The sequence below is a fragment of the Electrona antarctica genome (assembly GCF_951216825.1).
Source record: "Electrona antarctica genome assembly, chromosome: 16".
Taxonomy (NCBI): Eukaryota; Metazoa; Chordata; class Actinopteri; order Myctophiformes; family Myctophidae; genus Electrona; species Electrona antarctica.
Window position 1 is genome coordinate 32,682,191 of NC_136797.1, and position 60,948 is coordinate 32,743,138.

General features: G+C 42.2%; 2 protein-coding genes across 3 annotated transcripts; both read right to left on the reverse strand.

Annotated features, from left to right (window-relative positions):
* Nucleotides 1-10,011: 10,011 nt before the first annotated feature.
* On the reverse strand, nucleotides 10,012-13,524 carry LOC306939405 (protein transport protein Sec24B-like; the record flags this gene model as incomplete). The annotated part of the gene is made up of 1 exon (XM_079523994.1): nucleotides 10,012-13,524. The coding sequence occupies one exon, from the start codon at nucleotides 13,522-13,524 to the stop codon at nucleotides 10,012-10,014; it is 3,513 nt and encodes a 1,170-aa protein (XP_079380120.1).
* Nucleotides 13,525-32,311: 18,787 nt separating this feature from the next.
* Nucleotides 32,312-41,503, reverse strand: tbx3a (T-box transcription factor 3a). 2 transcript variants are annotated; one of them, XM_079524107.1, is made up of 7 exons: nucleotides 40,530-41,503; nucleotides 39,159-39,426; nucleotides 38,613-38,759; nucleotides 37,413-37,489; nucleotides 36,476-36,633; nucleotides 35,186-35,802; nucleotides 32,312-34,265 (listed from the first exon to the last, which is right to left on the reverse strand). In XM_079524107.1, exons 1-7 carry the CDS (start codon nucleotides 40,931-40,933, stop codon nucleotides 33,825-33,827), a joined length of 2,112 nt encoding a protein of 703 aa, XP_079380233.1. In that variant the 5' UTR covers nucleotides 40,934-41,503; the 3' UTR covers nucleotides 32,312-33,824. The 2 variants fall into 2 exon arrangements, with proteins under 2 accessions (XP_079380233.1, XP_079380232.1); XM_079524106.1 differs by having other exon boundaries at nucleotides 39,144-39,426.
* Between the last annotated feature and the right edge of the window lie 19,445 nt (nucleotides 41,504-60,948).

Consider the following 60,948-nt stretch of genomic DNA (forward strand, 5'->3'; position numbering starts at 1 on the left):
GTCCAGAACTCAGCAGCCAGATTACTAACCAATTCCAGAAGGCGTGACCACATTACCCCTGTCCTCGCCTCCCTCCACTGGCTGCCTGTTCATTTTAGGATTGATTTTAAAATTTTAATTACCACTTTTAAGGCACTAAATGGATTGGCCCCCATCTACATACAAGATTTGCTGGAGCCCCATAGGCCAACACGTAGCCTTAGATCGGCAAGCAAGGCGCTCCTGGTAGTTCCAGCTACCCAGCGTGTCACCATGGGTGACCGGGCTTTCTCGGCCCGTGCACCTAAACTGTGGAATGCCCTACCAGAGGCCCTAAGACAAATCACCCTATTGAGCTCTTTTAAATCACAGCTAAAAACCCACCTGTTCACGATGGCTTTTACTTAAATTATTGATTGTTTTATTTTGTGTTCACCTGTTTGTTTTAATATTGCTTATTGTTGTTGTTTTATTCTACTACTGTATTTTAACCTGTATTGGAAAGCACTTTGTAACATTGTTTTAAAAAGTGCTTTATAAATAAAGTTTATTATTATTATTATTATTATCAATAGTATAGACTTATGATCATTTATTTTCTTTTTAGGTACAAACAAATTGAACTTTGATTGTGTGTATTGTATTTCCAAGTGAAACAGGATAGGAAGTGTAATGTTTATGGCTTAGATTACTATGAAAACCTGCAAAACCTGTCAGTCGATCCGTCCGTCATGCCACCATATATGGCCGTCAGTCTGTTACGCCTCGTGACACGTCACGCCACCATACATGGTCGACGTTCCATATATGGCGGTCTCCATATAAAGACTGAAAGACCTTAGCTTAGCTATTGGCAGCGCCAGCTTATAGTCGCCACCACCAGATTGTCAGGTTGAAAGAACCATAACCCCGACTACCCATCTACCACATCGTGCGGTGTGCAGACGAGTATTGAAAGAACCTCCTAGATCCCAGGACGGGACCAGAGACCTGGAAAACGGACAGGCGCGCAAGGCGCCTCTCATGAAACGGCGGACCAGCAGGTGTTCACCCATGCACCGTCTTGCCGTTTGTGCCAACGCGGCTGCCAAGTTGACCTTGACGGGGGAGAGGCCTAGTCCTCTTTCCAGAAACTCCTGTAAGAAGCTCAGAATGTGCACCACCGAGGCCTGGAACGGGATCACCCGATCAGGTTTAGCTGAGCACCAACGGTCAAACACGTTCCAAGCTGTGTTGTACCACTATCTAGTCGACGGGGCCCTGGCACCCAGAATCATTGCAACAACGTTCGGGCCAGACGCAGAGGTTCAGATCCTGTGAATGTGGGTGGAAGATCTCGTGCCCTGCTTGAGTGAACAGGTCCCTCCGTAGAGGGAGACGCCAAGGCTGGTCATAAAGGAGGGGAAATATTTCCTGCCTCCAGGATCCCCAGGCTGGAGCCACTAAGAGCAGCCTCAAACCCTGAGTCCTCACCCTGGCCAGAACGGGAGGAAGCAGGTCCAATGGAGGGAACGCGTAGAGTAGACCCTCGGGCCAGTGGTGTGCCATGGCATCCAGGCCTAAAGAATCGACACTTCTTGTTCTCCTCTGAGACGAACAGGTCCACCTCGGGTGCCCTTAACCTTGTCCCATATCTGGGCCACCACCTCTGTGTGTAGGTGTAGGGACCAGTTGTGGTAACGGAGTGGATCCCTGGACAGCAGGTCTGCCCCTGTGTTCAGGAGTCCCTGACAGTGCGCCAACATGTGCAGGCGCAGAGACTTCAGTCCCATTTGCCTGTTGATTGGGGTAGGAGTGTTATTCAGTGACTGCTTATATGTTCATTTGAGAATGTGTACCCAAAGAAATACAGCGTTGTTTGTGAATAAGAGCACTTGGCCTTGTTGAGAGTCAGGTTCTTCACCTTTAGTCGCTGAAACATTGCTCTCAGGGCTTGATCATGAGCAGCCTTTGTTCTGCCAAACACCAAGATGTCATTTTAGAACACCCCATTTTAGGAGACCCCAAAACTCAACCGCAAAACGCAGTCCTATGAGTGGAGAATGTAGTGAGTGCTGATGGCTCTTATTCTAGGTGTGAGATGCCTTTATCTTTCGATGGCCTGATTTGGTAATCACATATCCACACGCTCCGCTTCTGGGTCTTTTGCCTATGGATTCGGAACAGGAACAACTGGAGAAACTCATGGAGTGAGACCACCTTCTCAGTGATGTCAAGGGCCCGGTTTCCCAAAGGACACATGGTGTAAGAGGTATGATGTTGCACATGTTCAGATGCACATGTTACCGTTAGCGGCTAAAAAGAAGGCTAGTGGGGAGGCCTCGCAGCACAACTGAAGCTAGCATGGCACTAGAGGCTTTTCAAGAAACTATACCAAGGACCAAGGTAGATGTTAGCAGGAACTGCGAAATGTTGTGGTACAAGTAGCGAGACCCGTCCTTATGAAATACAATTTCAGCAGTGTGCAAACTGTGGGTGGCTTGGGTGGGTGCTTAACAACTAGGGGCTCCATTTTCGTCACCGCTAAACCCCTTATCCCTAAACCTCTTTGCCTATTTTTACTATTTTGCAAAACATTTTTGAATAGTTAAAATGGTCAGTCTACAAGCTCACAACGTGTCGATGTAGATTGGCTAGTTGAACTATTCAAAAATGTTTTTCAAAATAGTAAAAAAAAAAGGCAAAGAAGTTTAGGGATAAGGGGTTTAGCGGTGACGAAAATGGAGCCCTATGTGTGTTCACGAAACAGAAGAGAAAATGGAATGACGTGACATGGCAGCGACCAGCCTTATCACCCCGGGGGGGAGGGATGAGCCATGACTTGCAAAAGCCCAACCAATAGGAAAATTGCTTGCGAGTGTATGGATTTAACTTCTGTGTTCATGCCAAGAGATGGCCCTTTCCCATAGGGAGACTCACGAGCGAGAGAGCTTAAACTAACTGGTAGTTGATGCAAATCCAGTGGGCCTTGGAGCTGTATTGGTTCAGAGAAATGGCCCAAATGAACCACTAGAGTGATATGCACTGTCCCCCATTGAGCAAAAATCAACAGAACGCAAAACTCTTGCCATTATGTGGGGTTGTGAACATTATCACATGTACCTGTACGGATCACACTTTACCCTAGTTAGTGATCATAAACCATTGGAGTGGAATTATAACAACCCCAAATCCAAGCCACCTGCTCATATAGAATGGTGGAGTATGAAACCCTACACAGAGGCTGGTAAAGACAATCCAGCATACCGATATTTGTGCACCCTGCACACGTATCACACATCTCGCATGACACTTCAGGGGAAGAACAACAAGCCGAAGAATATGTACACTTCGTTACAACAAATGCCGTTACCAAGGCGATGACACTGGCTGAAATCCAGGATGCAACTAAAGCTGACCCCACTCTATGTGAAGTCATTTGACTCGTCAAAACAGACTCATTACTCTGAAAAGCAGGATTTTCCTGATGGGGTTGATGTTTCTGCACTGTGGTCATACTCAAGGATGAACAGACAGTAACTGCTACAGATGACACAGTGTTACAGGGCATACGGATTGTTGTCCTCCATTCAAGGCAATATCACTTGCACATGAAGGCCACCAAGGCATGGTAAAAACAAGAAGTTGATCAGGAAGAAAGTCTGGTTCCCAACTTCCCTGGTATTGACAGACAGGCCATGTCAGGCTGTGCCCAATCACACACAAGAACCTCACCGCATGTCTGAGCTGCTGCCATCACCCTGGGAAAAGGTTGGCATGGATTTCTGTGGTCCATTCCCCTCTGGTGATTGACTTTTAGAGGTAACCGATGAATACTCCAGGCATCCAGAAGTAGAGATTCTATAGTACACGTTAGCCAGAGCCACAATTCCTAAACTTGACAAAATATTCTCTACATTGGGGAATCCATTTGAGGTTAAAACAGACAATGACCCTATACGTTCTAGTCTAGAGCTCAGACTATACAGTCTTCGCAGCATAACCCTACTTGGGTTTCAGACACAGGAAGATAACACCACTGTGGCCTCAGGTCACTGCAGAAGCGGAACGTTTCATGTGTACTCTTGAAAAGGCTATACCTGCTACTCATGTCGAGGGCCTTCCGTGTAAACAAACTCTACTGACATGGCTCCTGCCGACGAGCTGTTCAGAATCAAGCTACCCAAGTCTCCACTTCTCCTCCACTCTCACAGAGATGCAAAGCTACATCAAACAGATGCAGCCCTAAAGAACAGGATGAACAGGGTGTGTCACGCTGTCATTGGCTCTGAAAGTGGGAGACACAATAATGAAGGCAGGAGAGCCGAAACGCTTATCTCCAAGAGGATAGCGCACCAGAGAAGTCAGAGCACGGTGGTAACAAGAAAGGTCATAATACACTGACCACTGCACGTATAGGAAAACTCGCTGTGGTTCATTGAACCGATCTACAAACACACAATGCATCGCGGATGCTCCTCATCTTTTGTTATTACTGTACAAAAGCATTATCCAACCTGTTCTGTTGTACTGTTCCGCATGTTTCTACACCATATTGTCCATGCCTAACAGAAACAAACTTTTCAGTATTACCCATATTGCTTCCAAGATCATCGGACTCCCTACACCCACACTTTCTGATATGAACAATAAGGCCATTACACGGTTAGTACTTTCAATATCAAATGACACTGATCGTCCTCTGTATCGCTTTTTTAAACTCATGCCATCTGGACAAAGATACAGAACCTTGCCATGGAAAAAGTTTTAGCAAGAGTTTTGTCCCCTCAGCCATCGCGGCATTAAACAAACTGCCCCGTCGATATGGTTCTGTATACAACGTACATGTATGATGGGATGGTTCTGTATACAGTGGGGACCTCATCTTCTTGTATTGTCTTGGTGTTATGTGCTATGTGTTGTTTTTGATGTGGGTGTTTGAACAGACTGTGAAGACAAATATCCTTCGGGGCAATAAAGATTATTATTACCTTGTAGATCGCCGGCATTTGGTGTCAATCACTGATCATGAGTCAGCAGCTGGTGGCAATCACTGATTGGGGAGGAGAGGCACAGAAAACAGGAAGAGTTTGTTCAGTATATGAAAAGCAGCAGTGGTGAAGACTGCATGGAAAGAACAACAAGAAAGACTAACCAAAGATTGGAGCTGGGAAGACTGAAACCTGTCAAGCCATCGAGGGATCGAAGGCCACTGGTGCGTGTTTCTGCATTATAGTTTATTTCATTGCTTATGTTTGATGCAAGTTACTTAATGTTTTTGTGCTAGGTCACATGTAACTGCTGTAATTATGTTTTATTTAAATTGCATATAGGCTTGCTTAGTACAATAGATGCTCTTGAATTGAATATTCTAGTTAATATGACCTGTTTATTTGAATTACTGAAGTGACTAGTGATTCAGAGCTGTAGGTTACATTAGTAACCCTGGTTATTTGAATGAAATGGAGGAATGAGTGAATTTTCAGTTGTTTTATGAATGACCATACAGGGCTAATGACAGCTTGTATTTAGTTTGTTGTCTTTTTCCCTGTTTAAGATTTTCAACCTACTATACTACTACCACTATACTGTAATGTACCCATTTCAAAGTAAAATCAACAAAAGTGGAAAATAAGTTGTCTTATTGAGTTGACCACAGTTTCCCCTGTTGACTAAGCCGTTTTTCAAGTTTGGGCAAAAGGTTTCAGAAAAATCACAAATAACTTGGCATAGAAAAGCGCTATAAAATGCAATCCATTATTACTTGCAAGTATTGTGGTCGTGCTGGTACGAATGCACGTGTATGCTTGGTAGGTATTGATGGTGATGTAATTAAGATATGTGAGCATACCTATTTACATGCACCTCGACAGTGGGTGCAGGGCCAATAAGGCAATCATGGAAGGAGGTAGGGCCCGCACACCATTCTTTTGGCAAATAATTACTTTATTGAATTAACGACAACATTTCGACCCTAGATCGTCAGGTCAGTATGTACGACGTTACCTGTTACCCAACCAATATTGAAACGTATCGTAATTACGTCACCATTGACAGCCAGTTATAACCCGACTTTAGTATTTAATTTCAATGTTTTACAGAGAGGCTGAGATTTGAAAGTTCGTAGCGGTCGACAGTACTTGCGCAGTTCTAGTTTATTATTATTATGGCCATAAAGCTATAAATCTGTCATTTCGCACGCAGACACACACACACAAGTGAGCGAACTGCTAACTAGATCCTTTCACCAGCGTTTATTTACTTCACCCTACTAGTACCAACTCTGCTTACTGTTGCTGTCATGTGGGTTTCTGTTGTCCAATCAGAGGCTGAGTACAGACATGAATTAAGCATGTGCGAATAAAGTACCTGAGAGTCCACGTGTCATGTCCCACACCTGCTTTCACAGAGAGGGCGGTCTTAAAGCCAGATTTGGGGTTGACAAATCCACATTAAGTGCCAAAAACCACTAGGAGTGTCATAGATAAGCTTCAGAAACATATTAAAAACTCAAAAAGCATGATTTTGGGTGGAGTGGCTCTTTAAATAAGACCCCTGTCTGTCTGACTAGAGTTAAAGAACTGCTGTGGGATTCATTCAAGAACTTTACAGGAAGGTGGGACGTAACGCTGAGCAGAGACAGAGAGCTGTGCTATAAAACTCTCAGCCAATCACAGCGACGGGTGTGGGATTGAAACGTAAAACTCTCAGCCAATCACAGCGACGGGTGTGGGATTGAAACGCATGGAGCTTCGGATGGATGTCACCTTGACTGCAATGTAAAAAAACAACAACTGTTAAAATATGGTGTGGTGTGGAACATATAGTTGCACATTTCTCACACTTGTTTTCAGAAATATTGATTATGCCAACTGTGTTTTGTTGCATGTGAGTCAAGAGAGTAGAACCAAATTCAGTAACGGTCAAAACAAAATAACAATTTGAGGTAGACTCTGAAAAACACTAGGAACAGATAACTAGAAGGCTAGCAGGCAAAATAACATATGCTCAGCAATATATGCTTTACGATCTGGCAAAGGAACAAGGAAAACAGGGGACTGGTGAGTGTGTGTGTGTGTGTGTGTGTGTGTGTGTGTGTGTGTGTGTGTGTGTGTGTATATATATATATATACACACACACACAAGGGCTAACAGGACACAGGTGAACATGTTGAAGGTGATGGACACTCAGACAACTGGTTTCTCTTCAGATGTACGCACTGGGGTCAATCTCTAACAGCACCAGCTCATCCAGCAAAGACACACCGACAGGTGAGATGATTTGTGTTGGATATGGCAAAGAACGGTGTTAGGAACTTTAAGTCTTAACCGCTCTCTTGCCGGGATCCAGATGACATTCTTTAACACGTTGCAGGTATTGAGTGATCACACTGTACTTCAAGCCCCATCCGTCTTTGTTGTGTTATGTTAAGCAGTAGTAGGCTTAAAAACCTGCCTTTTTGATCAAGCTGCATGGCTCAGCTTTATAGTTATGCTGCAAATAGTAGGCGTAGAATATTGAGAGACTGTATTGCTCCTCTCTCCTCTTCATCTGTATTGATTGATTGATTGAAATATTTATTATTTGTTTGCAGAATTACAGTACATTTCAAGCACAAACTCAATACAAATACTGTTAACTGTGAGTGGACGACCCAATTAAACATTACACTTGTTTACAAGAGGGTCCACCTTGTTCAATTCATCAAAACATTTAGAGACGTACAAATAGACACTTCTATATAGTCAAAGAACAGAACAGGAATTCATCATAAAGGAGGTAAAACGGGAAAAGAAACATACAGTGAGGGGGAAAAGGGGTGGGCGGTGGGGGGGATTCAGATTTTACGGGGGCCAGTTTCAAATTGCAGCTGTCCGTAGGTGCCCTTTGAGAGCGGTTTTGAAGGAGTCAAGGGATGTCTTAATGACTGTTGGTAGGGCGTTCCACATTTTGGTGGCATAGGAGCGAAAATAATTTAGTCCCTTGTTTGTGCTGAATCTGGGTTGTACATGGTTCGTTGCACTCCCTCTGGTGTTGTGGGTGTGGACTTTGTTAACATTAAGGAAGTATCTAGACAGGTACATGGGTATCTTGGTGGTGTATCGAATCTTGTGGACCAGACCCGTTGCAAGATGCTGTACTCTGTCGTCTACCCTAAGCCATTCCAGCCTGTCAAAGTGGGCAGGGGTGAGGTGGGTTCGGGGGGTGAGGCCAAGTAGGAGCCTGACCAGTTTGTTTTGGGAAGTCTGGAGCCAGGAGGTGCATGCATAGTCAAAGAAACCTTGTACGAGGGCTCCTGTTAAGGTCTTCAAGGTGTTTTTGTTGACCAGTGAGGAGATCCTAAAGGAATCTTGTTCTTTGGTTGACTTTTTTGATTACGTTGGTGGCCATTTTATCACCGGAAAGATTGGCCTCCAGGATGGAACCTAGGTAGGTAATTTCATCTTTACGTGTGATAACATTGTCACCCACTCTAACCAAGAAGCCATTTGCCTTGCTGAGATTACTATTAGATCCAAAGAGAATGGATTCAGTTTTTCCCAGGTGTAAAGATAGTTTGTTATCAGCGAGCCAGGTGCAGATTCTACCGAGTTCAGAGCTGAGGGCCTTTTCAACCTGCAGTTTGTTCCTGTCCGAGACCAGCAGTGCCGAGTCATCAGCGAACAGGAACAAGTTGCAGTCACAAGCTGATGTCATGTCGTTTACATACATTAGGAACAGTAAAGGCCCTAGTATGAACGTGGCTGTGAGGACACAAACAAGTGCTACATGTCTTCACAATAACCATTGTGACACACAACCAGAGACACTTCCAATAACCTCCATTAATGGCTAATTTCCAAACAAAAAATAATAAGGCTTAAAAATACCTTATGTATAGGTTTGTCGTATGTTAGCCCACAAGCCCTGGAAACAGATAAGTCTACAACTCAGGCTATAGTACTGGAGGCCAAATAGACAGAGTGATTGAGCTGAAGCTTTTCATAGCAGTACGTTATGATCAGAAGAAGGTCATGGACAACTTCTATAATAGTTATTATATATATATATATATATATATATATATATATATATATATATATATATATACATTCAATTATTAGGCCTATTGTTAGTTTAAATATGGCCAACTCATCAATGGCACCGTTCACTTCACACTGGGCTCTGATCTTTTAAAACTAGCCAATTTACATGAACATAGTGGGAGCTTGTATATCGGCTATTAAACTTTATTTTTTTTGAGGGGCGCTAGCCCCTCCTACATCCAGCTTTTGGTTACCATCCACAAACTTTGTCTTAAACAAACATTAAATTCCCATTGACAATGAATGGAGATTTTTACGTCAGTGTCTGAGCAAATAATAGGCATAGTGTCTATTTTTATCATGATGATGTATGATGATAAGAGCACCCGTCTTCACACGGGAGCTATTTTTTCCAGCTCTTCATGTGAGTATGAGGTGGCAGTACTTCATTAGACCCCTTGGTGTGGTTATGTGCAATTATGTATTCCCTTTGTATTTAGGATTTCTTCCTGAAGGCTGAAACCTTGACAATCAAACGTGGCAATGAAAAAAACAGTGATGTAGTGACATCACAATATCATCTCCTCCCCTAACCCCTCCTTTATTATACAACCACAGCTGTGGGTGTGGCTCCAGTTGAGGTGGATCACCACCCACCAGGCAAACCCTACTTAATGAACTGGTGGGCATGTCCACATAAAATAACATTTGAACAAATACTGTACACACTTTGGAAGAAAACCTTCCTCATTATATAATAATAATACCTGATGATCATGTTTTAGGGTGGAAAAAATCATGGCACTCCATCTTTAAATATATAATAGTAAAAATGGCAAAAGGTTTAGGAATATGGGTAAGGCAAGATACTGTAGGGCCCTAGGTCCCTACAGGCCCTAGGGCCTGTAGGGATTGTCTTTCCCCACCCAGTATCTTTGAAATGGTAGGAAACATAAAGGGGAAGGATTGGGCCATCAGCTTCCTCTCCGGGCCTCAGGGCCAACACCTCATCATACATCCCTACTTCTACATTTTCTTCTGGATATGCTGGAGGAACTCAAGGTAAGAAAATTCTTTCCCTGACCGCTCCTCCACCAGGTGTTGGAAGAACGTAGTCTTGGATGAAGCATCGTCCTTGACGACATAAATCATGGAGCTGAATGGTCTGTCGTCTTTCAGCCAGGCGAGGAACGCACGCACTCTCTTTGACAGAAGGGTGTCCAACTCCGGGATTTGGGTCATGTCAGATGGAATAGAAGAGTGGTTGGGGCAGGCGAGAATGTCTCTGATGAACATCTCATTACAGCATTTACCAATCCACAGGTAAAACACGTTTCCACAGTCCATGAGGAAGGCCCCGTCTCGACTCAGCCTTTCAGCTGACAGGTGCAGCAGATGGGGCTGAGGAACCACTATGTCATCCAAATGGAGTGCCCCCTGGTCAGACATGTTGTCCAGGCGGTACAGGTCAGGATGGACCATACGCATCATCTGCTGCAGTGGCTTGGTTTTTAACTCACACATGGCGAAGACTCTCTCATCCAGTGTGCTGGTGCCAATCTGCAGGGCTGTCTGTTTGAGGAGTGCAAGGATGTAGAGAGGAAAGAGGCTGAGGGCTGAGGGAGCGATGAGACCAGACTGCTGCATGTTGGAAATGGTGCCCTTGTAGGCACCTAGGGAATCTACCACTGCATTCACCAGGTCATCCCGCGCATCCAACAAACTAGATGACATCACCCGATCAATGGCCATGTTAGCCAGTAGATGGGTGATGGCTTGGACATCTGCTCCGGCGTACACATCACTCAGCTGGTTTACCACCGGCAGACAAAGTGTATGGACGCGGATACGCCTCGACCCTGTACTAGATGTATAGAGAAGTGCAGCCTGGAAGCAGACCTGTGAGGAGTCTATCAGGCTATCCTCAATTGACAACTGGACAGCTATGGCAGCGTCTGGGTTTACATTGGCGAGCTCCAGTAGGTCAGGGGCTCGCACAAAGCAGTTCCCATGGAATGTATGGATAGATAAACCTCTAGTGCAACGTATTCTCATGACGGCATCAAAGCCAATATTCCTGTTGAGGTAACGCTTCACATCTTTCTGGAATTTCTCTAGCTGGGCCGGGTTGTGGACGTGGTGGAAGAATGGGTAGTAGAAGATACTGCCAGCAGAGTACTTAGACACACACGCCAGAGAAGCTAGGTCAGCATACTGGGAGCTGAGCAGGAAGAGGTCCACTCCTATGTTTTGGGAAGAGAAATCCAGAGCCAACTTCTTATAGAAGTCTGAAGTTGGACCCAGGTGCTGATCACTCTTAGTGCTTGACCTCTGATTGGGGTGTTCTTGTGACTTTAACAGACCAGCCCCCAGTGTTGGCAGCTGGGTCTGGAACACAGACACTCTCCCCCCGGTGGGGCACATGAGTTTGTAGGCTGCCTGTAAGGCAGGGCCCAAAGCACTGTGGGTCTCCTCACTGTTAATGAACATAGATGGGAGGCAGTTCAACAGGTCCTTGACCAGCTCTTTGCTTTCCTTCAGATTGACCATTAGGCTGTCATGAGATGGAATGAACACATCATCAATGTCTGAGACCACCAGCATCTGTGGCTCAGACAGGCCCTCCTGGAGTTTGTAGAAGTGGATGGTGCTGTCAAACGTCAGGAATCCTACCTGTGTCTGTGTATCCCCAGGCAACTTATCTAGGTTTTCCAGTAATGATTCACAGAAATACTTCAGATAGCCCGTCTCCACGGCATTGTGCGACACGTCGAAAACAAACAGGTAGACTGCTGGTTGAGGGGGCCTTAATGTGTATTCTGTGGAGGTAATATACTCAACAGTAGAGTTCTGGACCTCGGGTCTCTTGCTCAGTTCACCATACTCCTCTGTAACATTGTTTATCCTGTAGCAGAGGTTACACTTCCACCTGTGCGGGTCCAGGAAGATGGCAAAGGGATTCAAGTAAGTTCGGCAGGAGTGACAGCGGACTATGTTTTTTGTTGTGATCCCCAGTAACTGTTGGAGGTCTCTGAAGGGGTGGACAAGGAGTCCCAGTGGAAGTCTAGCCTTGTTGAGCAGTGCATGGGTCTGGGGAACACTGGTCAGGGTGCACCTGAATGTGTGGGGGCTGCAATTGGCCTTCTTGAGCTCAGGGCTGAGGTTGGGCTCAGGGGCCTCCAGGGGCCTGGAGGGCAGCAGGTTCCTCTCCTGCAGCAGGTTCACCTGCCTCAGGGCCTCTTGCCGCAGGTTAGGGACAGTCTGGGAATACTGCTGATAGCTAGACTGGCCATAGCAGCCTCCTTGGGAAAGCGAGAAGTCAACATCGGAGCCCTTCTGATGCTGCTGATAGGCCAGCGGAAGTTTGGGGTAACTGTAGTAACTGTAGGGCGGGACCTGGCTTGCAATGTCATTGGAGGGAGATATGGGGTCTGGGTAGCTGCCTCCCTCCAACGAATCATAGGTGTTAGGCATCGGAGAGGCTCTACCAATTGTAGGGGAGGAAGTATCAGTTTTATCTGAGCTAAATGACGAAGGGGCTGCTGCTGCCTGAGTCGAGGAACTGGCAGCAGTGCCTGACCTAGCTCCATTATTAGCAACATATCCGTACTGCACGCCTTGGTGGTGTCCTGGAGAGGAATGGACAGAAGGAATGGTCCCCGAGTAGGGTCTGGCTCCATCTGGACCCATGCTGCTGTGATTCACCAGCCCTCCAAAGGGGTCATAGGCCACAGAGGCCTGGTGGCTTTGATCATAGTGTTGGTGACCTGACGTTAAGCCTGTGCTTGCCTGGCCATTCACTGCCATCGTCAATTGACCAGGAGGAGGTTCTATACTGTACGCAAACTGCACCGTTTTTGGGGTAGGGGCTGGGTGTAAGGTGTTGTTCCCTGCGGGTTGCTGATGGAGGGGTGCATTCATTAGGGTGGGAACAGTGCTAGCAGCAATGGTCTTGGAAGACCGCAATGTCCCAAACTGGCTGCTAACCGGAGCTGAGGGGCAGGAAACAATGGGATAGACAGGAGCGCCTGGACGGCTAGACGGTGTTGTCACCAAACTGGGCTGCTGTGTGTGCGGTGTTTGGGGAGAATGGTATTGTTGCTGTCCATAGTAAGCTACTGGAGTGCCATAGGGGGCTGGCTGCTGTAGTGACTGGGAGTTCGGTTGAGCGCTTTGTGTTGGTAGTGGATTTGTAGAAATGGGGTCATTGGCTGGGATGGTACTGCTGGTATGGGTGGGTAGGTCAAAGTTTGGGTGTCCTATATTGGGAGCAACATGGTGCTGAGGGAGGTAATGTTGCTGCTGCTTCTGTTGTTGTAGTTGAATGGAGTCAGTGACTGTGGGTTGAAACTGATCAGCCTCTACTGTGGTCCGTTCAGCTTGTGCTGTCTTAGTAGAGCTCTCACCACCCTTGCTAATGGAAATTGAGGGTAGTGCCTGTCTTGCTTTCTCCCATTCTGGGTAATCATTAACCTGGCCTCCATGTCCACAAGACAAGTTGTTAGCAGACAGTGGTGTGTTGGTCATGTTAGCCGCCATTTTTCACCACCAACCTTGTTAGATAACGTTAGAAGACTAATGTTTGCTTGGCTCTCTCTGTTGCAACAAGCAAGTGGTAAACAAGATGAAGTCTGTCAATTTAATACGAATAGCTTCTCTAAGAGACCTGACTGTACAAAACTACCAAAGACAAGGATGAGTGGTTGTCTAGGAACAGGACCCACAGCCAGTGTCCTCTTAAACTTAACCAACAATGTCTGGCCTGTGTGATCTAAAGGGTGGCATCGGATGACAGGCAGCAGAATAGTACAGTTCTGGATCCTGGTTCGTGTAGAAGGGGTACTGTTGGAACTTTATATATAATCTGGTGGGAATGTGATTGTCATCCCAATGACAAGTTCCGTCAGTCATGCCTAAATATGGAGTCCATGAGACCGAAACCATTCGGGGAAGAAAAATCATACTTGTGCGGTGGCACTAGCCCCTCCAGCAGTACATGTTATTTTTAGGGGACCAAGCCCGAAGAGCTTATGGTCCCTTATTGTATTTGCCCGGATTTGTCTTCTCCCTCCTTCTACCAAAAACAGCCGTTTTGGCATAACCGTGCAGTCGGGTTTCGCGAAACTTGGCAATATGGTAGAGGGCTATGCCAAATGGTGAAGATGTGAAGCCCACGGCCATTGACCCAAAGGGTGGCGCTATAGCACTCAATTGAAAATGCAAACTTTGAACAGGCATAGCTCATGAATCATTCGTCAATAAAACTTCGATACGCATCGCGTCTCCCCATGCCGAACAACTTTCGTGTTCTGACTCCTGACTTCTGACCTTTAGTTGCGAGCTCGACGGCTTTAGCTCTTAGCCTTCTTCCTTAAGGTTATATATATATATAGATATATATATATATATATCTATATATATATATATATATATATATATATATATATATATATCTGCAAGCAGCGATAAGAGGGGCCAAGCAACACCCTCCGCTGTTCCACCCTAAGTCCTTCACTGTATGAAGCAGCAGCCCAATGTATTGGCTATACAGCAGAAGAAACATCAGAACTGGTTTGATGAGAACTCCATATACATCACCACTCTCCTCAATAACATGCATAAAGCCCACAAAGCCTCACTCAATAACCCATCCTCTGCAGTCCTGAAAAACCAATGGCAAGACCAAAGGAGAGAGGTCCAGTGTACTCTGAGGCAACTACAAAACCATTGGTGGGTATCCAAGGAGATACAATCCTATGCAGACCGGTATGACATGCACAACCTTTATGATGCAATAAAAGCCACTCATGGCCCAAGAACCCATACTGTCTGCCCCTCAAAACAGTGGATGAATCTTCCCTCATTAAGGACCATTTCTGTCATTCTGTGATGTAATATAATAATAATAATAATAAACTTTATTTATATAGCACCTTTTTTGACAGTGTCACAAAGTGCTTAACAATATACAAACAACAGTGTTACATAACAATCAATAACAATCAAACAGCAATAAAATGACATTATCAAGGGAATTAAAAGCAAACATTGGTTATCGGTTTAAAAAGGCTTTCCTATAAAAGTGGGTCTTTAATTTGGTTTTAAAAATAGCCAAGGAGCTAATAGACCTCAGTCAGATGGCAGGCTGTTCCAGAGCCTGGGAGCCCTGCTTGAAAAGGCCCTATCCCCCTTTGTCACCATTTTTAGTTCTAGGCACCTCTAGTAGGGCTAAGGTAGAGGACCTTAATTGGCGGACAGGCTGGTGGGGTTTAATAAGATCCGCTAGGTATTGCGGTGCCAGGCCATTCTGAGAGATGTGATTGGCTGAGCATCGCATAAGGTTGTGTGCCACTCAAGTGGCAGAGGGAGAGAGATGTCATAAAAACGCGAACACCTCTGAGCTACTGAAAAAGGCCCAGCAGAGACTATACTTCCTGAGGGTGCTCAGGGGCAACAACATCACACAGAGACTGCTGGTGTCCTTTTATCGCTGCTCCATGGAGAGCATACTAACGTACTGCATATGTGTGTGGTACACCAGCTGCACAGCGGCTCAGAGGAATAAGCTCCAGAGGGTCATTAACACGGCACAGAAGATCATTGGCTGCCCTCTCCCCACAGGCCCACACTGGAAGACCTACACAGATCCCGATGTCTCAAACAAACAGAACATCATAAAGGACACTTCCCACCCCGGTCACTCACTGTTCCAACTGTTGCCATCAGGCAGACGATACAGGGTGATCAAGTCAGGGACCAGCAGATTCAGTAACAGTTTTCATATATATTTTTGTGAATTGATGCACTGATCGGTTGGCACTTTTAATTTCGTTGTACATGTTACAATGACAATAAAGATCTATCTATCTATCTATTAGTTAGTAGCAGTAGGCTACTTGCTCTGATTTCAGTTCTTCGTTGTGATTGGCTGAGTATCGCATAAGGTGTGCCACACAAGTAAGTGGCAGAGGGAGAGAGATGTCATTAGACATTGTGCAACGACATTGCTCCCTTCTCCTCAGTGGCTGGAGCAATGGGCTATGTGAAGTTTGTGCACACACGCCATTTTGGAAAGAACTTGAGCCTTCATTAGTATCAGCAGTAACACCTGTGAAGGAAGTAGGTGAAGTATCTTTGGTCTCTGGGTCTGTGGAGAATATGACCTAATTCCTTATTGTATAGCTGCGTTGTTGAAATAAGTTTGAGACCCAGGCAATGTCAATTTATTGGTAAAGATGGCCCTGGTCAACAAGAAACCCCCCAGGGTCCATATGAAGCTGGCCTGTTCTGACATCACAACACTCCATATTTGGGCATGCCTGACACAGAACTCCATATATAGGAATAAAGGGACACAGAGAGACAGATACAGACATCTTGCAGGCAAAACGTTTTTAATCCATTTTTAATCCTCCAATTTAATCCAAAGATCTAAACTGTATACATCACCTAGCACCAATTGCAGGGGAGTAACTGATGACAATTAGGAGAATGGACACAGCTGATCAACAAAGTCAAAGTGCACTGCTGGGACCTTGATTGCATTTGTACTACTTATACTACTAATTCTTTGGCTTGCAGCGAGCCCACATTGTTTCTTCAGGAACAATAATTTCTTATTATTTTAACTTTAATTTGTATTTTTAGTTGTAGCTACATTTGCGTTGTTCATGACCCCAGCCCTAGAGGCTCTTTCATCGTCTCTCTAAATGATACGTAGCTTGTGTCAGATATACTCGAGGGGTTTCATGCTGTGCTCAAGGGCGCATACATAATCAAGGGGTTAATATGCTGCATTACTATGTGGGTGTATTCAGTGTGTGCAAGACCCACATGTCATTCGCTGATGTGGCAGTCAGCTGACCAATTGGGCGGGGTATTTAAGCTCACTAGACTGCATGCTTCTTCCTGCCTTCCTTCTGCATATGGTTCCTGGTTGTTATGTCCCACTACCACCCCAGCACCACTGGTGGGCTCTGTTATTTATGTTCCCCATGGGGGGTTGTTATTGTATATCTATCTCCCTGCTCTTAATGTGTAATGATGGTGTTTAATTGTGCCGAGCAGGGAGAAAAATGTAGCAGAGCCGAACGCCAAGATAAAATATTTCATGCACTTACACACTTGTATTCTCATTCTATAATAAATATTGGTTAAATCTATTTGTTAGTTATCTGACTGAATAATAAACAAACATAGTGTGAATAATACCTTTCCCTATGGTATTGGTTTCTTCTTCCAAACGTTGTGCGACAACAGGTATGCAGACACACCAGCTAATGCTGGAGGAGTAGCCCTGGCTGAAACACGAGCGTCATAACCATGCATGGCTAGCCTACTGGAGGGGTGTTGCTCACACAAGGTTAGTAGAGCATATCCCTTTTAACATAAATGAAACGAAACACACACTTACACATAACTCTGGTTAATTTTCCTCCATTGGTTACTTAACATTTTGGCTCTATAGTCATAACAGCAAGCAATCAATCATCCTATTGTAGCGACTGCTTCTTCCCAATGATTTCATTTAAACCATTTTAAAAGTAGTGAGGATGAGCCTCGATCGGCAGTTAGGCCTACAGTGACACGTTTGAACTCCAAACAAAACCTCATCAACATCTTTCTTGCTGTAGGTGGTTTATTAACAAAAGATCACACCTGTGTGAAGTGAGGGGCGCTCTTATCATCATACATCCTCATGCATCATCTCATACTGGCCAATCAGAATGCCTGTTGCCACAAATTTAAGTCATATTTGGCAGACATTTGACCTAATTTCTCCTTTCATTGTCGATAGCAAATATGAGACGTGTGGGGACAAGATGATGTAAATTTTCCCTTCATTGTCAATGGCATTTAATGTGTGTGTTGCAGACATTTTGTGGGGACAAAAGCTTACAAGGCCTCAAAAATATCAAACAAACCAATGTGATGTATGAATCTACAGAGGACTGAGGGCAGACTATGAGCTGTTAATTTTCCACAACCATCAAAGTTTATCGGTAGCACTAGCAAGTAGCAACAGAACACAATGGCCCCATTTACATGCAGAAATTAATTCGGAATGAATGGATTCATTCCAGTCATCAGAATAGAAATGCTCATGTAAACACCTCAATTGGAATAGAATATCCCATTCCGAATGAATTTTCATTCTGGTCTGGAGGGGTGGTATATACCGTTTCAATCGGTATAGATCACCATATAAACACTTTATTCCGAATGCTACTGGGAGTTTAGAATACATGTATTATTTTTGTCTTATTTTTGTCTGCCCTTTAGTAGACTATAGTGCTTTATGCCCATGTCTAAGCAGGGATGGCCATTTGGAGACATTTTATGTGCGCAGAAAAATACAAATACACCAAGTTTATAAAATGCGCTTGTTTTGGGTGGAGGTCGCGTGTGTTTGCAGGGACTGCGCTTCAAAATATATTTTTATTTTATTTCATCAGATAATAGCTGTTAGTGTTTGTCGGTTATTCATTTCTTAAGGAATAACCAACAACGGTTATGGGTTGGCCATCTCTATAGTTATATTCCGAATGAATGCTTTGGTCATGTAAACAATTGAGGAATAGGAATACTTGTATTCAGGTTCCATGTAAACAGTTGGGTATGAATCTCTGTTCGGAATGAATTCATTCATTCTGAATACATTTTGTGCATGTAACTGAGGCCAGTGACATCCATTCGATTTTTCCAGGTCAAAATGCAGAGGAAAATGACAAACAAATAGCCTAATAATAATAGACCTACTTTGTGATGTGTGTGTGTGTGTGTGTGTGTGTGTGTGTGTGTGTGTGTGTGTGTGTGTGTGTGTGTGTGTGTGTGTGTGTGTGTGTGTGTGTGTGTGTGTGTGTGTGTGTGTGTGTGTGTGTGTGTGTGTGTGTGTGTGTGTGTGTGTGTGTGTGTGTGTGTGTGTGTGTGTGTGTGTGTGTGTGTGTGTGTGTGTGTGTGTGTGTGTGTGTGTGTGTAATTAAATGATTACTATATTTACCCAGGGTATCTGGGCTAAGCTCAAGAACTTGTTTCCAGCTAGGCCCTGCTCATAGAACATTTCATCGTAGTGGTTCAATGCCTTGTTCAAGGGCACTTCGGTGGTAATTTTAACGTGTCGGACCGCTGATTCGAACTGGCGACCGGTATCAAGACCGCTCTGCAATCCGTTCGGCCACCGCTGCCACCAAGGCCAAGAGGGAAACGGCAAGAGTCGTGATCTCCGGTTTACTTCCCGTATGTGCGTGACGTGGGCACACACCTTTTTAGGAGCCAGGAAGCAGGTTGGAGTCTATTCATTTCCAATGAGAGAATGAACGTGAACACAGCTTCTGAACCATTCTTTATCTCCATGGTCACACAATATTGGACCCGATCGTCACAAGGCAAACAATATTTCCAACATGTTCATACTAAAATGGCTTTTTTAGCGAGATAAATCAGGAGAAAATCAACTTTGTTATCTCTATCCCAGAAACACACTCTTGCGAGATTTGGGGAGATAGCTGAAGAGTCCATCTGCAGTCTCTGACAACACATAAAGGGCTCCTGGCTCTGTCTCCATAAGATGTTATAAAAACTGATAATTTGTGAATATTATGACGTGAAATGAATGGACATAAAATGTGTGTTCCAATGCTTAAAGAAAGGAAGAGGAGAAAGTACTCACTCAGTTGAGTAGTTCAAAGTAATAAAGTGGCGGGTGCACGGTTCAAGTAGATACAGTCCATGGAAAAGAATACCAGCACTCACGTTATATCCAGTAGGATTCTTGTTTATTTTTTTCCTTCCTCAGCGTAAATCTAACCCTAACCCTCGAGATTTACGCTGAGGAAGGCCTCCGGGCAGAAATGTCCGTATGTTGCTTGCTGCTGGGGGATTTGAAAATGTTTTAATAAAATAAACAAGAATCCTACTGGATATAACGTGAGTGAGGTATTCTTTTCCATGGATTGTTCCAATGCTTAATAATATAATTTTCCATAACTGTCTTGGTTGATGGGGGCTGATTTGGGAATTGTCATGATTCCCAAATCAGTGTATCACTGTGCACAGTTCACAATTCACATTCACATTCACAATCGGGTCATTCACAACACCTAAATGCTTTTCTATATAAAGACAAGTTTGATTGACTATGTCACAATGCTAAAAGTTTGTGCAGCAGTAGGCTGTAATAATAAAAGATCTGTCAGGGGAGAAGCAAACCACACCTAATTAGGAGATCATTTGTAGGATTTGAGTACCATTTTGCCATAGTGTCTCCATCCGGGATCGACTATATACATATATTAAAAATCTTTGGTGTTGACTCACTGAAAGGAAACTACAAGCGAAATGGCTGTCAAGTGAGGTCAACAACAGTGCTTTGGTCCTATTGGTTGGTGCCCCGGTCAAGGTTCCCCAATGTTGAACCATGCACATGGCACGGAAATTGCTACTTATGTACCAAACAAATTTTCTCTTGTGTACTCGTATACAAATCTTTCTGTGTGGAGTTTGCATGTTCTCCCCGTGTCCCCTAACATGCAGTAATCCTGGTATCTCAACTACCTCCCCCTGGCCAGCCGGGGGCGCCTGATGGAGGGGAAAGGAACTGGTCAGAATAACGAGTTCCTTCCACGCGCTACGTCCGGCCGGAGAACTCCCCCCTGTCAGGTGAAAAGAAGCAGTTTGGACTCCTCATGCATAGAAGGAAGCATGAGGTTAGTCTGCTGCCCTCCCCAGGTTGGCAGAGGAAGTGTAGCGTCCAGGATTACAAAACAATACAAATCTTTAACAACCCTGGAAACTTGGCCCTGCCAATAACCCAGGGGTTTTCATGCCTAACACTATATATATATATATATATATATATATATATATATATATCTCTCACACTATGCATAAAATTAAGGCATGCATATGCTTGTGTCCGTGCGCTCATGATATGAGCATGTGTGTACGTTTCCATCATGGAAGCGCATGCACACATGCTATGCTGCTGGTAGTGAATGTATGTGTGTTTGCGGTGAGTCTCCTCTCTAAATCTGCCATGCAATGGTTGTGTATGATGTGTCATTGACATTGCAGACTATTAGGTACATGAAGAGAGGGATGGCTGTCTTCTCTTATTCCCCACAGCTCATCTAAACTTAGACCTGATGGCAAAGATTAGACCTTCTCTCTTACATGGAGGGATTCTGTGGTTGGATTCAAGATTTTTAAGACATGAGGTTGAGTGAAAAGCATGTAAAGAACCCATTTAGCACAAGAGAACAAAGTACCAGTGGTTCTTCTAGTGCTTACAATGTATAATTCCACACACATAATGTACATGTGGCCTAGTCATGCTTTGTAACTGCATAGGTGCTTTGCTGGGGTGTTTAGTGACATTATACTGTGTATACAGTATTCCAATTATGCAAGTTCCTGATATAGGTTTCTACTGAAATTAAGTCAATGGATCACATGTGGGGGATGTCTATTTAGATTATTACTTGCGCAAGCAGAGCGTGCAAGTATTGTGGTCGTGCATGGTACGAATGCACGTGTATGCTATAGGTATTGATGGTGACGTAATTACGTCACCATCGACAGCCAGTTATAACCCGACATTGAAACATATCTTAATTATGTCACCATCAACATCAGTATATATACCAACCAAGCATACGCACATATATAGAAGTTAGTGATTTACTGTATCACTGCCACTGCATCACTGCCACCATTTTTTTCCATGCACACATTCTTCTGACTATATGACACTTTTTAGTTTGCTGTTATGACTGGTTTTGTTGTTTACTATGAAAAGCTGCATCTCCCGCTTGCTTGTCACGCCTCCACTGACCTCATCAAACCCTTTAAACATTTGTACCTGCCGATGTATCAAAACACTGACGATTATTGGGCTGTGTTTGGCAGTATAGGACTATTTCATAAATCACGTGAGCCCTGTTGTGAGTTGATTCCAGCGGTTGGTTCTGTGCAGTCCTACGTTCCATTAATAAATGAGACTGTGGCTGGCGGTTTCGGAGTGAGTGAGTAACTCCTTCAGGTACAGAAGGGTGCATGTCCATGGATGTCTTGGAAGTTGGTATGACTATGACACCATATGGGTTCTGTATTCACTGTATTCTACTCACCATGTGTTCCCTCCTTACTGGTCTTGATAGGAAGGCAGAAAGATCTGTAACCGAATCAACACATTTTGAACTTATTTTTGTAGCAAACCAGCTCAGTGGCCTTGAGGTTAGAAGCAGTGTCCGCCCTGAGGCTGGGAGGTTGGGGTTTAATCCCCAGGCAAATCACACCAAAGTCCCCGGGACATACTAGCATCACATCCAGGGGGTATACTTGTACATCAAGTTGCCTCATGCTATTGTCTTTATTCAGAACGCAGCCATCTTGCCAGCAAGGTGCTACCTATAGGTGCTACTGCTACTTCCCATAGACAGCCCATACATCCAAACAGAAAAGTCCTCTCTAATTATATTAAACAACGTCAAAATCACAAACATTGCAGCTGTAGGGTAAGCTTGAATTATCCTCTTTCTATCTGCAAAGTGTTTGTTTCATAAAAATCCATCCACGCGGCAGATTGCCGCGTTGGCCAGATTCCCGGAAAAGCTTGCCCAGCAGCATTCTGCTGCGTGGGTGGAGCTTCATTTCCATCCACCAGCTGTCTAAAAAACCTAGGACAAATAAAGAGGATAGAGCACGGAGGTGCGGCCCGGTCTCCTGCGGGAGGTTTGCACGTGCTCAGTGTAAACAGGAACTGCGATGATGGAGTGTTCCAGCAGAGGTGCTAGATAGAAAGCTCATAACTTGTGATGTAAATAATGAGATCCAGTTTGAGTTGAGAATTAAACAGCAGTCACCCTTCCCTTTTCAAATGTTTTATATCATCCACAGCACTTGAATGAACAGTATCCATGTTCCTTTGTCATTTCACAAAAATAAAAGTTTGATGTACTAAAGAACATGGAAAATCCACAAAAGAAAATATACAAAAACATTAACATTTAGTAAATACTTATCTTTATCTTTGTTGTCTGTTATACACAAAAAAATGTTATGAAATTGATGTACTTTTTAAAATAAAAACAAAATCAACGTTGTACTATTCTCTTTTTTTGATATCTTTTTTATTATTTCAGTTCAGGGTCAGCAACTCTCATGCACCTCTAGCACCTCTGCTGGAACACTCCATCATCGCAGTTCCTGTTTACACTGCACACGTGCAAACCTCCCGCAGGAGACCAGGCCGCACCTCCGTGCTCTATCCTCTTTATTTGTCCTAGCTAAAAACCAGGAAGAGACGCCGGCAGACAGCGGCTTTTGGCCGTGCATGGAAGCCCAGGTGTGCCTGCGCTGAATGTGATACACATGGCTCCAATTAACATATATATATATAATGGCGTTGCATTGGCTACAACACATATGAAGCGCGTGTAGGACTGTGACAAAGCGAGCATACCAAGTCCCCAAGGGTCTTATGTTCCACTAGCCTCGGAGACCACAGGCGTTTTAATGTTCCACAGGTCCTATATGTTCACAGTTCCCAGGGTCCTGTGTTGTCAGGTTTTCCCCAGGTCCTGTTTGTATTCTGTTAAGCCCTACTGTACTGTATATAGGGCTCTATACTAGGCACCTTCCTGTTTTTCGCTACACACTAAATAATTTTGCTGAAAATAGAGTGAAACGGGTGATAACCTATTACATCATTGCAGGCACTTACTAGCGCAGGCCTGCCTCATGAGGCTCAAGGCCTTGCCTGCCTTACTGTCAAATGATGCAAGAATCACAGCGATGGGAGCGTGGTTTATGTAGATCTGGATAACCTAGTACCCTAGCTGGGAATATAGGACCTTTTTGTCGTGTTCCCAGAACCCTGGGGAATATATGACCCTGGAAACATAGTAATAGGACCCTGACGACATAGAGATGACGCCCAAACAACTATATTTGATAACTAAATTAAAGAGTTGTTCTGACATACTTGAAACAGCAAAGAAACGAAAGGGTCGTTGTCTTCAATATTGTTTTGTCATAGTTATATGTGAACTTTGTTGTAGATAGGAAGGTTAGGATATTCTCTTGCACTAAAGAACACAAAGCCAGTGTGGGTGATGGCTGATTTAAGCAGTCACACCTGGCCTGAGTCAGATTAATTAGACCCTGAGCTAAGTGTGACTACACACCAGTTGTTCATTTTGATCTCGATACACACAGGATAAATCAGCCATCCCCACACACTCTCATGACAGTACATCTGCCCTTGCTTGTATCGTCTTGCCCACTCTCTCAAAATAATCTACACAGTATATGTGGCCGTGAGTGTTGGAGGAACTCCCATCAAAGCCACAGAGGTGGTCTATAGAGTATAGAGAGTGGCCGTCCCGCCCCCTTTGAGGGCACCGGAAGAGAATTTCTTAGAAAGAAGAAAATAAAAATGTTTTTCAACATTGTGTTTATTGTCATGATTTGTCAGGAGCCGAGTTGGCTTTGTCCAATGTTTAAAGGTCTTTAATAAATACTTTCTGAAACGTCCATGGAAAAATGAATGGGAAATTCATTCCGGTGTCCTCGTCGTTTTGAAAGGGTAGCAACTGCGATGCTCTATAATCCACAATAAAAAATTAGCTTGAAGTCTATGGAAAAAGCAGTGCTTGGAGATAATTTGAATAATTCAGGAAGTCAGGAATTAGCTGCTGAGGTTTCAGGGATATTTATCTTAGTCCGGCAGCCAACATGCTTCTTTTGTTTAAAGTTGGAAATTTGGTATATAGTCTTTTTTTTATTGGCCTAAAATATTGTCTATATAGCATACATTCATGAATCCAGTTGCTGACCGGCTATCGGTATTGAGCAATTTATTTTATACGGGGATATATGTGATCATACCATGAACCATATATAAGGCAAATTTCATTGTGACATGTCAAACTAGGGGGTTTTCATGATTCTGAATCCAGAATTAGTTTTGCACAAAAACTCTTTGGGCTAAAAACAACCATGGCTAAAAACAACCATTGATGTTTTTTGCCCTGTGTTTTTTGTGCAAAACTAATGCTTGGAATGAATTCAGAATCATGAAAAACCCTTGCTTCTTAAAGCATAACGAAATGTTGACATTTTTGCCTTATATGGTTGTTAATGGTATGGTTTGGTCACATATAAACCCCTATAAAATAAATTGCTCAATGCTGACAGCCGGCCAGCAAGTGGATTCATGGATGTGTATAGACAATATTTTAGGTTAAAAAAAAATTCCCACTCCACACCCCTGGCTGCCGGACTATCTTCACAAGTCTGTTCAAACAGAAAAAAAAGGCAAAGACAATACTTGAAGTCCCCACAGTATACACAAAAAAATCAGCGAGGCAGTTATGATTGTATGCTAGAATCCCAAAATACCCACTTAAACTTAAAGATCTATATTTTTTTAATAACGGTGATGATATGAATCGGCAACAGTTTCCTGTTGTTAGACTCCTTGCCAACAAAATATTCACCTTTATAGCTCCAAGCCAGTGTTTTCTGACTGACTGTGATTGGGGTTGACAGCTGCAGAAACAAAGGATGTGTGTGATTGCCAGAAAGATATATCAGTGACCTACCAAACAATGTAACTTGAGGAGTGAGTGATATACTGAGCATTGTGTGCTGCACCTTCTCACAAGATCAGAGTCCAATCCATTCCTCCTTGTTTTCCACCTGTAAATCAGGCAGTCACACTGAGACACATGACATTTGCATTCCACAACTTCTTGTTACCTTCCGGCTCCACACTTTTCTTTGGCTAGCTATCCAATAAGTGTCACCTTCCGGCATCACTCTTTTCTTTGGCTAGCTAGCTAAAAGTGTCACCTTCCAGGTGTCACTCTTTTCTTTGGCTAGAATAGATCTACTTATATAAATGAACTCTGAGTATTCTGAACACCAATTGCATGGTCACATGCCACATTACCCGTGTGTGTATGCTCTGCTAAATCAATTGGTGTACGAATTAAAATGTTGGGTATCTAAAATTCACAATAGCCTACCGTCTCAGGTTCAACATTAGTTTTGGTGGCCTGATTATGATCTTTAACTTTTAACAGTGCTTTCATGATTGAGACGTGATATATGTGTTCATCGGAAATGCTTTAATCCACTCAAAACACTCTATAGATTAAATGTGACTATAGATTAAATGTGAATTAATGCCGTAGGGAAATGTTATTTTTGTTATTGGATTATTTTTATTTACTTCTACACTTTGTATTTCCCATTGAGCTGTCATAATTTCAGTGATGCTGTTTAATAAAAGCTACAAACATATTTCACATATTTCTCCCTATGACTTGAACTTTCTATCTATTTAATACCAAATGTTATACAGTTATAATCACATTTCATGGACCCCCAGTTTGATATGCATTGGAATGGGCCCCCATTTCATATGATTGTATTCTCTGGGAGTCCAATCTACACTATAAGATCCTCAGTATTCATTTAAGTCAGAGAGTGTATAAATGGAACAATATGGATTTATAATGGTCTTGGTTCCTATAGCCTACTATAGCTATATATCATTTAGTTGTGGACCCCCTGGAAACCCTGTGTGTGTGTGTGTGTGTGTGTGTGTGTGTGTGTGTGTGTGTGTGTGTGTGTGTGTGTGTGTGTGTGTGTGTGTGTGTGTGTGTGTGTGTGTGTGTGTGTGTGTGTGTGTGTGTGTGTGTGTGTGTGTGTGTGTGTGAACATATTCCAACCATTCCTCCTCTTGTGTAGTGGCAACTATCAATGACTATCAATAACTATCAACTTGAGGACAGTCCAATTTAGTGAAAATGAGGAAGTGAATTAAATGAAAAGAATTAGGAATTGCAATAAATGAATCGTGCACTACTTTGTTTTGGCACTAGAGTGCGCTGTCATCTCATATAATGCCATGGTTATTTGACATGAATTCCCTGTTTGTGCAATTCACTCAAACCTGTTTTAAAGATTCCCATAGGGGGCGCACTGGTACAGTAGTTGACTGGGTAGCCTAATGTTTGACATCTGTATTGCATGCCTCTCAACTTTACTTGATTTCCTGTCACTTTTTGGTCTAAATAAAGATTATGATTTGACGCAAGAAAAAGACAATTCGGGAACTATGTTATCAGTGGCCGGTTTAGAGCTGCATTTATCATTGATTTGACTAATTAAGGACCCAAGCCAAAAAATGTTGTTATATAAAAGGATTAATAATAATAATACATGAATAGAACCTGATCCCTCGATAAATTGGAGCCCATGCAGTCAAACTTTGAGACAAAACATTTTTTTTAAGAAAAACTTCTGAAATACTGAAAATAGCAGATCTACAAGTTCACCTGCATGTGTTGAGATTAATATTTGTCAAATGGCTAGTATAGTTAAATGGATAAATAGGCTATATTTCTTATTGACATTTGAACAACTTGTAACTAGGAAACATCCAACTGCCCTTTTGAACCTAAGAGTGGATGTATCACCTGTACACTTTTAGTTTGCAACCAAATAAGCCATTTTTTATTTAGGAAACACTTGGAAAAAGCAAGGTCATAAATGCATAAACATTTGTCCGAAACGACCAGAACAATAACTAAGTTGTACAGAAAATAGTCATAAATGTTCATTACAATACAAAAAATATGTGTTGAATAGAATATTAGACTTGAAATCAGTATGTTGAAACAGTTGTATCACATGTGATGTTCAAGTTTGGCTGCAGTTATTAATTATGTGAATGTGTAGGCCTATGTGGGTATTTGATGGTTACACACGATGACACCGTGTGCTTATATGCAAACATGTGCTGTGTGTGTGTGTGTGTGTGTGTGTGTGTGTGTGTGTGTGTGTGTGTGTGTGTGTGTGTGTGTGTGTGTGTGGGGGGGGGTGGGGGGGGGGGGGGTTGATGGTTATTTGATGATGACACTGTGTGCTTTTACATGCAAACATGTGCTTATAAAGTGTGTGTGTGTGTGTGTGTGTGTGTGTGTGTGTGTGTGTGTGTGTGTGTGTGTGTGTGTGTGTGTGTGTGTGTGTGTGTGTGTGTGTGAGATATATGCTTAATCAAATTCATCTACATTCTTTTGTCTCCGCACACAAGTGAGACTCATCGATCAACAATGTCATAGTTATGCTCATCTGCAGGCCACCAGGCTTTCTGGAAGTTTATCTTGGAAACAATGCTTATATTATTTGCAGTCCCAAGATTGAAGATGTATTTTGTCGTACGCAAGGGGAAACAAACATGCTTTAGAGATACAGCACTGTAGTACAACACGTCAAACTTCAAAGAGACAATAATCGAATTAAACAGAAAAGTGGGGTCTGAGGACCCCCAGGGGTCCTTTAATGGGTTCCAAGGGGTCCCCAGCAAAATTAGTTGGTATAACAATGAACCTCACGAATCACGATCGGTTTAACCGCTTAACCTATACTTCGGCTATTCAAAAAATAGCTAGTCTACAAGCTCATGACAGCGCATCGCAATGCAACGCACTGTGAAGTTAGAGCTGCTGTTTTTGAATGTGTTGAAAAAAATCTTGGAAAAGTGTTTCACATTTTTGACATTTTTAAACACAACTCTTCTCTCAGGGGAGAGAAGATCCCCAACACAAAATACATATTTTGGCGTCCTTGACATGAAAATGTTTTAGACTAGCTGATCTAATAAAACACACAATGCACCATATACCACAGTATAAGGCCTCTTCAAGATGCAGTTTACAATGTGATGTTTCTACAGTGTTACAATGAGAGTGCAGCCTTCATAGAAAGATGCAACAGTTATTCAGTTGACATGACTAACTTCATGTGACAGTGTTAAAATAAATGTTGAAACTCCTTGCAAAACTTTCAGGGAAGATGGAGGGAGTGTGCTCCCGATGTAATGAAATATGTATTTTTTTGTTTTTGTTATTTGGAGAAAAAAACAGAATGGGTATTTTATTCAAACGATTCAGTGTTTTGATATGTATCATTATTATGTATTATACTATTATTATTATTACAATTATTATTATTAATATAGGCTATACAAGTAGGTATCTATATTTTATTTTGTAAACATGAATGAGATATAATATATACATGTATCTTATAAATTCAAATATGACCTGAGCGCACCAGAAGATAACTTCAAAGCCTATTCCATGCGCTATATTGTGCAACCATTTAGTTTTAGAACCCCGTTTATTTGTCATTTTCAGTTAATTTATTGTATTTAATTTTCGGAATTACTACTACTACTACTACTACTACTACTACTATGTGGCAGCGGTGGCCGAACGGATAGCGGCGCGGTCTAGATACCGGAAGGTTCCCAGTTCGAACCAGCCGTCCGACACGTTAAAATTACCACCGCTGAAATGCCCTTGAACAAGGCATCAACCACTACGATGAAATGTGTTCTATGAGCAGGGCCTGGCTGGAAACAAGTTCTTGAGCTTAGCCCAGATACCCTGGGTAAATATAGATTTCATTTCATTTCATTTCATTTCATTTCATTTCATTTCATTTCATTTCACTACTACTAGTACTACTACTACTACTACTACTATTACTACTACTACTACTACTACTACTATACTAATACATAGCAAATGTAATAGTTATTTGTATATTATACCATCTATACTTGATATTACTCAGCGAGACTAATTTGGTTTAATAAATTGATTAGTTCGTTCATTGATTCATTAACAAAAACATGTAACTATAATATGTATTTTATTTTGCTACTTATTTTGGTCTACTCCCTTTTCGTGAAATTTTTTGTCTATATAGCAAACACTATAGCGTTGTTTGTCGACTGTGACTTTTATTGCTTATTTTTAAGTGTCATCACTCAGATTAAAACAGGCGAAATTCAAATGAACCACTAAGCTTTTGAAAATAAATAAATATAGCTAAAAGTTGACTGAATATATGGACAAACCTAGATGAATTGGTTTTGAAATGCGAGTAGTCTATAGGGTAATGCTGCGTTTGAGTTCTGAATATAAAGGACTAGTAGCCTATACGGTATAAGCATGTGACTGAGTCGAGCTTTTCTTGGCAAGTTAAAGTAAGGTGAAATAATACAAGTGTTGTAATGTAATCTGGTGAAGGACGGACAGTGAGAGAAGGGCAGCAGAACCGGCCACTGGGTGGTGCAACAGACTCATGGCATGCATTCAGAGCGAGGATATACTGTAGTGGTCAGTCAGTACTAGGCTACTAGACAGTTGGCAAATACCTAATGGACTCTTCCAACCCTCCTCCCATTTTAGACACATGGTTTCTACACTCTGAAGGTGACTCATTCACTGGCGTATGCAGGAGACAGATATTGTATTTCAATTTAATTAACAATGGCCTCCAGAAACACGGAAGAAGTCCTTGGAGGCTGGAGCACAAATTCAAACAAAACGACTGTCCTGAAGTCATCCCATGCACTCCAGTGTGGGGAAGAAGAAAAAAACAACTCCGTGTGAAAACGCGACTGCACAGGTGTGCGGATTAGTGCAAAGTGCGCTTGCTATCGGTGTAAACCGGGCCTCTGGGGAGCTCAGCTGCAGCACCAAAGCTGATGGCAGGTGCACGAGTAATGGAGATTGTATGATATTAAATGGGAATGTAACAGAGATAGCCAAAGAATAGGCTTTACGCTCCTCGTGTCTTTGACCCTCATTCTCAGATAATTGAAGGTGATATGTTGGGGCAATTGGTGACTGAATTACAGTGGATATGACTATATGTTTGGCAGACATTTTGCTCTTATATATATCCCCCCTCTGTCGGACTCGGGGTGTGCGCCGCGCACGCTTTATACGAGTATATTGCGAGAAGCCTATAAGCAGTAGTAGCAGCAATAGCATATGCATAGTGTAGGCCTATATAGCTGTACTGTATAGGCTATAACCGCTCGTGTGTTGTAGAAGTATGGCTTAGTAAGTGTATAGGCTAAGTTAGTATAGGCCTAGTGTTCAAATGTTTCTCGTCACAGTGCATGGGCCTATAACGAATATCAAACCAAAAAGTGTAGGCCACCATAACATAGATAACTGATTCCACTTTTACCCGCCCCCCTTGTACCCCTACTATTTTTTTGTTTTGATTTTTAACCGTTTGATATGATGTTTTTGCCTATTAGCCTATTAGCCTATACTGTTATGGAAACAAGCTTTTCTTTGTTTTTAAATCCTCTTAGCAGACCGACCTGTACTTTTCTGCACACTGTTAATGGAGTATTCAATCAATCAATCAATAATGAATCTGTCGCGCAGACGAGGCATGATGAGGCATGTTGCTCGTGGTAAAGCGTTACATCATCACTATTAATCCACTCGGGCCATAATTGACGCAATTTAGGCAATGTATATAGGCATATATTTATTTTTCTTAGTTTGCTCATTTGGTAATTCACAGGATGATATCCCAACTCACACATATAGCAAAATGCTGAGTGTTGACTTTAGCGTCACTCTCGGAGTTAAACTAACACTATCACTCGGGGTTTTGCTGTGCATATAACCTTATCACTTGACTCCGCAATAAGCTCTCACCCGGGGCTTGTCCTGTGGTTTCTTATCGCTGTGGTAAGCGCGGCTGTGGCCACTTGGGGGCGTTGCGTCTGGTCTGGCACGCCAAAGTGGAGATTCCTGATGGGCATTATTGCAGACGCACCGCCGCCTTCCGTGCAATAAAGTCGAGTAGATAGCCCATCGAAGGCGCCAGGTGAGCAATAAGACAGAACAATTGAGATAGTTGGTGTCGTGTTTACCCCAATTCCCTAGCGCCATGCTGGTTAGATATTAACTATACAATATACAAATAAAGATATGATGTTGATAAACTCATGACTCCAGGCGCAATGGAGAGGGCAATCTAGTTTTTTTACATTCTTGAGTGCTCAAGTTGACTGAAATAAACGATCATAGGCGACTCTGTGGACCCATAAAAACGTGCTCAAAGTTAGTTTTGCGCGACCCCTTGTCCAGGTAGGAATTCCAGGTAGGAATTCCAGGTATGATGGAAGCCTGTATATGGAACTGAGAGTAGGGCTCAGTAGGCTATCTGTTTCTGCAAGACTTATCTTAATTGAACTCTTTGAACGCAGTCTAATCTGATATCTGGACATGTGCGTACTGGAGTGGACTAGAGTGGGTTGAAAAACAAAACAAAAAGGCTGCTCCAAATTGAACGGCTGAGTGACATATCCCGGTTGAGTACAAATATCCTAAACTCCATCTATATACTATTTTTTATATGCGATGTTGGGGTAATACATCAAATTATGTCTACCACATTGACATAAAGCGAGAGACACGTTTTGAGACTGCATTTCAACGTTTTATTGAAACTTTCAAGAACACGATGTTGATGTTGTAAACTAGACATGAATCCAATACAACATAACCCACTGAAAACTTAAGAAACACAAGAGAAACCTTCATATTTCGATCTATAGATGCGGCACTTTCACTATCAGGCTGCAACTGTATTTGAATATCAGAAAAATAGTCAAAATACTTTTGACGACACCTTTTCTCTTCTCAAAAAGGAAACTTTTTTTTTCTTCTTTTTTCCCCCCCAGCCATATGGTGCAGTGTGTTGTCGATTTTTCATCCATTAGAACAGTAGCACTTCACACACAAACAACAGATAAAGGTGAAAGTACAATGGCACGTGAGTGTGAATAACTAGTTCTGTGGATATTCGGGGTAAAGGGGGGATATAAAATGTTGATGGCAAAAATAAGGATAATAGCCCACAAACTATCTTTACACAGGTATATCGACAATAAATTAAGAACAGATCCCTAAAACAAACTACTCCGTCGTATTTACACGCAATATCAATATGAAATAATTACATAAATATTTTATATAGCACTATTTACAGTTAAAACCAATACTAGGCCTACTACCTTTTAATTGTAATTCAGATTCCCTTTGCCCGGTGAATATAGGCTAAATTCAGCATGCTCAGGGCAGTCTTCAACACTCGTATAGGCTATGCCATAACCTCTGTTCTTATTATTCCTGGCTCATTTGAACAAGTGCCAGAATATTGATTTTAAACGTAATGTAATGAATCACAGCAAATTCGTTTGAAAACGTTGACCCTAATTCTATAGAAAAACGTATCAACCGAGGTCAGAGGAGCGAGTGAAATATATTTCAAACAAATCGGTTTTTTTCCTTGGTTGTCGTATCAATTTGATTGTTAAAACAACATCAGTCGAGAGAGAGAGCTGTGCTGGCTTTCAATTAAGGACCCATGCAACGTTTGGCCTACCTATAGTAAAGGTAGATAGGGTTTTAGAAGTTAGTATTTCCGACCAATTAATAGGTTACAACAAAATACAGCAGTCTTTATAAGGAATACGGAAATGAATTCAAATAAGCAAAACCAGAGTGCATATTATCCAAACAAATGTAGTCGTTTCAGACAGCAACACGTGTAGGCCACTAATAAAGTTAGGAGATAGGACACACAGCAGCAACTTCTCCTATAGATCTGTGTGAGTCACATCACATCCATGCCATCCAACACTTCCGTTTCAATACTTGTATGGTAATCAAATAGGCCTAACAGAAAAAAGTAAAAAATATATAATAAAGGAAGTATTGTTTAATTTAACAAATACAGAATTATACATAATCATGTGTGTATTTAACCAAAGTGCATTTCAAAATCTAAAATGTCCAACAGTCCAACAGAGTTTTCCTTTTAAACCCGCATTAATCTATGGGCATCCTCCAGCTGTTAGTGTCTTCATCGCTGTCAACATTTTCATCAGACAACAAAAACAGAAACGATCAAGCACCGTGAAGCACGTGGAGAAAAATAGTCTATGGCGACACGCTCCGCGGCCTGTCTTGATTCGAATCGAGTCCACTGACCAGCCGCTGTATACTCTGCAGCTCGTTAGCGGCGTCTTTCTCCGTGCACGTTTTTGGAGACATGGACACCGAGCCCGACGAAATGGTGGAGGAGCGGCTGGTTACCTCGCACGTGGAGTCCAGGGCAGCGGAGACCGGGCTGGAGGAAACGCCGTCCCCTTTCAGATCAGCCCCCAGGCCGGCCATGGAGGGCATCGCGGTGGTGAGCAACGTGCTATCCGGCACACTCATGGGGATGGAATAGGGGCTGTACCGGAGGCGAGGGCGCACCGCATTCAGGAAAGGATGCCGGTGTACTGACTGTTGGGCAGCGGATTGGGCCGCCGCAGCTGCTGCCATGTACGTATAGGGATAGGGGAACAGACTCCCAAAAGGCGACATGGCAAGGCCCTGTGGGAAAAGGGACGAGACTGAGCGTGAGTCCCCTTTAGTATTAAATTATATAGCCTATACACACTCGTCGTATCCCACAATGAGCGTGGAGACACGAATCATACGATACACAACACAACCATATACTATGAAGTAAACATGCACACTAAACGTTTTTGGGCTGAGTAATGATGGAGACTGTCTGTTGTATATAGCCTATAGTTAGGCCTATAGCTATAGCCCCCAAATCTTACCAATGGGAGTTTTTTTTAGAGACCCATAGCTTAAAATACGTTACAACTTGATCTTGAATTGTAAATTACGGCAAATATAACAAATATATTCAAGTAGAATACCGCATACCGGTAATATAAACAGCATGCAGAAACAGGACTTTGTAGCAGTTATTAGGCTACTAACATCCGTTGAGGGTGTAGGCTACATGAAAAGGGCAGATCTGTTCTGTATTAAACCATGTTGTTTCCCTCCCCAAATCAGGAAGGGGTTTTAAAACATTCGCCATTTTGCCTCCAAAACACAGAATTAATGAGCTCATATCAACACCATTCCCTAACACCAGGTTTCCAGTGCCTGGTGGTCTTCTAGCGTCTTAAATACTTGCAACCATCTGTTGTTATAAAGAATTGACACAATTTAAATCCATAACTGCAGTGCCCACGGAAATGTAATGAAGTGTGGTTTATAATTGAATCAGTCAAAAATACAATTGGCTAATGTTTCACTGAATTACGTTAAATTGACTAAACAAGACACATGCTTGCATGCACACACCATAAACAACTCAATTATAATCTGCCTTAATGAAAGAAACTGATGGAAGTGACACTACACCCTATTGGAGCTGAGGTAATTGGCGAAATATAAACACAAGTCTCCGGGAAACAGTGGTGCTATAGGCTAATAAAAACAGGTTTTACCTGTGATGCCAAGACATGTTGCTGCAGATGAAAAGGCAGGCCATGCGCTCCTGTCAAGCCGGGTGACGACATGCTTGCCGTGTCCATGGCGCTAACTCCACCAGATGAAACCGCTGCTAGTAAGGGACCCATGCCGGCCATGTTTGAGAAAGCACCCCCCATGTTGAATTGACCGGGGTGCAAGAGAAAAGGATGCGCTCCCCCTAAGTGATTGAAAAACTGCTGTCCTGTTAGACCCGTTGGAAATCCGAAATTATGAAATTGACCGTGGCCCAAGTGCGCACTGTCAGTCTGAACAGTCAAGGGCATAAAACTGTCCTTTATGGGCCTGCACTCCTCTCCTTTAGGCGGGTCCCTGCTGGGGCTCTTGAGGTCTTCCCCAGAACGGGTGGTGCTGGAGATGAGGGTGATGGGGCTCTGTCGTGAATCCGCTTGGCTTTTCTCAGTTCTAGGCCTGCTGGTGGAGTCACTGCTGGCAAACTGGTGAGACTTGGCTGGACTCGCTTCGTGATCCTTCCCGTCCTCCGTGGTCGTGGAAATCTTGCTAGAATCGGGACCATCTTTGATGTTGCCGTCTTTGCTCTCGTCATCACTGTCCTCATCACTGTCGCAGAAATCTATACCAAAAATGAGAGGGACAATAATGACGTTATGTGATTAGCTCTTTCGCACATTATATTTTTTATGATCTGTAGTCTGTGTTTCTCCAGTGTGTTTGAGCCTAACATGAACTCTTAATCCGCTTTTCTTTGGAGCCTTGCAATCGGAACAGTGTCTGCACTTGATCTGCAAACGTCTGACCAATTGAGTGGTATATGACACTAAATTCAAAATTGCATTAGAATGTTAACATATTTACACCATTGTGTACAAAAATGGCATGCATTGTCTTTTTGTAGGCTATTTACCAGCTAAGCCATGTCATTTGCATTTTAGATAACCATTAGAAAATGATTAAGGGTAGGATAGTTTTTCCACGCATTCGATTTATATGCGTGTTGGCTACCGAGATCGATGCTTATTGAAGTATACTGAAAAACATGATAGGCCTATTATGCATATTTTTTCAAGACTGCATGTGTTAAGTGTGCCAATAGCCTACAGGCCTATAGCTACTATACGTTAAATGCAGTTAGCGTGCACTGCACTCATGCAATGAGTATTTCACTCTCAGTGTGTGCACACTCACAGAAAATACCCAATAAACATGATAGTCTTTATTTCATTTTATTACACTGGACATCTCAAACTTGTGATTGACGCCACAGATTATGCAACGCATCAGCGTACCTTTCAGATGAGGAGGCCCCACGGTAGACACCGCAGGGGACGAGGCCTGACCAAAGCACTTAAACGAAGCCTGTTCGCCAGGCGAGTCGTCTGAAGCCCCGTTCTCTTTCTTCTGATGGTCTTCATAGGAGCGCATGGACTGCAGCGCCAGCTGTTTCCTATACACATAAGCCACGCAGGTTATGATCGACACTGTTCTCGCGTTAAAAAAAAAAAAAGGAGCCGTCCAAGGAGAAAGCTAAGGACGGCTCATGGCATGCTATAGTGTGAGACCATACTCGATTTAAACTGGACACCCCACACAGTTGTTGCAACAGTAGACTATAATTCCGAGAGTATAGGCCTACGAAAAATGGATAAATGAACACTGGCGGCTTATACTTTGTAGCCTACTTTACAACATAGCCAGCACATTTAGCTGCACAATAACAGATGAGAATATGTCAGAATGCGTAAATTACAGTATAGGCTACAGGCTCATACTGTATAGCGATTGTCTCAATTCATGCCAATTCGAGCGGATTCATTTTATTTCAGACTTCACAGAACATTTTAGCCACAATCCTGAAACATTTGTACACAATTATGGTTTAGATAGTAAATTCTACTCAACGAAATTAACCTAACATAAGCTAATGTTTTCCCACGCGTGTAGTCTATCATACTATCTAGCCTTATTATTATTATTCTCTCTCTCTCTCTCTCTCTCTCTCTCTCTCTCTCTCTCTCTCTCTCTCTCTCTCTCTCTCTCTCTCTCTCTCTCTCTCTCTCTCTCTCTCAAAAGTAAAATAATTGTATTAATCATCCTTCGTGGATTAACGCGAACGTCATGCTGCTCTTTTAAAACCACTGTCCCTGTCTATACAATTTGACAACAGGTGTCTTTTTTTCACCTTTTTTGCTGCAGTAAGGTAAGGATCGTTCTGTTTTATGTTACCTCTTTTCCCGTCTCCCATTTCCGGTGTCACGGAATCCTTTCGCAAAAGGATTATGGTCAATTTTCAGCTGGGTTATCTGCAATCATAAAGAATTTACGGGTCTAAATATGGACAATTAAACATCTATAAAGATTTTATAGCCTATAGGTCTACTGTTAAATTCTTCATCGTTCACATCCATAGCAATATAGTATATTTCTTCCATTTCAAACGATGGGAATTGGAATTATTATGACCAACAAAAGCAAAAACAAAACGTTTGTGTGCGTGCGCGTGCGTGTGGGTGTGCGTGTGCGTGTGCGTGTGTGTGTGTGTGTGTGTGTGTGTGTGTGTGTGTGTGTGTGAGAGAGAGAGAGAGAGAGAGAGGGGATGGGGGGATATGCTGTGTTTCAGTGTGTAAACCTCTGCAGAATTCCCTCCTTACTTCCTCTCCCACTGCCGCCCCTCCCCTCTCCCTCTCATCCAGTATGTGCACAATTTGGCAACATTGGCTATACTTCTCAGCCTAGATTCCTGCATGCAAAACATTTAGCCTATAACCTTTCCTATAACCCCCTTTTTCCCTTGTTTCCCTTTTTTGCCTGACACCGGTGGCCAGAAGTAACACTTAACCTTCATCTCTCTTTGATATCAAAAAGCTAGCGTGAGAGATGATTTTGATTAGCTCTATGTCACATATGGGACAAAATGTTACCAGCCCAGGCTGTTACAAACAAAATGCTCCCCCGTTTTGCTCTGCTGCACTGCACATTGAGTTCCCCCCCCCTTTCTCTCTCTCCCCTTGTCGCGCACGCGTACGGGCGCAGAAACGCGTACACACGGAGGTAGCGAGAGGGAGCGCGAGGTTGAAGGAGGGAGTCTGCCGTTGCTAAATCCTTTCCATGTGATTAAATAAAATGTACATATAGCCTGCTGTATGACATACATTCTGGGGAATTTAAAATTTCTATAGCCATGGCTGAACAAGAGGTTGATATCCTTCAGCGCAAACATCCTTATGTCATTCATATTTCATGATTACAAAATGGGAAAGCAAAGGGGGAGAGCAAAGGGGGAATGCTAAGGGCAAGGCTTCATGACATATTCAGCGCATTGGAACTCAGATTGCATTTTATTTTTTGCTTAGAGTAGACTATATATCTTGAAAAAGCATTTCAAGAAAAAAAAAACAAGCAAAACAAAAAACTAATTTCACTCACCTTGTCATTTTGATATGCAGTCACAGCGATGAAATCCGTTTCAGGGAAAACATAAGTCCTGAATGTACTGTAGGGGAGTTTGAGTATATCGTTGGCCCTCACGATGTGAAATCGGGGCTGGTATTTGTGCATGGAGTTTAGAATGGTCTGTATCGGAGAGAAAAAACACTGTTGTTAGCTGTGATTATGTAATCGTTGTTCCAATTCATAAAATGTAATCTAACACATATGGCTAAAATGACAATTCTAAAACCATGACTTTTGAGTCATGGTGGGGAATGAAGTCTTACAATTGATTACATTTTAAATTGAATATGATTCATGCATTATAAGCAATACAATCTTAATTTTATTGCAGTCCAAATTTCACCCCAAATAATGCCAACAAATACAGATTGACATTTCTGATTATTGTGGTATAATATATTATACGATGAGGTAATACTGACATGCAAAATATATGTATATTCAATGAGCTATTAGCCTATGCTACGTGTGAAGGTGCGTAAATAAGAAATTAGAATTACACACATTAGCTGAACTTACAAATCCATGCTTGTCGGAAATGTTATTTGTCAGCTTGAGTTTGTGAAAATTGACGACTTTTGACATCCATTGTTCACCAGTAGCTGGACTGTCCGGGTGAATGTACATCCGCTTTGGCATTTCGGGGTCGGCCTTCCCTGCCACCATCCAGCGTGAATTATGAAATTTGTACCTGCAGTCGTCTGCTGCAACAATATCCATCAAAAGAATGTATTTTGCCTTCTTGTCCAAGCCAGTGCATCTCACTTTGAAAGGGGGAAACATTCGCCTGTGGAATGAAAAAAAGAAAGAATATATCTTTTGTACTGGTTTCTATTACGCGCGTACACGCAGGCACACACACACACACACACACACACACACACACACACACACACACACACACACACACACACACACACACACACACACACACACACACACACACACACACACACACACACACACACACACACACACACACGGAGCAGCCATCTTTGTATGGTGCCGTGATGACGAAAATAATCTTGTCAGGGCTGCACAGTACACTGATAACAACTGATAGTTGGTTATTAAAATGTAATGTAATAAAGTAATCATAAAATATTCAGTTATTTAAACTATGAGTATGCTATATAAGTTTAGATGTGTAATAATGGCTGGCTATAACAAAACAGCATTACCCTCATCGGGTAGCTATAATGCTTAAAAATACTGGTTTGAATAATAATTTGTTATAAGAGTAATACATGATGCAAATCGGCCTTTTACAAAAAGACAATTAAGCATAATTCGGACTGTATTCATCATGATGAAGATATTATGTGAAATGCTGGCCTGAAACTTTCTGTAGGCTAAAGTTTAGGTTCAAACTTACATAATTTAGGAGTCAAGTTAGGCTTCCGGGAACTTATATGATGCCTTAATGTGTGTCACAAAATGTGCAGACTAAAGGTGTTATTATACCTACTAAATTGTGAGAGTTGAGTTCGTATTCGTATTCTTATTTCGTAGGGTGATACTATAGCGGCTAGTGTATCAAAAAAATATCCGGCAGACATTTGGCCCACATATAATAGGCTATAGTCACTAGCCTATTATATGTGGGCCAAATGTCTGCCGGATATTTTTTGCACTGTATTCAGTTGACTGATTTAAAAAAATGATATAGCCACCAGAGCCCAGAGGCATGTATACAGTATACAAAATCAAAATGTTGGTCAGAGGATCCGTAGAGGTCCATTTCCAAGCATCCATCAATAAATCAATGATCGAGAGAGGACTGTCAGCGTATGAATAATCAGAATGTGCCTCCATAAAGTGCTAAACTGGTGCGTGTCAGTCCGCATAGGCCTAATAGTAGATATGGGAATGCACTAAACTGCTATTTACCTTCCGGATTTTGTGATCACCATTTCAGTCCCTCGCTTGTGGAAGGTTTCCCAAAGTTCCTTGGCCTCCAGGTGAACTTTGGGGTCATCCTCCACTTCCTCTTCGGGTTCCAGAGTCTTCATTGGCCTAAGGTGAGCCTGGTGCCCCAGCCCCTGGAGCCCCAGCCCCAGAGCCGAGAAGTGAAGGCCGGTCTCAGCGGCTCCCATCAGCTGGTCCATGATCGGCTTTCCCAGGGCGCCCGGGAGCGAAAGGGAGCCGTTCGGAGGGAGCGCCAGGGCCGGGAAGAAGGGAGGCTGATGTCCCAACATTGCGCTCATGGCAAATTCCGGACCCCGGTGAGGTAAAAACGGATGATATGCCATACTTGATCCCTGTATGACCGGGTCTCTCATCAGGAAGCTCATCCAAGTTCCTGGTAGCGTGCGTTTTTATTTGATTTATAGCAATTCACAGTATAGCCTTGTCTGCGTACAGGACGGTCGAAGAAAACAAAACAGAAAACAAAAGATAAAATAAAAGGGGAAATTAAATGTCTGTAAATTGGTCAAAATCCAGCCGCAAATCTGTCAGAAATTAACATCCACGTATTTTCCACAAGTTGTCGGGGAATTCTGAGCCGACTGCCGTTCGCTCACTTCTAAAGACATGCGAAGATAAACGAGGGGTAAAAAAAAGTTCTCTTCGTTAATCTTCAAGAGTGTTGAGAGAAATATTTTCTTCAGACATCGACAGACATCGGACACCTTTCTATAGGCTCCACAGTTTCCTGCACATTAGTGGAATTAAACCAAGAAGGTCGAGTCTCTTTTTAATTGACTGCGGTGTTGCTTCTTTTCTGGCCGCTGTTTACGATATCGGCATTCCTGTTAAAATGCGTCCCCTCTTATTGGCTTCAGTCCTCCAGCGAAAGCAACGTGTTGAAATATTTCGATAGCGACGAATAATTCCTCTGCCTTTACTTGTTCCAGACATGCACCGTCACACGCACACACGCGCTGTATACGTCTCTCTTTTATGCACACACACATTTCAGTCAAAAAGCGTACGCAGTGAAAGGAGTCCGCTGACGGCAGAGAGGTGGTAAGGTCCCAGCACTAAGATTTTCCTAGCGCTTCTGTGCCCATAGGCTTCATACTGTATGGATGTGTTGCATGTTACGAGGAGCAGGGCTCTGTTGATTGGCTCTTTGACGCTTTCGGACCAATTGTGTGGCTCCGTAGGCGTGGTTTTAACAGGTCGGGTGGAGGGGACAGACTTCAGACTTATAAAAAGGTGTTTGGAAACTCAAAGGCTTGCCGTGAAACACCACTATACCTCCGTCAATGTTGTGTGAATATGTCAACATCATTAGAATGGAAGTTGCGCTATCGGTCGGTCTGTGGGACCCAGCGAAGGGAGAGCAGCCGAGCCGGAGCTCGAGCTCTTGTCTCCCGTCTCGCATAGACAGAGCACCAAAGCTGTCGCTTCCCCCACAAACATGTAAACCGCATTCTCGGGGATTCTGTTTTTCTTTCTTTTTTTTTTAAGAATTACATTTTATATTCCGTTCATTTATATACATTAGTAGACTATTATTCTTCCTTAATTCCAATACGCAGTCCGAGCGTTTTTGCTGACTTTTAATTTCGTCCAACCAACCGGAGCGTTATAGAGGATCCTTCCACTGCAAAATCTCATTGTGAAATGATAGGGAAATTTGATCGGCTGACTGGAGCGGGGCTCGATGACAAGTTATATGCAATGTTAATCTTATTTAAGAATATGACCGTAGAAGTTGTATAACGCCGGCCAAACGTCCGCGGATTGTTGTATGACATTTGATCATGTGGATTGATTGACTTTGGGCATGTGTTTTAGAGTTGACTGGCTACTTTTAGTTTATATTTATTTTGACAAGCTATATAGACTATCTATACATGTCTGTGATCTGTATTATTTCATTATTTCCCTTAGGCTACCACACATTTTTTTCATCCAAGTCTTCCCTGCAGCCTGCCTAATTGTTTATTTGTTTTTAAAAGGGATGACAAGTCAGTCTGAGAGGCAACTATAGGCTTTGGTGTGTCTATAAGTTTCATAGACTATAGAGAGATGATAGTCTCTTTTACATGGATCCATATTGATAGTATATGCATGTAATCTACCCGCTATTATCATGATCTATCACTATCTGACTGGACATATAGCCTATACATTTTGGGCCACACTTTTTTTATCTATATAAACACCATGAATTATGCCATTATTTTTGGACTATACTCTTTGTCCTGTTATAGGCCAATAGATTGTTATTTATTTGTCACAATATACTATATTGTCACAAAACACCAATAAGAAAAGCTGCAGCTTTTGCTAACTTACGATCAAATCCTCCAAAATATTGCTCCATTGTAAAACGATGCTCTGTCTAGACAGCGCCATACAGGCTTCTACACAACAAACCCTAATGATTATTTCACAAGTAAACTACACAGAATGATGGCCATAGTCAGTCACCCTGGACAAACATTGACCATCAATTCTCAGCCAATTGTCTGACTCCAAGGTCCTACTCAAAGCCCCCAGGAGCGATTGTCACCCAAAGTCTTTGAGAATGCCTCAGATATGCACGTTAGGAATATAGGCTCCACTGATTTCACCATATATTCCATATATTGACAGAGACATTATATTGCTGAGCCCTGCACTTGGAGTTAATACTTCAAAAGTTAAATGTATTTCACCAGAATATCAAGAAATGTTATTTACTTGTTGGTTTTCTGTTTTTATACATTGTAAAGATTTACTTGTTGCCTTTCTGTTTTTATACATTGTAAAGATTTAGCAAGACTAAAATAGTGTATCGATTTTAAAGAAGATACCTCCACCACTCTAGCCGTGTTGTGAGGACTTGTGGATGGGCCTCAGGTGTCATGCTCATGCTTGGGAGAATATTTGAGTTCATTCAAGTTTTTCACTGAGAAACTAGTTTCAAGTTAAAGTGTGTGTGTGTGTGTGTGTGTGTGTGTGTGTGTGTGTGTGTGTGTGTGTGTGTGTGTGTGTGTGTGTGTGTGTGTGTGTGTGTGTGTGTGTGTGTGTGTGTGTGTGTGTGTGTGTGTGTGTGTGTGTGTGTGTGTGTGTGTGTGTGTGTGTGTGTGCAGCAACACATGTGTTTATCTCACAGTAATTAGTGGAGATACAGGACATGGCTTATATGTCTTGCATTCCGATCTGCTGTATAGTGAAAAATATGACAAGCTGTTGCAGGTCACAGCATTCTGTCCCTCAGGAAGAATTTAAATATACATGACATGTATAACTGCATCATGAGCCATATATACGGCCACAACAGACCCAAAATGAACCAGTCCACAACGGGCTTAGTGGCCTCCCCTTTGTATGTGAGGTCAGGCTTGTGCCAATTACAGGGGCTTATTCTTCTTTAAACACTTGCCCCCATTAGCAGCACATTTCAATTTAGTGGAAGGTGTCATCAAATAGGAAGTAGTGTTGACACGGCAGTAGCCTTTCAGTCTCTCTTTGGCCCAGGCAGCTTCATTAGCTAAGCAACCCAGAGAATGGTCAATACACTATATAAACTTTTACAGGGTTAGGGCTCTCAGGGACTCCGAGAGGCCATAAAAAAGGTCTCCGCTGACACAACTGATTGATGAGGCTGACTTTGTCAATGCTTGCCTCTTATACATCCACTGTGATCATGTATATCAAAATCAAAAGGGCAGTATATTTGTCTAGACAGGCTCTAAAATCTCTCACTCTGTGTGGGTGGGTGATTCCTGGCAGTGCAAAAGGACAGTGTGGATTTTAACGCTGTCTGATAAATAGCATGCAACATTGAAGAGTCCACTGCTGTCCAGTGTCCACATACATACCGGTACTTTCTGTAGAGGGTTGCTTTCCCACAATGTGGCGAGCAAAGACAGCATTCAAATGGAAAACAAATGCCTTTAACTTTTCAGCTGTTCAGTCTAACCAGTTGCTTATCCTATACCTAATGTTTGTTTCTTATAGTTATCTATGTCACTCCCAGGTTTCTGTAGATGTCATCGATAAAACAAAATTAAATTAACTGAACATTCAGCTATATTTTGGCCGTCATTATAGTTAAAAAGAAATGGACCAAAAATGTTCAACATTTAAAAAAATACCAAAATATGTTCTATTTTCACAATTTGTTATACAGCGAAGAATAAGGCTTAAGTGGTGGTCATGGTTTACAATGCTTTATGTCCAAACTATAATGCTGTCTCTACCACTTGGTCAGTTCATTAAGTAAACCATCAATGACATTCCTAGAATTGATCATGGAGCTGTAAGTGATGTAATGTGTGCTGTGCTGTTTATTTGCAGATTGTAAATGATAAGCTTGGACAGACTTGGTGGCACCTATGCTGAATGGAGGATGTCGTCTGGTGGCAGTCATCAGCCCTAACTCAGTGTGATATGGAAAGGAAACAACACAAGGTTAGTCCATTCAGCTATATTTCAGTTATCCCAAACTTCATTATGGACATCCTGATCCTGCGTGCGTGCGTGCGTGCGTGCGTGCGTGCGTGCGTGCGTGCGTGCGTGCGTGCGTGCGTGCGTGCGTGCGTGCGTGCGTGCGTGCGTGCGTGCGTGCGTGCGTGCGTGCGTGTGTGTGTGTGTGTGTGTGTGTGCGTGCACGCGCGTTGGAGGCAATTGACACTATAATGTGTTTCTAAATGGTAACCATTTACTCTAAAGATTTAGGTGGAACTCATATTGATCAATTGGAGCTATTGGCTTGAATGGACAGAAATTGTGAAATGCACTTTCTAGAATCGCCTGTATGGTTTAGTCAATCTGCTAGAAGCATGATAAACTCTTTACCTGTCAATGATTTGTACCTGTCAGTCATTTTTTATGCAAGTCAACCCTTGGTCTCATCAATTCTTCCACTGGCCTGGTACAGGTATTGATGAGAAACTATTTTAGTTAATTAGGGGATGTGTTTATCGACAACACTGCATCGACTGCAAATTGACAGGGAAAATGGTAGTGCAATTCGATTTGTTTGTATTATGTTTATTTATAAGTTAGCATGATGATATTGCAGTTGGAATGCAACTTTTGAATGATTCCTAAACAAGTAAAATGTATCATCAATTTAGTCTGTAGCTATTACACCGTATAAACAACACTCATAACAACACTCATTCATATTATCAGGACTATCATTACCAAACAGTCCTATCTGAACAATTCAGTCTAGGCATGCATCAGCAGTAGAGCATAATGCAACAAACAGCAGTCAAGTTTACTCCGCTGCAGCTGCATGGGAGCTGTATGGATGTTCATGGTAATTAGTTGTGTGTGGACTGTGTATTTATTTCACGTTACATGCCACCCTTTGTCAGCCCTTGTAGATAAGTATCTTCATTATTGGACTGAAGAACACAGAATCTTACTGAAACCAGTTTTGCATGCTATAAAACAAACAATGGCAAATGGGAAACAGAGCAGTCCTCTGGTTCCTTTTTTATTAAGTTTGCAATAGTATAAATACTGTTTTTCTACTGTATTTATGCGTTTGTTGTCGAGAGGCACAGTCTTCCTTGTCAGTCAGTTTTGGGACAGTTTTAGGTTTGTATTGTGAGCATAGGGAGCTGCTCTAATGGGAGTATCTGCTGTCCATTTAGCTCCCCTGCCATAGGCATCGGCTTTGTGCTACTTTTCTTTGACTTCAGAGTCTCAGGATGCTATAGGGCTCCGTCACTGAGTCCAAGACCGAAACCTGGTGCTTTTAAGTGGAGAGCAGCATAAAGCCATGCATTCCTTTACTAAGGGAATCTTGTGCTAAGGGGTTAGGGTGGCTTCTCTCTAGAGGTTAAGTGGGATAAGTGTGTGGCTCATGTCAAAACTGGGCCCCCCCATAGTTTCTGGAAAATTTGCAATGGGGTCAGATTGGATTACTGTGTTTTGGTATTTACATGGAGACAGGGAGCTTTGAAATGGAAAACCATAGGCGGAAAAGCAAGTGCCATGCAGTCTGAGAGGGTGGGTAAGGGAAACCAGTGCTGATTTTCATTGATGGCTTGAGGATGGTTGGATACATGCCTTTTATGTCTGTGTAGTCCCACAATCAGACATTTTCTTAACCTGAACAGTTATTGGGGTTAATGGATAAAATACAATATTGTCTTTAAACTATAAGTCCATGCTAAGTAGCCTATAACATTTTACTTTTTTTTTTTTTTGCATCAACCCTCATGTGCCCACAATCACGTCACATTAGACTTTTCTCAGTAATGTATTAGTATGACTTTATGACAGTTCTGGGGTGCAGGAAAAGGTTTTGCATGCCTTATGTTCTTCTCTCTGGGCCCATGTAAACCTCTGCTCATCATGGCATGTTCAGGTGTCAATGCCCTGAAGTCAAAAGAAGACTGCCAAGTTTTACAGTATGTCATTTTTTTTCTTGGCAAACATCATTGCAGACACGCTGCAGGTGTTCAGGTTCACTTTGAGTAAGATTCCCTAAAGGTGCTCCCTCAGGCCGGATCCTTCAACATTTTCAGAGGGAGCTTCACAGCAAACACTTCAGTTCAGTCAGTGCTGGATGAAAGATGCTCTTTATGTCTGTGGGGGAAAAAAGAAAAATTAAATGTGACACAGCATGCAGTAAGCAGTTAAATAACTCAATAATCAAACATAACAAAATTAGCCTACATGTTAACTCAATGCCATCAATTGGCTATGTCCACTTAGGCATAGACAAAATATTGGAGATTTGCTAGCGAAATCGATAGGCCTATACATATATGATTAGTTAATTTTTAGTATTTAGACATGCATCTTCTGCCATTCAAAATTGGCCTATAATTCTGAAATCATGCATTATATATGAAAAGGTGTTTATACGACTAAACCATATACTTTACAAATCAGCTTGACTTATTAGATTTAAATAAATACAAATTCAATTGATCATTGATCTACATTCTACATGTTGTATATTGTGAAATCATTGATTAGCTGAATTGCCTGCTGCAATATTATATATATATATTTTTTCCCCTATATTCTAAAGAAACAATTCTGGAAATTATTTTTCAAGCCAAATACTCTCAATATTCGTTGATGTCCTGTCGATAGCTATTTTATGAGAGCCCACACAGCCAATGGAAGTTATAGGTGTTTGAGTGAAAGCCTTGTGGTCTGATACAAATGTTTCTGTAAATTGGCGGCTCCTTTTTTCCCTGGCTTTGCTGAAACTTGACCCCCTGTTTCTGGGTGAATTAACGGTTTTGTCAGTAGCGGGAACAACAATTTGAAGTGCATGCGGCGAAGCTCAAACGGCAACGTTGAGTGCGGTCAATTGAATCCCCCACATGCTCCTCTGCGAATTGGATGGCTTCCCTCCTTAAAGTTTTGAGGCCATTATGGCTTCTAAATATTTACTGATAATTCCTTTGGGCAAGGGGCCTTCGTGTCTTAGACGTATGCACTATTGAGAGAGAGGCACATTTCATTTGCCTAAATCAGGACAACATACTTTTAAATACTCCGCAACTGTATATGCCCATGATTCATTATTTTCACATTTGTTTTGCTTTCATTTTTTTTAAACAATTAACAATAGACCAAGCCTAGTTTTTAACTTGTTGGAAATGTGTTGCGTTGCTCAACAAATGTGCAGACAGCTTTCGTAAATGCCTTGGGCCTATTAAACGCAGACACTCTCTGAACTTAATTACTTTCTAGTTAATGTGGATAAATGCTAAACATTCTTGTATATATTATTTTTTACAGGCCATTGGTATTATTGTATTACCATGAGAAATGAGAAATCCGGCACCCTATGGCATGTGCTATACTATTTAGCTCTATTTGTCTTTATGCCTTGATAATTTCTATAGGCCTAGTTCACGTGGTGAACATGCACATTGAATTAGTCTTATGCGATTTAGTTCGTTATACATGTGCATACACGTATATGTCCCAAATATGTCACTTAAAGTTTTATTTTAAAGATTAATTTATGACTATTCAAAGTGGGCTAATGCTATATAGCCTATAGCTACCCCACATAGAAACATAAGTTGCGTTTAGTTTCTGTAGGCCTGCTGTCAGCTATATGCATAAAGTTATGCAGTCATACCCTTAACTCACCTATAGGCCTAGAGTTTCTGTAAAGCTGATGGCTTTCCTTGCTTTTTGTGTTCAAATTACAAGTTGTCAAGAGGCTTGTGACATTTGAAATATGAGACTGGTCTTATTTACTAAGTTAGACGATACACGAAAACCACATTAAAATCAAAATAAGTAGGATGCGGTTTGGAGTTGTGCTTTCATTTATTGAAGTTCCCACAGATGTTTTGCATAAAGACATTTTTTGGGGTAATGAGGGGGAGTATTTGAACGTGAGCTGAACCTGGCTGGCCTATACAGCAGAAAGGGGCTGGCTGTGTGCAACTGTCGCAAAGACAGCAGAGATTGGTTCGAGGAGAGAAAACGAGACTGCCCTTTGAGGCTAATGTGTGGCCATGCATATCTAAAATGTTCATCCATAACTTCATCCAAATAGGACTTTGAAAAGTGGGGCATACCAGCAACTGGTGTTTTGCAGTTGAGTGAGTAATGTCACCTAGTTTATGCTGCAGTTATTAACTCAATTCTTTAAAACGATTCTGAATTGTTGTTAACACCTGTTGATTTCAACTGAAATCACAGCCAATGTTTTCTACAGCATGGCGCCACCCAGAATTGTGGAATGGAATTTCGTAATATGCATGTCCTTTTCCCAGAATCAGATTAGTGCATGTGTATTGTTCAGATATTTATAACCTCCTGTGAAATAAGCATCAGATCCATCCGAATGCACACGCGGACGAGACACAAGCGCACCAACCCTCCAACCAACCAATTAAAATCCGATTAGGAAACATCTGAGTTTGAGTTGTCCAACCGAGGCAGTGAAAAGCCTATAACCTTTCCCTCGCCGAGGTCATCTGCCTAATAATATCCATTGCCTTGAAGCCACAGAGACAGAGCTTCACAAAATTGTTCCTGGCGACCGAGCTGCCAAAGGTCTCCCTTTGTAGGCTTTGGCATACATGGCAAATTAATTGGTCACTGTATCAAAGAATAAGGTGGGATTCCAGTTAATTAGTGGAGAGAAGTGAATATTTGAACATTATACTTTATACGGGGCCGGGAACGTTTCGTTCCCCTGCCCCTGTTGTTAGGGCGGATTGGGTTGGATCAGCTTTTGTGCGCAACAAATGAGAAGTGAGTAGCGTGGTGCCGACGCAGTCGCACAGTGTCGTTCTGTGGACTACATGGCGACAGTCTCGATTCATGGGAACCTAAAGGAGACCCGCGTTATCACAGGACCTCATTATCTCATGTCTGCAACCATATTTTGGGAACAATCCCTAATCAAGAGTGGCACAGACCTACTTTGCAGAGCTTTGGTATAATAACCCCCCTACACCCCACTCGCTCTCTTTCTCACTACAAAGCAACGCACACGTACGTACGCACACGCACACACACACGCACACGCACGCACACACACACACACACACACACACACACACACACACACACACACACACACACACACACACACACACACACACACACACACACACACACACACACACACTTATTCTTTGTGTTTGGTGCATGACACGTCTTGTGCCACACGAGAATGCGACAAAGCATATAGCCTACGGGGCGGGATCAGAGAGTTGGTTCCATAAGTGAATGTCCATTGTATTCCAAAGGCATAAAGGCGCGGACACAGTCTGGTGTCTGTAATGGTAATTGTGGTGCACACATTTCAGGTGTGAGAACCCAGAATGCGTAGCCCATAGTTCATGCGTCAACAGGAAAACGTTCACTTTAATTGACATGTGTTGCCTAATTGGTGCAATGCATGGCTTGATATGTCCAAAGTAATTATGCATATGCCTACAATAGGCCTATAGCCTACAGGGGTCAGGCATGAGATTTAAGCAATAGCGTTGGGTGAAAACCCAAGTTTACTATTATTTGATATTTGATATTTTTCTTTTAAATCAAATATACCAAATAAAGACATTTAACATCTTGTAATGTAGCCATACTCTTTATTTAGGCGGGCCGCGGGGCCGGATAGGCAAGAAATGTGCTTCGTTTCGGCTACTTGGCCATAAAGCATTTATTTACCTTCAGCTAGGCTAAGTGTCGCGGGGAGTGCCGAGTAAAGACCCTATAGGAGAGATTTACACCTGTGAGTCTAGAGCAGCATAGCCTATAGCCTATAGAAATTGCAATGGTGGAGCCTGGTTGTCTGTGCTCTTATACAGCCTCCTCTCGACTCTGGATTAAACAACATCATAAAAACTGACCATCGACGCGCTCACTGTAAACAAGTGATTCTCTTTGGCGCCTGGTGCACTAACGTGCATGTTAAAAGCAACCCATATTAAACGGAGGATTATAGGCTACACAGCAATTCAGTGACGGTGAGATGAACAGCCGCTGATGAAGGTTCCACCGCTGCATGCACCGCCTGCACTGGCTTCGGCCTACTTTTAATTTAAGAGAGTCCACTTAATATGTCAAGACTTCGTGTGTGTGTGTGTGTGTGTGTGTGTGTGTGTGTGTGTGTGTGTGTGTGTGTGTGTGACTGTGTGTGTGTGTGTGTGTGTGTGTGTGTGTGTGTTTGTGTGTGTGTGACAGAAAAAAATGTGTAAAGTTAGCCTAATCTATTGTCTATACTGTTATACAACTATAGGAAACTCCTGGAAAAAAGTCAAATACTCTTAGTTTACTCTTATCAAAAAATACTGCTCATGCTATGCTTATAGCTGTGGAATAGATCGACGGCTGTTCCATTTGACCCCAGTTTTACCTGTCTCGTGTGCTCAGTGACATGACGGATGGTGGTGCTACCTATAGACACTGTTGCTGCAATACCTTGGAGCATCTTAACTCAACTGACAGGCGGGGAGAGCAGGCTCACAGCCCTTCCTTTTTTCATTTCATATATCCTACACGTATGGGTCAGCTTCAAAATCCCTCAACCTGGTGAAAAGTGCCGGATTACAGCATGGAGCTGTGTGATCTCTTATATAGTTAGAATCTGCTGTGTTGTAGTTTAACTCATGTGTTTAGTGTTTACCCTGAGTTAAGGCATCACAGAGGATTTTGTTGCATTTAGCTTGCTTACAAAGAAACCATCATAATGTGTCACTCACCAAAAATAGCAGATCTACAAGCTCACAACACGTGGCAAAATTGACTATATCAATCAGTGTACATTCAAGTTCAGGCATTTTATCAAAGCTGATGATGATGGACAATTGGATAGTGCCATGTTTAACCATTATATTGAGGTAGCCTATACTCATAATGCATAAGACAGTTCACAAATTGGTAGCAAACCATTCAAGACAAAAGTCAAAGTCGTACAAAGTAACTAAAATGAATGGTCGTGTTTTTGGTTAATTTGTACTGAAATGTTCTGTGCATATATTTAGAAAAACCCAAATTGACACAATTCATGTGTCAAAATCTCCTGGACACACGCACAGTTGCACACTCACACGGCAGCATGGCATAGTCTGCAGCTTCACAGGGTTTCTTGTAGAAAGCCAGTGCATTTCATGGTCGAGATGATGATAATCCCCCATGACATGTAATTGGCAGAATGAAAGCTCTGTCTGATATGTGACTGCAAATCAGAGGTGGAAAAAGTACTTGCATGTTTTTCTTAAGTGAAAGTATCAATACTGCAATGTAGAAATACTCTGTTACAAGTAAATGTCCGGAATTAAAAATGTACTTGAGTAAAAGTACGAAAGTATTGGCATCAACATGTACTTAAAGTACCAAAAGTAGAAAGCACTCGTTGCAGAATGTCCAATTTAAAGTTTTCAAATGGATACAAATCCTGGACAGAAAAAATAGCCAATCTACAAGCTCACAATGCGTCTCGATGGGACGCATTGTAAGCTTGTAGATCGGCTATTTTCGAATGACCGAAATGTGTTTTGTTTTGTAATAATACTAGAATTTCGCGGGCCTTCGGCCCGCTCATCCTAACGCGATGCGTCGCAAATGGGAAGAAGGCAATGGCAACCCATGATGTTTTCATTTATGCATTTGCTTGGAAAGCGCAAAGTTGCCAAGCTGGCTGAGTGGCCCTGTTTGTTTTTGTGTATGTGCGTATGAAAGCGAGCATGGCGAGGCGCAGGAACAGTATACTGTACTGTACTGTACTGTAAGTCTTTGTACTGTACTGTAGTCATGTGTACTGTACTGTACTGTTCTCTGTACTGTTGTATTAGTGTTTTTTTATTATTATTATTATTACATGGATTAATATTCAGATGTACTGTACTGTACTGTTCTCTGTGCTGTTGATATTATAGTTAGTAGTGTTGTGTTATTATTTATTATTATTATTATTATTACATTGGTTAATATTCTGATGTGAGCTTTCTTTCTGTACTGTACTCATGTGTACTGTAGTGTGCGCTGTATTGTTGATATTATTGTTGTTATTAGTGTGGTGTTGTTATTTATTATTATTATTATGATTGAAAGAGCATGGCAAGGCGCAGGAACAGTATACTGTACTGTACTGTACTCATGTGTACTGTACTGTTCTCTGTGCTGTTGTTAGTGTTGTGTGCTTATTTATTGTTATTATTATTATTACATGGATTAATATTCTGATGTACTGTACTGTTCTCTGTACTGTTGATATTATAGTTATTAGTGTTGTGTTATTATGTTTTATTGTTATTATTATTATTACATGGATTAATATTCTGATGTGAGCTGTCTTTCTGTACTGTACTCATGTGTACTGTACTGTTCTGTGCTGTTGTTATGATTAGTGTAGTGTTGTAATTGTGTATTATTATTATGATTATTAGCGTTTTGTGGCGTGTGTGTGTGTGTGTGTGTGTGCCATTTCAGCTGCATCGCGAGGCGATCCAAATCCCCCCCCCCCCGCGCACGCACGCACGCACGCACACACACACTGTACGTAGCTGTTTGTTGTTGCAGCGCGCGCGTGTGCGTGTAGTGTTGTTGTTGGTATCCATATATGCGCCTGGGTTTGTCCCGCTTGTACCACGCCAGGTGTCGACGCGGTCGTGTTAGCATTATGGTAAGTGTCCAAGTTAGAATCAGAGTGTGCGCTGTGTAGTTCTTCTTCTTCTAGTAAACAGAAGCCGTGTGTGTGTCACACCAAAAGTGGTGACCTATAGAATCCTGTACATAGAAGCATCACGCAATCGTCTCCCTCCCTGTGTGGGTCACGTGGTGGGCTGTGAGCCAATGGGAGAGGGAATGTAGTGTTGGCAGGTCCGCGTATTGTAAGCGAGTGGTAGTGTGTGTAAGTAGCGTGTTGAATGGCATTTTTTTTGTGCTTGTTTTCATAGACGTGGCAAGAAATTAGGCGGGGGTGTCGGTGCTTGTGGCGTGTTTGTGTTTATTATTGATATTGATGTTGTTTGCGAGTGTGGACGGGAGCCGGCTGTAGTGGCAGTGCGATGACAGTTTTTACGCGGCTGGTGTCGAGTGTGGCCGTGCGGCGCGACATGAGGAGATAGGGAACCAACGACGCGGAGGGTAAGTGTGTGACGTGTTAGTGTGTTGTTGCAGTGTGTGTTGCAGCGTGTTGCAGCGTGTCAGTGACGTAGTAGCTGGTGCCTTTTGTTCCTGTCCTGGGGACACCTTTTGGGGACACCTTTTCAATTGTATATAAGATATAATCAAAGTAAGTTGTAGTGGAGTAAAAGTACAATATTTGCCTCTGAGATGTGGTGGAGTAGAAAAGTTTTGGAAAATAGAAGTAAAGTACAAATACCTCCAAATTGTACCTAACTACAGTATACTTAAGTAAATGTACTTAGTTACTTGACACCACTGCTGCAAATAAAACAAATTAGGTTGCTCTAACAATAGAGCCGCAGCTATTTAAACCAGTGATTCTCAACTTTTTACGTTTTGTTTTGATATGCATTGATTTGGCCAATACAATTATTATTGTCTCCACCGGGCTAAAGGCATGGGGAGAGAGTATGTTTTGCACACGTCCGTGTGTCCGTCTGCGGACAGCTAATCTCTGGCACCGTTACCTTGATCGCAGCCACACTCTGCACACACACTGCCTGGATGCCAGAGCTGCACCTCTGCCCCAAGTTTTTCCCATTGGCCTGTTATAGCGCCACCAGGAGGCCGCTTTTTGCTAAACAATTTTTTTGACATTTACGTGAAATTTTGCACGCACATTCCCACTAGGCCGAAGAAATGCCACTTGAAAATTTTCAACTCAGCCTCATGGTGGCGCTATAACTGTCTGATTAGTGTTTTTACCATAACTGCACCGATCTGTGTAAAACCTTGTATACACACTCCATAGAGGCCAAGGATAAACCTTTGCCTGGAATTCTTCACATCTGCTCTTTATAGTGCCACCAGGAGGCTAACATATGTAAAACACATTTTATGAATGTAATGCACAATCTCTGTAAAGCGCCTTGGATAAAGGCGCTATATATATGCACCATTTACCATTTATTATAGTAGGCCTATACTCCTTCAGCTTTTATCCAAATTTCACACAAATCGGTACACATGATCTCTATAGTCTTATGATCACGATGGGTTTGTTTAATTTCTCATATTCCATCCTGATTGACTAAGATTGGCTTCCAAAGTTTTCAGGAGTGGCCCGTTTTCTACAAAATGCCGCAACTCATCAACACAGTGTTCGATTGGGGAAACTGTGTACGCATATTCCCACTAGGCTGAGGAAGAAATGCCACTTCACATTTTTCAAATCAGCCTGATGGTGGCACTATAACAGGCCCAGTCGCGTCTTTAACTGAACCGATCTGCGTAAAACGTTGTATGCACACTCCCTACAGCCCAAGGAAAAACGTCTGGCCTGCACTTTTAATCCTTCAGATTTTATCCAAATATCAATCCTGGTAATAATAATAATAATAATAATAATAATAATAATAATAATAATAATTATTATTATTATTATTATTATTATTATTATTATTATTATTATTATTATTATTATTATTATTATTATTTATCTCTGGGACTGGGACCCCAATATACACTGTGAAATCCTCAGTGTTACAGTCTGTGACTGTGAGTCACAGTCTGTGACTGTGAGTATACAAATGGAACCAAATGGTTACATTAGTTACGGGCCCAGCATGATATTTGGTTCCTAATTCAGTCACTTATTGCTGGGGACCCCTTGGAACCCCCTCAAAGATCCCTCAGGGTCCCTGGACTCCATGTTGAGAACCAGTGATTCAAATCTCTTAATTGTCATAATCTGCATATTTAGCACTTATATCACTTTAGTGCATGTATTTATGTCTGTTTTCAATTTTGTAACCCACTTTTTCACCCAGTTAGGCCGCTATACCTAATGTAATCCTGGACTCTACACTCCCTCCGCCAACCTGGGGAGAGCAACAGACTGACCTCATGCTTCCTTCTATGCATGAGGAGTCCAAGCCACTTCTTTTCACGTGACGGGGGAGTTTCCGTGTTATTCCAACTAGTTCCTTTCCCCTCCATCAGGCACCCCGGCTGGCCAGGGGGAGGCAACTGTAGTTTTAGTCAATCTACAGTTGATTTAGTCGACTACAATATATATGTTGGTAGGCCTGATTTTACACTTGGTTGCAAGCTTAAAATAGCCGATCTACAAGGTCACAACGCATCGTGCTGTGACACGTTGTGAGCTTGTAGATCTTTGAAACGTAAGAAGACAACATGGCTTCCCTCACACATCTCTGGTGTCATATTGATGACATCAGTCTGGCCCAAATATGGAGGGACGCAGTGGTGCAGTAACTAAGTACATTTACTTAAGTACAATTTTGAGGTATTTGTACTTTACTTGAGTATTTTAAATTTACAATACTTCTACTCCACTACATCTCAGAGGCAAATATTGTACTTTTACTCCACTACATTTATTTGAAATTTTTAGTTACTATAGTTACTTTGTAGATTTTGATTTTAAGACCTATATACATTTTACTTATACTTACTTACGCCTATACCCCTTCTGGGGCATAGGCCGTCATCAAGCAATCTCCAGGCATCTCTGTCTTGAGCTGTTCTCTCCAGTTGTTTCCAAGTCATCTTCATGGTCTTGTGTCTGCCTCCAGGTCTCTGTAGGTGTTTCTTGGGCGACCCCTTTTCCGCTTGCCCTGTGAGTTCCATGTTAGGGCTTGTCTTACTTGCAGGCTTTCGTAGGGTGTGGCCTATCCATCGCCATCTGCGTTTCCTTATTTCTTCTTCTGCCGGAAGCTGGTTTGTTCTCTGCCAGAGTTCATTGTTACTTATGGTGTCTGGTCATCGGATGTGGAGGATCTTCCGCAGGCAGCTGTTAAAGAAAACCTGCACTTTCTTTCTTGATGGTGGCCGCTGTAGTTCTCCATGTTTCTGCTCCATATATGAGGACCGCTTTGATGTTGGTGTTGAAGAACCTAACTTTGGTGTTGGGAGTCAGTTCTTTGGAACCCCAGGTGTTTCATAATTGGATGAATGATGCACAGGCTTTACGGATTCGAGCTCTGACATCAGCATCTGTGCCCCCCTGCGTGTCGATCATGCTGCCTAGGTAAGTAAAGGCTTCAACTTCATCCAATGCCTCGCCGTCCGTGTGATTCCATTGGTGTTGGCTGTGTTGGTCTTGGGGATCTTGGTCTTGCCTTTGTGGATGTTGAGTCCCAGTTGTGCCGAAACGGCTGCCACGTTGTTGATCTCCTCCTGCATCTGTTGTTGGGTGTGCGACAGTAGTGCCAAATCCTCTGCATAGTCCAAGTCGTCGAATTGCATCCAAGGTGTCCACTGAATTCCATACCTTCTCTGTGCCGTGGAGGTCTTCATTATCCAGTCAATGGCTAACAGGAAGAGAAAGGGTGAGACTGAGAGCAGACAACCTTGTCTGACCCCAGTCCTCATTTGGAATGCCTCCTGATGATGGAAACGATCTTGGTTGGCACCCCCAACTCACAATGCATCGGGATGTGACGCATTGTGAGCTTGTAGATCTGATATTTCCAAAAGATTTTTATACATTTGAAAACTTGTGAAATGGGACATTCTGCATAATGAGTATACTTTGGTACTTTATGTACATTTTGATACCAATATTCTTTACCCCACATAAACGAATTCACAATATGCGGAAATATTTGCCTGTATTTACTTCCTTGGCCTAATGGCAGACATTGGTGGTTGGTGGTTTGCTAGATTAGCCACAGACAGAAAGTCAGAAAGACACACATGCACACACATGCGCGCGCTCTCTCTCTCTCTCTCTCTCTCTCTCTCTCTCTCTCTCTCTCTCTCTCTCTCTCTCTCTCTCTCTCTCTCTCTCTCTCTCTTCTAGTGTGTGCAAATTGCCTTATCCAGTGGTTCCCAAACATTTTAGCCTGTGACCCAAAACCCGGAACCCGGAACCCAGTGAATATAGCAGATCTACAAGCACACAATACCCAGAACCCAGTGAATATAGCAGATCTACAAGCACACAATACAACACTTCTCTTCGCGCCACGTTGTGAGCTTATTTTCACTATACTTATATTATACATTGTTTGCTTACAGAATTTCTTAGATGTGTTTTAAAATGTCCGGGGGGGGGGGGGGGGGGTCTTTTGAAAGAAAATGGGCTTTTTACTGGACCCATAAAAATTGTCTGTGACCCCCAAACGGGTCCCGACGCACTGTTTGGGAAACAGTGCAGTATGGTTTTGAACTATGTCTCTAATTGGAGTTGTGGACGTGCCATCTACATGCAGAACTATTGTTCCCCCGTCTGGTTATTTACACCCCTAGCTTTTAGTCCTGCAGCATCCCCGTGTTTAAACACGCTATAGGCTTAAATGACTGTGATTGATTATTTGCTGAGTGAGCAGGCATAGATCACAATTATTATAGTCCCTTCTGGTAATGGATGAGCTTTTAGCTTAAACACTGGTATGTAGACGTTGGTAGCTGTAAATTGTCTCGGGAGAATCCAAATGTGTATTTTATTGTGAGATGTGGAAAGCAATAGAATGATTCGTCAACGCAGCTATACACGCTATTGTGACACTATTAAGATTTTTTTAATGGCTGTACATTTCAATCATTCTGTCCATTTTCATTCATCGCTACCTTTCTTCTGTGACGTAGTTATTAATTTAATCATGGCGTGCACTCATTCCATCATTCACCCATGCCCTCCACATGTTATTCTAAGAAACTCACTTCTTCATTTGTTCTGCCATGGGGGATTTGTATACATAACTTGGAAATTATAAGAGGAAGCGTTCCATGTAGACCAGCCTTTAGGGAATACTGGCAAGAAGGCAAAAGGAACGCAACAGGAGCGGTGATTTCCAAAATGGCTCTGCCATTGAATGACAATAGCCAGGCCCCTCTCTCCTTTTCTCTCTGCATCCCCTCTTTTCCTCTCTCTCTCCCTCTCTCTCTCTACCTCTTTCTCTCCCTCTCTCCCTCCCTCTCCATCTATCTCTTTTTCTCTCACAACCTCAGGTTGAAAAACAAAAAAACAAACCACGAGACAGAGATTGGGGGAAATTGCCAGAAGTATTTTTTTTTTACACAGCAAAATCCTGAGTGTTGCAATCCATAACTTTCATGTCCTATCTGTGATTCAAACACTGGTCTCCCACGTGACAGAACACATTTCTACCATTCATTCGGCCAATCCTTGCTTGTCCAGGAGATATATTTTGTTCATGAGCTTCAGGCATTATTACTTGTCAAGCAGTGGGTGTCCCATGCGTCATCTGGGTTTAAATGTCTAAATTGAAGAGTAGGGGGACTATTTCCAATGTAGTTATCATTTATTAATATAGGTTACGATACAGATTGGTTAAAATTATGTTTTATTAATTCAAATAAGCTCTGTAAATGGATACATTAACACAGCAGATCACTGAGGATTTATAATCCTGCACTCTATCCTATTAGAAGATAGCATTCATAAAGCTTACACCTTTCAACCATTTTATGGAGGCACTGATAAGTAGATATGGGGCAGTTTAGTTGTTATGTACTGTATAGAAAGGCATAGAACTGAGAGAGAACCCATATACAAGATAACTAGACACTATTTGGGTGCATTAAGAATTTAAGATCAGAATGTATCAAGTATGCTTCAGTATACTTAGAATTATTTTTCAATAAGCTCAGCATTGAAAACTTGCGTGCATGCGTGCGTGCATGCGTGCGTGCGTGCGTGCGTGCGTGTATATACTGTATTATACTGTTGTCATTTATTAGGTCACTACCAAGGATTACTGAAGTAATTTTCAAACTATAAACAGGCACTCTGTCCAGCTGGTTTTCTATAATTCAGTCCTTGCCAATGTTTGTAACATTCCTACAATGCCTCAATATGGCAGCGTCAGTGAGCAGACCGATATTTTCTCTCATCCGTCAAGGAAGGGGAGATTTTTTTCAATAAATAATTCACCATTGATAGCCAGCACTAATGCCTACATGAACAAATCTCTCGGTTACAGCCGTCTTGGGAGCGGGCCAGACCAAGAACATACTTAATAAACAAACAGAGGACCTGACTGGCTCTGGTTTCACTGATGTCTTTCCGAGAGGAAAGTATTTGAAGACAGTCGGTGAAACAATATCCTTTCTGTGGGTGAAGGTTTAGGGGTCAGGTTTGGGTTATTAGCTGAATCCCTACGTCTGTTGTACATGGTAAAAAAAATGTACACTTGACCTGTGAGTCTGTGAGAGTTAGAAATGGATAAATTAATCCTCAAGATTCTACCGTGTTGGCTAATTGCTCATTTCACACAGTGTTTGTAATTTTATTTTGGGATTCTCTAAATCTGTAACCCTCCAAGATGAAAAGATTCTTAATGAATACAGTCTGTACCGTTTGATGGGTATTTATTTAGTTTGGTAAATGAATACGTCTGAAACATATTTTAGTCTTACAGTCAGTGTGCAACCGCAGGCCACAGTTTGTCCCTGAACTCCATCAATTAAACATTTTGGCATTTACAAATTGACCAGGTAATATTCTTGAACCCTTTAGATTAATCTACTGAGTGTATATATTTTGTATATGTTTGGTTATCCAAATGAATAAATGTCACTTTGCAACAGGAGTTACATCAAATACATTCCAGTTAAAAAATAATTCCAGTTATGAATAGAGGCTATGGTTCCTCTGTATAGAGGAATGAACTCAGTTACAGCATGCTGTGCTGTGCTGTGCTCCATGAAGGCCAGGGCTGTGTCAGTATCACAGGCTTACATCGACCACATGGTCGCTGACTGTGACCAGAAACATGATCCAGACATGATTCCTCGAACCCAGCCCTCAGGGTGAAGTGTACATGTGCTTGTGCGCAACTGCGCATGTGTG

Coding starts and splice junctions, on each gene's coding strand:
- tbx3a (XM_079524106.1), bottom strand. CDS start 40,933: ATGAGCTTCCTGATGAGAGACCCGGTCATACAGGGATCAAGTATGGCA. Junction 39,427..40,529: donor GTGATCACAAAATCCGGAAG/GTAAATAGCAGT, acceptor TTCATTCCACAG/GCGAATGTTTCCCCCTTTCA. Junction 38,760..39,143: donor GATTTGTAAGTTCAGCTAAT/GTGTGTAATTCT, acceptor TCTCCGATACAG/ACCATTCTAAACTCCATGCA.